Source organism: Lemur catta, chromosome 5, assembly GCF_020740605.2.
Source record: "Lemur catta isolate mLemCat1 chromosome 5, mLemCat1.pri, whole genome shotgun sequence".
Classification (NCBI taxonomy): domain Eukaryota; kingdom Metazoa; phylum Chordata; class Mammalia; order Primates; family Lemuridae; genus Lemur; species Lemur catta.
In genome coordinates, this window is record NC_059132.1 from 77549131 (window position 1) to 77621219 (window position 72089).

The 72089-nt window shown below is 36.9% G+C and overlaps 1 protein-coding gene across 3 annotated transcripts; it reads left to right on the forward strand.

Annotated features, from left to right (window-relative positions):
* Positions 1 to 5469: 5469 nt before the first annotated feature.
* GUCY1A1 (guanylate cyclase 1 soluble subunit alpha 1) lies at positions 5470 to 59542 on the forward strand. Of its 3 annotated transcripts, none has more exons than XM_045552156.1 (10): positions 5470 to 5895; positions 6039 to 6112; positions 29549 to 29920; positions 37079 to 37140; positions 40755 to 40813; positions 42039 to 42748; positions 44516 to 45001; positions 48363 to 48506; positions 54913 to 55067; positions 58624 to 59542. In XM_045552156.1, exons 3-10 carry the CDS (start codon positions 29666 to 29668, stop codon positions 58823 to 58825), a joined length of 2073 nt encoding a protein of 690 aa, XP_045408112.1. In that variant the 5' UTR covers positions 5470 to 5895; positions 6039 to 6112; positions 29549 to 29665; the 3' UTR covers positions 58826 to 59542. The 3 variants fall into 3 exon arrangements, with proteins under 3 accessions (XP_045408112.1, XP_045408114.1, XP_045408115.1); XM_045552158.1 differs by having other exon boundaries at positions 5470 to 5654; XM_045552159.1 differs by lacking the exons at positions 5470 to 5895; positions 6039 to 6112 and adding an exon at positions 6320 to 6526.
* Positions 59543 to 72089: the final 12547 nt, after the last annotated feature.

The window sequence follows — 72089 nt, forward strand, 5'->3', positions numbered from 1 at the left end:
CTGAGTGTCATCCTCAATATTCAGAATGATCTACAGATGCTCGTTAAAGTGCAGGTTCCTGGAGCCTACCACTACCCAAAGAATATGATTTAATAAGTCTGCACTGGTGATCTTTTATTTTGATAACTCACAAGCTCTTTTCAGAATGACAAGCATAATTAATACCCTGGAGTTATGAGCCAGACTGCCTGAGTTTGAGTCCTGATTTTGCCACTTGGGGAAAGATGCTTAAACTCCCTACACCTCAATTTTCTCATTTGTAAAGCTGATATAATAATAGTACTTACCTCTAAGGGATTTTAGAGGAAACAAATTATGCAATGCATATAAAGTGCTTATAACAGTGCCAGGCACATAATAAACATCCAATAATGTTAACTATTTAATATTATGTTTCTCTCTTGACACTTAAATTGTTAGAACCACAGCAAATAACTCATTGGTCTTTCTTTTGATAAGTTTTTTGTTGGCAGGTGGCATTAGTTTTCTATTTAAAAATAGTGATGTCAAAGACTCATAAAACATAGAATCTATTTTTAAATGGCCAATTATTTTGGAAATCCCAGAAATCTTATAAAAAGTGGGGCTAGAAGACAGAAACTAAGTGAAAGAAGAAAAAAACAATATGGAAAACTAAGTGTTTGTGAACCAACTTAGAATGAGAGCTTAACTGTAACTATCTTTCTATGGACTTTTTTCTTTTTTTAGAAATGGGATCTCCCGATATGTTGCTTAGGCTGGAGTGTAGTGGCTATTCATAGCCACAATCACAGTGCACTGTGGCCTCAAACTCCTGGCCTCAAGCAATCCTCTTGTCTCAGCCTCCCCAGTAGCTGGGACTACAGGCATGTGCCACTTTGTTCTATTTATTTTACAGAAATTATCTTTGTTTGGCTGACCCATTCTTTTAAAACTGGTCAGATCTTACTTGCATGAGATATCTTGTGCTGAAATATTTTGAGTTACACTCAAAAAATATCTTTGACATGTTTCACAGACATTTATTTTGCAGTGGCCACTAACCCATTCATCTTATTCTTTATATGCCACTGTATCCATCCTATATTTTTTTCAATTTCCCAAAGTCAATGAAATTGTAAGTTATCCCTTTGGGGTAGTATTTTTAAACAGCTTTAAATATGTTCGGACCTTCAGGATACCATTTTTATTTCCTTTTAAAGTACATATTAATACTATTTGTGGAATAGCAGTGCCTAGACTAAATATTGGCAACTAAAAAAATCAATATAATTATTATTTTAACTTAGATTAAAATATAGAGAGCTCTTGTATCAAAACATTTAGCAGATTCTTCAAATATGAGAATTGATAAAAAACTTTGAGTCCTGCCAAAGTACAAAGACATTACGCTCACCAGGACAAAGGAGGATGTAGCATCCTTTGCAATCTGGATAGGCTGAGGATTTTCCAAATAATCAAGTCTTGCTTCTTTTTTGCTTAATAGTTCTTCCTTCAATCAATCTGTTTCTCTCACATTTTATAATAAATAGCAAGAAAAAAAAACTAGACCACACCTTTACCACTTTGCTTAAAAATCTTCTCAGCTAAATATACAAGATCATTATTTCCACCTATCTATGAGACATAATTCAGCTAAGCTCTCTGCCACTATGCACTATGAATATCGTTTCTTCCACTTTCCAATAACACTTTCCTCATTTCCATCTAAGTCCTGGCCAACAGTACTTTTAAAGTCCATATTTGTACCAGCAGTCTGTTCATGATGATTTATATATTCCCAAAGATGCTATAGGCTTTCTCTACCATGCTCCTTACTTCCTTCTGAGGTCTCACTAGCAGAGTTAACAACTACATTTTTATTAACAGCGTGATCAAGGAAATCTAGGCTTTTTAAATGCTGGCTCCACAAAATACTTCCAGCCTCTATCATTGCCCAAGCCCAAAGGCTCTTTCACGTTTTCAGGCATTTGCACAGCAGTGCTCACTTCTCAGTATCAAAATCTCTATAGTTTCTTATTGCTGCTGTAACAACTTAACCCAACCTTAATGCTTAAAACAACACAAATTTATCATCTTACATTTGTGGAAGTCAGAAGTTTAAAATGAATCTCTCTGGAGCTCTTCCAAAAGTAAAGTGACGGCAGGGCTGCCTTCTTTTCTGGAGAGCCTAAGGGAGAATAATTTTCTAGCCTTATCTAGTTTCTAGAGACTGCACACATTCCTTGGCTAAAGCCCTTTCCATCTTCAAAGCCAGCAATTGCTGGTCAAGTCTTTCTCACATTGCATCACTCTGACTCTGACCCTGACACTGACTCCTTGCCTCTTTCTTTCTTTTATAAGAACACTTATGACCACATTGAGGTCACACAGATAATCTGAAATAATCTCTCCATCTCAAGATTAACTGATTAGCAACCCTAATTCCATCTGCGTCCTTAATCCCCCCTTACCGTGTAATAAAGAATATTCACGGGTTCTGAGGATTAACATGTGGCTATCCTTGGGAGGGCCAATACTCTGCCTACCCCTCTATTTCATCTCTGTCACCATCAGATTCTTTTCAAATTCAGACTACTTCATGAATGCCTATACCAGGACTAGAAATTTATGGACTCCAACCTCATACCATCTGTTGTTCTTAAAAAAAACTACACATTCCTAAAGAGACAACTTGGAGTACTACCATGGTTATAATTATCATAAGTTACCAGTGTAAAATTTATCTAACCAGGTGTGTTAAAACAAATAGAAAATAAATAATACTAAGAAGAAGAGGAGGAAATCAAGCAATGAAGAGGTAGAAGTTTATCTTGTTTTTCTTATGTTTGACAGGCTATTTGGTCAATAGTACAATTAGTGGTTTGATTGTTTGCTAAAATAAAGAGAAGTTCTTCCTCTGACATTGCACACACACACACACACACACACACACAAATGCTTCTCTCATTTTTACATTCTTGTTGTTTCTCTCTCTCTCTCTCTCTCTCTCTCTCTCTCTCTCTATTCCTTTTGGTTTATGAATTTTTTAAGGTCCATGAAGTCAGAAGAGGTGAACCTATTAGTCCTGTTACTTTATTTGAACTGACATGGCAATAGTAACCCAGAAAAATAAAGCTTCTAGTTCTAAAAATTCCTGGATTTAGAAAGATTCAGAAAACCTGTTTGGGGGCTCAGCATACTTAATGAATTGATTTTAGAATGGTGCTTTATAAACTTTAATAAACTTGGGAATCATGTGAAGATTTGCTAAATGAATATTCTGATTCAGTTGGTTTGGGGTGGGGCATGAGATTCTTTATGTCTAACAAGATTGGAAGTTATACAGATACTGCTAATACACAGACCACACCCTGAGTAGTAAGGATTTAGATCATATATCTCTGGTTGCCATTGTCACTTCATTTTCAAGTATGAAAATAATATACAGTGGAATGCTTCTGTACTGCTCTCAATTGTGAGTACAAGAAAAGCAAAGGATCTTGAGGAGAAACACAAATACTCTGAGCTTTTCTGCCAGAGCGAGCCAACAACACTAGGGAGGATTGCTTTCCACTAAATAAGAGTCTTTGTTAACATTTTTATTAAATTGTCATGATAACTATCCTATTCTTAATAAAATGGAGGCAAGTAAGTTTTAACCTACAAGTCAACTATAAGATAGAAGAATGAACCTGGAAGACGATAAAGTGTTCAGGTATTCATTTATCTATTCAGTCATTTTACTGAATCCCTGTTATGAACCATGTTCATTGCTAGGCAATTAGGCTGCAACAATTAGACTTTCCTAACATCAAGGAACACTTAGTACTTTTGTAGGGCACATCAAACATCCAGCTTAGAGAATGTCTTTTGCAATCATCTTTTGGTAGTTCCAGCCACCCTTATACTTAGAGTGGTTGCTTCCTCCACCTACCCCATTGCCTGATACAAAGGATGGGAGAAGGGGGAAGGAGGTAAGACACTCTCCAGTTGAGAGCTTACCTTGGTAAAACTAAGTAGCTCCTGGCAGAAATTACTAGTGTTAAACGTAGTATATATCAAGGAATTTGGTGTGCTATGAACTTTGAGGATGGTAAAGGCAGAAATGAATGTGTTAAACAAGTCATGTTCCAGAAGGAAAGGAATATTGAGAATGGTAGTGTCAGTAGGGGAAGGCAACAACAGCAAAAAAGTCTTTATAAAAGGCTAGAACTCGTGACAAGTAGAGGACAGGCAAACTAGGGCATCTGGCCCCAATCTGTGTTTCCATCATATCTTTCTATATTTTTCTTTATGTACTTTTCTTTTGTAGCAGATGGTACCACTCCTTGTTTCTCGAATACTGGTGCCATGCTTTCTCACCCCTATGTGTTTGCTCACAAGTTTTCCTCTGTCAGAAACAAAACAAAGCAAAACAAACTTTCCTCTATTTCATCTTTTTTCCAAATAGGACCAATCGTTTAATACCTAGCTAAAATGCTGTTCCTTTATGAAGTATTTTCCCTGTCAAAAGGTATCTCTTTTTTCTCTGAAGAGTCATATCATTTACTTTAAAACAAAGTATGATTCCCTCCCCCCTTTTACTTAGGAGTTACTGTGTATTTTTTTAAATTTTTCTTTCTAGATCTTAAGCTCTAAGTCCTCTAAATATAAATGCCCTACAGATATAAGACGGTATCATGGATTAGAAGAAGAGAAGCTTCTGAGATGGCAGAAAAAACAAAAAACTGCAACCTGGCAGCTCTGATCTTGTGCCTGATGCTAAAACAAAAGTTTCTGTGGCTACTGTATTTATATTACTGACTCTCCTGACTATTTCAATGCATTTTTTTTTCTGATTCTGATTAATGTTTGCTATGAGGCAAGCACAGTAGTAGGCAAGGCTGGGGGAAAGTTTGCAAATGCTATGAGACTAAATGGGACCAGATGAGATGATGGGTTTGGTAAGCATTTTTAGGGGGATATAACCATGAACAATTTGTCTCAACGTTCCTGGGTTTGAAGAGGGATCACATAAAGATCATGACTAATTGTGAATGAACAATGGAAAACATGACAGGATTTTTTTTAAAAGTCAGAAAGGCAACTAAAAACGTTAACACCAGAACACACACATACACAATAGAACTAAATGTACTGAACCAAGCAGAAGCCGGACCTTACTTAAAAGAAAATCTCTTCAGCCACAGAAGTGCATCTGCAGAGATTAGCTTCAAACATGAAAATCAGGACAAAAAAACCATCCGTGCAGATGTCAACTTCCCAGCGGAAATGTTGGAGTTTTTGACTGCGGAAAAATACAATTTTTCCAGACTAGTGCATAGTGGAGAAGATGAGTTTTTGTTTTTATTTTTAAGTGGATCAAATTTTGCCACAGTCCCCTCCCTCTTTTTCCTTTCTTCTTCGTTGTCCCCTTCCCCTCGGTCTCTGTCTGCACATAGTAATTTCCAGGATGGCGATTGGGTGGCTGCGGAAAGCAGGGCTCTGTTCCCCTGCCCTAGTCTGAGCTTAGTGGGTGGGACTCGGCATAGAGGCAGTTTTCCACCAGCAGGTTTCAATGCAGAGTTCCCCTACACTTTCCCCGCGCTAGAGCAGCCCTCGGCAGGGAGAGCGGCCCGGGGACAAGGACACCTGTGGGGAGGGAGCGCCGCGAGCAGCAGGGGGGGCTCGGGCCCTGCCCTGACCTCACCATGGTGCGTTTTGGCCGCTACTTTCTTTTTTAGTCTTTGAGTGCAGAGAAGGGGAAGAGGCGGGGAGAGGTCTGGAAAGCCGAATGCTGTGGGCACAAGAACTGCAAGGCATCCTTTGGGGGTGACCGAAGAGAGAGATACCGAGAGACCCCGGGAGAGACAAAGGCGAGGACTGATTGTCCGCGAGCAGCGCTGGCAATCGCGTTTGCGAGGCACGTCGCGTCCCGCCCAGCCTGTTGAGCAGGTAGAGCGAAGCCAGCCCAGTGTCAGCGCCGCGGCCGCGTGTGCCGTGGGTGCACTCGCGCGGGGACCGACAGGTGCCCCTGCAGGGTCGCCTCTCCCCACCGCCTCCCGCCCCTGACGCCCTCTCCCTTTCTCCGTTCGCAGTGCGGATCTGCGAGGCGCGCCCTGGAGCTGCAGGAGACCCAGAAACGTTGCCCCGAGGTGTGGGAAGCCACCAAGTAAGTGGGCGCCGCGGGGGCTCTCCAGAGAGGCGGCCCCCCTCCCGGGACCCCCGCCCGGACTCGTCCTCCTTCCCCTCCCGGGGGAGCCTTCCGTGCGCTCCCAGCTGCCCAGCCCTGGGAAGCCGGCGCCGGGTTCCCACGCTGGGGAGGAGCGAGCGAGCAAAGGAGACGACGCCCGGGGGCCCGGCTCGGGGCCCGGGGGAGGAGCGCTGACGCGGGTGGGCGCCGGGGCGCTGCTCTCCCACGACCGGGGCGCGGGGCCTCGGAGCCCGCCAGCCCCGCGCAGCGCCGCGGCCTCCCCGCACCGGCGGCCGAGCCGGAGCACCCAGGGGATGCCCGGGCCCTAGAGGCAGCCGGGCTGGGGGCCGCGCCCCCGCTTCGCGGCAACTTCATCGGGCGGCTGCTGCGCGGGTAAGCGACACGTCTTCCTGCAGAGCAAACGCTGCGGTGGCCGGATTGCCCGGAGAAAGCAAACTTCCAGCGGGCTGCTCAGGGGCTCCGCGTGGTGTGTGCGTGGTGTGTGTGCGAGTGTGTACTGCTGCCCAGCAGTCTCATTTCTGTTTTCATTACGACTGAGGCTCTTTGAAAAACAGTGACCAGGGGGTCACCACGGTCTCTGCGCCTCTGCGTGGGCAGCTGCTAGCCTGCGGGCTGAGCTGCCCTAGAGTGACATTTGTGTGAGGGGCTGCGTTGCAATGTGGTCATGTGATCCAGATTGTGGATTTCGTGAGTCTTTCTTTTACTGACCGGTTTTCACGTGGTTATTCCTTCATTTTGTACTTTATAAACAGTTTACATCTTCTGAAATAAACCAGAAGATTGTATGTCTCACTTAGGTGACTGGGTGAAGACACCTTGATTTCCAATATATTGAAACCCCGCTGGGTTTTAAGTAGGACGATTTTTTTTTTCATTTCAACTTCACTTATAACACATCAGAAATTAAGTCCTCCAATGGTGATTTCATTAAATATCTACCTACTTACCAGCACTGATCTTGGTAGGAACATGCTAACTTTCCTGTTGCATATAGGTAAACATTGAAGTACTTGATGATAGATATAGATTTTTATGTCTTGGTTCATAGTGTAGAAGTAATTGCTTTTCCTAAAATAGCTATATGTTTTTCTTCAGCAGTGATCATTTCAGGTACTGTATTTGGAATGGTAAAAATCAACACTTGTTATGATACCAACAATATAACAACAATAAAAATGTCTAGAATTGCAAAGCAAAACTTAATTAAAAGTCATCTAAGCTTTATTATGCCTTCAGTGGAGGTTGTATGTATAGTCTATGCTTTGTTCAGTCATGAAACAACTGGATTTGTGAATCTGCTTCAAGGGATCATGAGGGCTGTAAAATTGCACTCAAGCATTTGAGTTGCTGCATTTTTATCGAGATAGTAGCACCCTCAGATATCCAAAGGGATCTGTGACTAATAGAAAAATAAGAACCAAGGAGTTGAAACATGTAAGCCGCACTTTTTCTTGTCGAAACCACAGACTCACTAAATAAAGCCTGCAGATACAGAGTAGTAGGGAAAAACTCTAGAATAATTAAATAGTGTTGCAATAAACATTTCATATAAAATAGACCATTTGTATGTTTTTAAACGCGTCAGTCAGGAAACAGGACTGTGAAGTTTATTTAGTAAAAATTTATAATGAACAGATGAGTACCTGCCATTTCTTCATGTTCTGTAAGATCTCTTTCTAGTACACGACAGAAAATAAATTTTTTTTGTCTTTGAAATCTAACCGAAATGTAAAGTACTTATGCTTCGTATGGTGTTTCATAGTGTACAAAATATTAATAGCCCCTCACAGGCCCTGTTTATAGGCGTTCAAATATAAAATAGCATGTTTAAGATAGTCTTCTGTCATTCAGAGAATGAAGAAGAATATAAAAAGTTATTTTATTTATATATGGCAAAATCAAAGGTAAAAGAAATGTGGAAAACTTCACAACACTTAGTATTTATAAGCATTTTGATAAGCTGTTTTAGTTAATATTATATTTCACTAAACGTAAATGATAGCATTAAAATTAAATTATATTTATTATGAATCATCAATAAAATATTGTGACTAAATTTTAAGAATTTTGTCATAGACATTTTTCAAACAAAATTAAAAAAATTTAAATTTTTAGCTAACATCACTTTTATTGACACATTAAGATATTGTATAACTTTAGATTTTTTCAGACATCATACAAGGGAAATTAAATCCTATATTTACATTTGCTAACAATTAATGAGTCTGGGGTGAAGAGAATATTTATTTTTTTACACATTAGTTTAAAAGGGCATGATATGTACCCCCCCCAAAACTTAATCCTTTTTCAGAAATAATTATCAAATTAGCTGTAATAATGAATATCCATAAGTAAGGGAAAATGGAAAGTAAGACAGTATTTTGATAAAACAAGTCAAAAAGTATGTTAATGATGAGAAAAAAATTTGGAGAAAGTGATTATTTAGAACAACTTTGTATATGTCAGATTCTCTAAGAAGTCACTTAGCTTTTCTTTCATTGCTGGTATATTCAATGTTATGGTACTGATGTTTATGCAAGTTAATGAGAAATACCCAGGTAAGTTTTCTTAAACATTTCTATTTATTACTTTTCTGCACATTTGTAAACAGAAATATTTTTCTTTCTAAAGTATTAATAATTATAATGATTTTCATCTCTAGACCATCTGGATTTATTCTGTAATGGTTTCTTCGGCTGTGTCCATTTCATTGTGATAAAAGAAGAGCTTTTGGCAATTTTTAGTTCTTTTGTTGAACCAATTCAGTTGGCCATAAACTAGTTGTAATAAATTACTAGTAATAATAAATAGCTAGTAATTTATTGGCTCTCCCGAATCATATCTGCTTCTTTTATTTTCTTTTAGAACATTTTGAAAGGTCTTACCTATTTTATACTTTTTCTTCTCCCTTGGGTTGAGACCAACAGGCTTTGTCTTCCTATATTTTGGGGGGGTTATAGAGTATCAACAGAATTATTTGGGAAGCGTGAAGGGCTTTAGGGCTAGCTTTGCCTTCAGAGAGAATGACTACATTATAATACTTGAGAGACTTTGAGGTATGGTCTCTCTTGTCACAAAAATGTGCCTCACTGCTTGTGCTTATTAACTTCTCTTACCTGGCATGCTTTCTGGCCATTAATAATCTTTTATTAAAATAGAACTTCCCTTTTATAAAACTGAAGCCAACTCAAATTAGTTAAGTCACGTATCAACTCTTCCATCTCCCCATAGTAAGAATTAAGGAAGTCAACACTGGACAATGGCTTTGGGAGTGAACGCCCTGGAAAAAGGAAATGGGGCAGACCCACTGCTTAATCCTGAAATTTTTTTCTAGGTACAACCTATTGCCATATCTGCTTTTGCTATGCCACATTACATCGTGAAAGTACCTGTTCAAATGTCTGCCTTTCCTACCAAACCCAAATCTCCCTCAGGATTTCCATTGTTGAATTCACAGTACTTGACACATAGTAGGTGTCTAGTGAGCTTAATGTTCGTTTTTGTTATTTTTGAATTAAGGCTTTTTTTTGTACCTTGATGCAATAGGTTATTTGATTTATGATGACCTCACACGGAGCTATAGTGTTGGTTATATAGAGACCCTTCTGTGCTCTTTTCTTATATAGTTTCAGAAACGCTTGTAAACTGTTATTTCTTTCACCAGCAATTTCAACTCTGCTCTAATCCTCAAATCTCTTGCCACTAGACCTATCATAACCTGCCTGTCCAATTTTGTCTTCACTTTTAATGGCTATTTCACCTTCCTTGCTGTGGATTTAGCTGGACAAAGTGATAGAACTGTATCTTGTGGTCAACTACAGATTGGTTCACTCCAACTTCAGCTTAGGGTATGCCTAATGGTACTATGACATTATTTTATTCTTTCGTGGTTAATTCCGTACCAAATTCTCCATAATACATATTCTGAATTTTTCCCAGTTTTCTAATCCACTCAGATTATCCCCACTGTTCATTCTTAGTGGATGATTGTGTTTCCTAACTCACAGAGAATATTAAGGTCAATTTTGGCAAATTATTTGTCAATACTCACCTTGCATATAGTAGGCATTTCTTTATTTGACCATTTCTGAGCGTAAGGACTCTTTTCTTATATCGAACTATACTATTTGTCTCAATAATATTCATATCCTTATTTTAACCTCTTAAAGTACTTATACAAAATGCTTTTACCTATAACGACTCTTGCAGTTTCAAGGATAATACTCAGTTCCTTCAACCCACGCATATTTGGCATGTGGTGAGAGTCTCATTATCAATAGGGATTTTCTTCTTGCGTACCTGTTTTTCTTAAAGTGTGTTTCCCAGAGCCCAACACAGAGCACTGCCCTAATATCATCAGTTCTATTGGGTTATCTCCTCTGGAAACCATACGGTAAATCAACCTAAGATCTAATCTACCTCTTTTTGTTTGCACTTATACCACATTGTTTAATTATGTATTTCTTTTGGATATTCTTCTGCAAATATGCTTCTTCTCCCCAATTTTATGTTTGGCCACTTGACTTGGGACTTTTAAAACTACTTATTGCAATTAAGTTTAATCTTTACCTTTAGTTAGCCTATTGCTCCAGAAGGTCAAGGTCTTTTTAGATTTTGATTCCATAATACAGATTAGCCATTTTCCCCAATTTAGGGGAATTGATTAGGATATAATTAATACCTTCATCCAAGTGACCATCTAAATTGCTGCACTGGAACTACATTTGGCATGATCTTAGACACATTCCTTTAAGTTAGACTCCTGCTTTACATTAGTCCGTAAGTCAGTCATTTTTATAAGGCTGTTCAAAGTCAAATAACTTTCTTTCTTTGGAGTTTACATTCCTTGTGTGGCCTAAGAGTATACTGTGACAGACTTCATCAAATTCCTTGCTGACCTGTATTTCCACTTTCTGCAGAGTAGATATTAGTAACCCTATTAAAAACAAAAGGAAATAACACACAAGTTAGTTTATAATGATGTGTTCCTGTGACCTCTCATTGGCTTGTAGATAACACTTCACATTTTGAGTGCTCACATACCAAATTTTTAAGCATCTCTTTGGAAGAGTGCCTGGAATTAATGTCAAGCTCTCTAGGCTAGAGTTGGTGGAATTCACCTTCTTTATTTTGAAAATTGAAGCAGTGGCTGGATTCCTTATTCTCGGTCAACCCTTCTCTTCAGCATCATATTTTTAAATATGATTTTAACAATTCCCTTATTTTGTTCTCAAATACTTTAAGTATTATATAGCATAATTCCTCCAACTTAATGGATTTAAACTCATTTTGAGTATTTAATTTCATCCTCTGTCTTTGGCCTTAAATGTATTATTTTCATTTTTGCCCTACTTTTATCAGTATGCATATTATTTTCTTGAGGAACAGAGATGAAGCAAAACAAGAATAGAGTAGTTTGCCTGTCTGATCATGTACTATCATTTGAATTTCTTCATTTGCCGGCAGCCAGTATATTCTCTTCCTATATCTAATAAAAATGCCATCATGACCGCTTTGTCTGGCAATCATAGCAAGAATAAAAAGGGCATTTTTTTGATTTTGTAATTTTGAAAGCTTCAGCTTATTTTATGTTTTATATTTTATGCCAGTCTTAGAGGTTCAGCTACTATTTTGTACTTCTCTCAATAAAGTTTATTATGGATTATACTTGTCACCAAGGGAGATACAAGCAAAGTTTATGACACTGTCCCTGACATGAGACATTTGAAGTCTGAGCGTGGAGAGAACAAAACCAAGAAATAGTGTCAGAATTATACATGGCAGCACTTAACAATGAGCTTAATATTTGTGGAACAGTTTTAAGCTTGGGAGAAGGGAGAGAGTTCTGCAGGATGGAAATATTGAGTAAGACTTTCCAGAGAAGATCTAGGACTTAGCTGAGATTTTAAAACAAGATCAGGATGTTGGACTTTACAGGACCTGTAGGATTTAAATATAGAGAATAGCAGGGAGAGTATTCTAGGCAGAGGAAAGGAAAGTTGCTGCAGGGAGCAGGGTGTGTGTGTGTGTGTGTGTGTGTGTGTGTGTACCCGGGGTATGGCAGAAAGGGCAACACTCTGCCTTCCCAAGCCTCCAGTTTGAAATACTCAAAAGTTGGTGCAGAACACCACTCCTCCTCCCTCCATTTCCAGCTTTCCCTTTCCTCTTGCTCAATCTTTGCAAGGTGCACACCTATTCATCCTTTAGATCTCAAACTAAGTCCTACTTCTCAGAAACTTTCCCTGATCTTCCAAGCCTGAGCTGAGTGTGTGGTTATATTTTCCTGCAACACCCTGTGCTTCCGCTACCCTATTATGCTATATTGTAATTGCTTGCTGAATCATCTGTTTTCCCCATTAGACTGATACTCTGTAAAAGGAGGTACCATTTCTGTTTAGTTCTCCATTCTATGCACAAACACCTAACAGAAGTGCTTAATGGCTCATAAGCACTCAGTAAAAATGTGTTCTATGATATGAGCCTGTTGGAGCAATGAGAATATATTGGGGAATTTTTTTTTAATGTTTTAAGATAAAGAGGGGTTAGATTACAATAAATCCAGGATGTCAGACTGAGTCTTTGTTTTATTAGGTAATGTGGAGCCATGTTATGTTATTTTGAGTTTTGAGGAAGGGGTGTATGGCATATGCATTGCTTTTAGTTACACTTTCATAATCAATTCAAACTATTCAAAGTTTGATATGCCTTTCTACACTTAACGAGGATATTATTTGGCATACTTATCTTGTGTTCATTCAGGCTGTTATAAAAAAAATTACTGTACACTTTGTGGCTTATAAACAACAGAAATTTATTCCTCATGGTTCTGGAGACTGGGAAGTCCGAGGTCAAAGTGCTGGCAGATTCTGTGTCTGGCGAAGGCCTGCTTCCTTGTAGATGAACATAAGGCCAGCTTCTCTCTGTGTCCTCATGTGGTGAAAGGGCAAAGGGATTTCTCTGGGGTTTCTTTCATAAATGCACTAATGTCATCCATGAGGGCTCTACCTTCATGACCTAATCACCTCCCAAAGGTCATGACATCACACTGAACTGAATTTGTGTGGTTTTTAGTCTGTTCACCCTTAACCTTTGCTTAAAACACTCCTTAAAAGTCTCAAGTTGACTTGTTTTTATTTGTTTATTTTTGTTTCTAATCCTAGAAACCCCATCCTTTAGAATGCAGTAATACATACTTAATAAATACTTTTGCAATATAAGAATGAATGACTGAATGAATGGTCAGATAGGTTGATGAAAGATACTAAGGGAAGAGCAGGAAGAATCATTATAAAGAAAGGTTCTTGAAGAATGCTTAGGAATCAATCCTTTATGCATATATAATTTTGTTCATCAGATCATGTAACATCATGGTCATTTGGAAAATATTGGTGCATTCAGATTTACAGATTTTCCAAATGGTGGTAGACTTTCTTATACGGTATAAAAAGGTAACCTTCCTGAATATCACCACTCATCTTGTCAGGAAGTATTGGTAAGCCACAAGGACGCACCATGGAAGGTTTAGGTAGTGCACCTGTGCGTTGAGAAAGTCTCCTAGTGTCCTTTCTTTAAGCTGAGAATCTATCCTTAAATATAAGAAAAATATAAGCAGATTTTCCTTTAAATTAGAATAAACATTAAATTCTAAATTAACAGTTTAAGTGAAATTTTTAAAATTTAGAAAAGTTAAAACAATTTGATAGTACTGCAAAACAAAACAGCAAAGTGTAGTTACTTTTTGTCTTTACATGTAAGCTCAGGAAAAACTTTAGGATTTCAAAATAATGAATTATTATAAAGAAATGAGATTATAGGAATTATAGCAAGTAAAATGATAGCTAGGAAAAACAAAATGGAAGTTCTGAGAACAAACTGCATTAATCTCTGAAAATGTGAATTTATAGCCTAAGCCTACTAATTTAGAAAATTTTGTACAAACATAAATTCCATTAGAATGATAACGTCATCACATGTCATGTAGCCTCTGGAAAACTGCACTGTGACCTGTGAGGGAATGAAAGTGAAAAAAGCACACAATATCAGAGTATTTGCAAGTTTTGCATGTGGACAATAGCATTCATTCATACCATGTTTTAATCAGACTCTATAGCATATAACTTTCAGAGTTAGGTTTCAAGGATCTGTGAACTTCCAAATAAATCAAATGCAATAGAAAAAAATTAATATATTGGAGAAAATTTTAATAGAAATTTAGTCAAATTAAAATAAAAAAGTAATTCTTTAATTTTGCCTTGTCTAATGCTAACACAATTGAAATGTTTAAGAAATTTGTTTGTATTTCATATTCACTCTTGAAGTATCTTTTGTTGGATGTAGAATTTAAGGTAGACAGGTTTTGTTTTGTTTTCCTTCACACATTAAATTGCTTTGATTAGAATTAATCTTATCATTTTTCCTATCTTCATTATGGTCCTTCTTTTTTCCTCTGGCTGTTTTTAAAGTTTGAAAAATTTAAAGTGTGAAAAAATTTTTTTATCTTTGAATTTCAGAAATTGGATTACAATTTGTCTAGGTGTGGTTTTCTTTGCATTTATCATGTGTGGGCTTTACTAACCTTCTTGGATTTGTGACTTGATGCTGTCATCAAATACAGAAAATTCCTAGTCATTACCTATTCAAATATTTCTTCTGCTGCAATTGACTCTCTGATAACAGCAATATCTGGGCAATTTCTTGGTCTGTTTCTATTAACTGTTTCTTCTCTTGACCCTGGGTATATATATATATATATATATATATATATATATATTATATATATATATATATTTTTTTTTCCTTCTTTGTGTGTTATATATCAGGCTGTATGTGTATATACACATCAGGCAGCAAGTCAGAAGGGCTGAGTCTAGTAGTTAATCTGGATCTGAGCTTTGTTGCAGCCCTACTTTGAACCAGTTCACCACTGGCTTCAAATGTTTTGTGGGCAGAATTAGGGCTTTCTTTTTAACAGAGTTTGAGATCTGATACATCTGACATATTTGTATTTCTCACTACCACAGAGTCCCAGCAGCCAGCTTTTGGGGTCTCTGGGGATTTCCCTTTGCTCTCCTAGCATTCTGTGCATTGAAAGACCTTTCTTTGTCCTACTTTCTTGCCACAGCTTCTAGCAGCACAGCCTTCTACTTGTTGGAGGCTTTGAATACCTCAGGGCTCTTTTTCTCAGCTCTTTCGCTTGGTTCATAGCCTTTAGCAAGCCACTGTCTTGCACTTGAGGAAAGCCCACACACCACAAAGAGGAACTCTCACCTCTCATACCTTGCCTCCAGCACCTGGCAGTGTGCTGTGCTTGATGAAGGCCAGTAGAAAGGAAATGGCATGTAGGTGGAGCTCCTCAGTGTTCTAATCTGTCATGCTAGCCACATGCTGTGGTTCAACATTTGATAAACATTTAACTAATTTCTCCCCTGTGGGAGATTCTGTCAAATTCCACCACTTCATCAAGGATGAACATACCCATGTTCATCCTTGGAGCATACCCAGTTTTAAATCAGGTACATAAGTCCTTCAGTGTTTTGTTTCTTTTTCAATGTTTATTTGGTTATTCTGTATCTCTCTATATAGTTGACCCTTGAACAACATGGGGTTAGGAACACTGACCCCTCATGAAGTCAAAAATTCACATAAAATACCCCCATGAAATACTTACTTTGACTTTGTTTGAGCTAACTTTGTTACAGAAAGCTACTAATATAGGTAAATAAGGAAAAAGAGATTTCCTATCCTCAAAGTTCTTCTTTCAAACTTGCTATTTCTCAATCCATTGGTCTTAATGTAATCTATACTCAATTACAGTGTAGTATTTCCACACCATAGCTACTTATCTCTTTCCACTTCTGTGAAGCTATTTTTATTGAATTTCTCTATTAAAAATCGTAAGTATCTTTGTATTTTAAAAATCAAATGATATTTTATCAGCCCTCCTTACCTTCTTCAGACATGCAACATTCACTGTTTTGGAACATTTATCCTCTTTTTTATTCATTCTCATCATACTTTTCTAGTTTCTGCTTCTCTGTCTTAGTCGTAACATCCTTCTCCAATCCTTAAACATGAGCAGTCTCCACAGTGCTAATTGGCCATCTTCTTTCCCTACATGTAGCCCTTTGATCTTGAACATTTTGAATTAAGCTCCTGACTTGAATGGCTTTTTCTATGTGGAGGAACACAAATTCATCTCTAATTTGTAATGCATTCCTGCAGTAAAGACTCCAATTTACAAATGTACCTCTAACTAGATGCCCTGCTAGCAGTTCAAGATCCATGATACAAAACAAAATTCAATATCCTTTTTCTCAGGCCTAGTGCTCTACTTTTGTTAGTTCTTTCTATTAATGGCACCATATCATTCCAGACAAAACCTGAAACCTCAGTGTCAGCCTGTTCCTCAGGTCTAGTGAGTTGCCACATCATGCCAACTTTAATTTTATCATATCTCTAGTACCCATCCTTTCCTGCCACTTTCCCACAATTTCCTGCATTCTTCACATTCACTTATGCTGTTCTCTCTCTATGACTGCCCCTTGCCAATGTCTTAGCTTTCAAACTCTAGTCATTTGAAAAAATAAGCTCAAATTTGCCACATTCCAAGAAGGCTCCTCTGATCATCTTTTTGCTGCCACTGCTTAAAAGTGCTATTTCTTATTGACATTGTTAACCCTCTATCTCTACATTCTCCATTTTTTATCATAGCCATTTAAGAAAATTTAGTGTGTGTGTGTATATATGTTTGTATGTATATATGGAATATATTTATGTGTATATATATGTATGTATAGGTATCCCACCAATAGCACACTTTGAAGAAAATTACAGAAAGGAACAGTTTTATTCTTTTCTGAAGCTCTGAAAATTTTGATCAAATAATAATTACAAATAAATTTATTAACAGTTCATTTTAAAACGTGTTCCTAAATAGCAAGACATTCTAGAGGCTCTGATTTAGCTTCCTTTTAAATTCTGTTTTTATGAGGTTATTTTTGCCTTTGTCTTGCACTATACATTGCTTATAGTTAATAGCTCAATATCAATATATTTTATTAACATTAGATTAATATTAATTGAATGCCCAATGATGCATGATACTGTGCTAAGTGCTTCTGATAAGGCAATGAACTATAGGAGTGTGGATGGTTTTTCATTTAGCTGATTTCACGGTGAGGTTAAAAGGAGAATGGAGAATCACAGGACATTGTTGATTTCTTTGACAAGCTCAGACCTTAGAAATTCATAAACTTCTATATCTAGTGAGATTTGGCCCTTCCAAAAAATGTAGATCACTATACAGCTAATAATAGAAAAGAAGAATATATAGAAAAATTTTTGAAAAAGTTTTTCTCATCATATTGTGTATTATTTACACATGTATGTTTATGTCTTCACATACTAAGGATCCAAGGAAAAGACAATAAATTTGATAATAACAGTTTAGGCTCCCTTTCTATACCCCTTCCTCTTCTGTGTTCATACCAGGAGACTTGGAGCCAGTACTTCTTTTAATTTCAGAGGTCTAAAGTTGGATAAATTGTGATCTGCGATGGCTGGTTTGATTAAGCTGGAAAATACCTAACTTTCCATTAAGTGACAAAGACAGGATGAAGAAGGTTATTTAGAAAATGTGTTTAGAGAATTGAAAAGGGACTAAAGATAGCTTCTTAAGAAAGTGCAAAAGGTGATGAGAAAATTATGAAAAAGAGTCTGGGGAAATAATTTAGAAACTGCAGATAGCCGAAGCAATTCTATAGTGTGTATTAATATTAGTGTGATGTGTAGGTGAAATGTTACCTTCTAATGGGACTAAGATGAAGTATTTATGTAACACTCAAAAGATGGCTGAGTATTTAACTTTAATTAAAAGAACTAAGTGGTAAATATTTCTTAGAGTGATCCTTGCAGTGGTTGAGGGTGCACAAAAAGAGGGGGGATTCTCTGCATTTCAGTTGAAGAGTTGATCAGGATCCACTGGGCTGAGCTTTGGGGTTGTGGCCAAACTGCCTGAGTTCCTGTCTCACCTATACACTTCACAAGATTGGGGTTTGGGCCAAGTCACTAAAATCTGGACTCCTCTTCTGTCACCTGCAATTGAAAGAGATTGCAGTAAGTAATCTCTAACATGTTGTCAGTTCCAAATTTATGTTCTGAAAATGACTGTGTCTTTATGTTGACATTTATGTAAGATGCTGAAATGAAGAGTAAAACTTGTTTGGGATTTACTGCGAACAGGAAGGTTTCTTTTAACTTTGCCTATTTTGAATCAGTTAGAGGAAAGAAAGCATTAAAAGAATATGGTTGTGGTTTTGGATTTAATGAGAAAGGACTCAGCCTTTCTCAACCTGGAATTTGTGGGTATCCAAATATATACCTGCAAAGTACATGTCCAGAAGCCAAAATCCATTTCTGTTAATGATTTCTTCTAAAGTAACCATTACATAAAAATTCAGAATGAATTGAATTTGTGTTGGAATTTGTTGTGTGTCTTTTGCTAGCCTAGTTCCAGCCTAAGTGTCCCAGTATTGGTGACAAAAGGTCATTTTATGTCTGAAGAATCAGAAAGAGCTTTGCTGGTGATCTGAAAACTCGAAAAGACTTGGACATCCCGTTGGTTCCTAATTACTCAGTGTCCATGCCCCCAGGTCACCTCCAGAGAAACATCTTCCCCTGGTCTTCAGGACTCTAATCTAGCCCTTTTATTAAATATTAGCCTTCTTCCTCCATCCCCCATCTCCACCAATCATAAAAGAAAAATTCTCCAGTAAACATACTTGTCCAGAATTTCTTCTACTTTGCCATAATGATCCTTTAAATGTGGCAGAGACACCTACAGTCTTTCTAGTTGCCTTCTGATTCTTACCTGAATCATAATACAAAAGAGGCTCAAAGTGAAGGTTTGCAAAAGGAGTCCCCTTAGAATTCACTGGGAGCCTGAGAGGATCTCTCGCACCTGCATTTTGGGAATGTCTCAGCTTCATTCTCTTAACTGACATGTCCAACAATCTGACCTTCCATTTTCTACTGTACTCTAATTTAGCAGATAAAATTTAGTCTTTGTTTTCCCAGATTCTATTGATTGATAGGGGCACTTGAGTCACAATCACAATGATGTGTAAAAAGCCCCTTGTTTCTCAAGGCCACTCCAGAGCGTGAGCTGGGTTCATTTCCTGTTTCTGCTACTCAGTAGCTATGACCAAGGGCAAGTTACATAATCTATGTTTTAGATTATTCTTGGGTAAAAAAACACTAAAATACACACACGCACCCCCCATATATCCTACCTTGTAAGAATGTTGTAAAGATTAAATGAGATAATGCATCTGATGTCCTGAGCATCCTTTTAAAGCAGAGATCAATCAACTGATTTTACAAAGGACAAGATAGTAGATGTTTAAGGCTCTGCTGGCCATGTGGTTTCTGTCGCAGTTACTCAACTGCTCTGTTGTAGCAGGAATGCAGCAGTCACAGACAATACATAAATGAATGAGTGTGGCTGTGTTCCCGTAAAACTGTGTTTATGGGGACAAAAATTTAAATCTTACATAATGTTCATGTATCATGAAATATTTTTGTTTTGATTTTTAGTTACCATTTAATGATGTAAAGACCGTTCTTAGATCATGGGCTGGATAAAAACAGGCAACGGGATAGAGTTTGGCCCACAGACCGTAGTTTGCCCACCCTGCTTTCAAGGCTCCTGAGTGTCTGTGTCCTCCGCAGTGGCAGTTTAGCTCTGTCTCAGCCTCCCAGCCTGCTCCAGCGTCGGCCCCTCCTCCGCTGCCTGAGCCTCCGTTGTTAGTACATTTGTTCTGGTTCTCCTTTCTCTTTCTTTTCTTCGCTGTTCTGTGGCCAGGCCTACACTTCTTGATTAATTTGTTCTTGATGAAGTTGGGTAAGGTTCTATCTCCAGCAGGGTGTAAAAGTCTTAAGTTTTCTGGCTGCATTAGTTTATGGTCCTTTCTCTCAAGGAGCTTGGGAAAGGTGCCAAGGGCTGGATTAGAAGAACTGGGAGAATCACTAGCATCTCTTATTCCAGAATCTTTTTTCCAAGTATATGACAAGTTAGAGCCAAACAATTTGACTTTCCTCTACCACTGGATGAGTAATGAGCTCATAAAGTCACTTCTTCCTTTCTATCAGGAATAAGATGGCCTTGATATCTCCCCATTGTTCAAGACATTAATTCAAGTGCTCCACAGATGTGACTGTCAATCCCAGTAGCTGCTTTTCTTTTGTCAGGGGCCCTATATTTCTATTTTAATTGGAATCTGGGTGGTGACTTACCTAGATTCTGCAAATATCCTAAAAAAAAATGTCAATTAGTGTCTCACCTCTCCCTGCCCACTGCCCAAACATTTCTACAAAATAAATAAACACTGAGAAAGTAAGTAGACAAAAGAGATCAATGTTGAGAACAGTTAGTTTATAAAAGCAGTGTTTGGAGAGAACATTCTTTATATAACATACACTAATCATTTCTCAATCTAGCGTTCTAGGAAAAGGAAATCAGATACCACAGAATTTTTATTTAAGCATGGTTGTTATAAGATGGTTTGTTTTTAAAATTTCCACATTGGGAATAATGTAGATTTATAGAAAAGAGTATATACTACAGTGGCGTAAGGCTTGCTTGATTTATATAACAGTTTTGATTTAATGAGTAGAAAAGAGGTTTGAAATTCAGCATAGTTTCTCTATTTTTATATTCTAAATATTTTATTAAAGGAATTTGACATACAATTATTATTTAATAGAATTAGATAAGATAAAATGCAAAATAGAATCTTTCTGCTCTGTGATGTGTTGTAAACTCTATTAATTGGTAATTCAATATAAGGAACTCTAACTATTGACTTAGATACAACTTTTTTTAAAGCATTACTTTTTTTATTTCAAAATATATCAGGGGTACAAATGTTTTTGGTTATATGGGTTACTTTTATAGTGCTTGAGTCAGAGTTATAAGTGTGCCCATCACCCAGAGAGCGCTCATTGTAACTGTTAGGTAGGTTTTTGCCTATCCCCTCCATCCGTCTTCCCCCTGGTTGATTTCTGTTAACTTTTACGTCCCTTTATGTACATGTGTGCTCATCACTTAGTTGCTGTTTAATAGTGAGTGAGCACATATGGTGTCTGATTTTCCATTCTTTAGATACCTCACTTAGGATAATGGTCTCCAGTTCTATCCAAATTGTTGCAAAAGGCATTAAGTCATCTTTCTTCATGGCTGAGTAGTATTCCACAGTATACATATACCACATTTTGTTAATCCACTCATGAATTGATGGGCTTTTGGGTCAATTCCACATCTTAGCAATTGTGAATTGTGCTGCAATAAACATTCAAATGCAGGTGTCTTTTTAATATAATGATTTCTTTTCCTCTGGCTAAATACCCAGTACAGGGATTGCTGGAACAAATGGTAGGTCAACTTTTAGTTCTTTGAGGAATTGCCATACTGACTTCCAGAGAAGTTGTACTAATTTTCAGTCTTACCAACAGTGTATAAGCATTCCTTTCTCTCTGTATCCACGCCAACAACTTAGATAAAACTTTTTTGGTATTTATTAATATTCTTCAAGTGGAGATTATTTTCTATATTTGTAGGGTACTGGACATTTGCTATCCCCAGAGTTCCCTTAAATGACTTTGATAAGTGAAGAATAAAAGGTTTCATAGGTGTGAAACATTACTGGATCTTTCTGAAAAGATAGAATAAATTTAACAATCATTTATTTAGTAACTGCTGCTGGCATGATTCTCTTGTAGTATGTGATGAGCATTTACATTTCGTTGTATGTACTCAAATCTCTTATAAGGGCTGCTCTAAAGTCATCAAGCAGACACTGATAATTTCTTCCCAATTTTAAGAACTTGCCTAGAGATCTAGTAGAACAGGCATCATATCTTTGGTAACGCAAATGACTTAAGACTTGAATGCAAGACTGGGTTCTTTTTCTTTTTCTTCTTTTTTTTTTATATTATGGATCTATGACAGCCAGACAAGGTCAGGGATTTTACATATATTATCTCCATCCTTAATTCAACCGGTTTCATTATGACTTTACCATTTTGTGGGTGAGATAACAGAAGCTCATGAAGTTAAAAAGCTGGTGTAATGTCACTCTACTACTAAGTATAAATTGTGATAGTCAACATATATTCATCAAATACTGGGTGCCAGTGCTTTTCTAAGTGCTTTATATTTATTGCTTTGTTTAATTTCACAACACATTAATGAAATAGTTGCTATTAGTACTCTTATTTTCCAGATGAAGAAAGTTGAGGTGAAGTTCAGTTAAGAATTTGGCTAATGTCATAGAGCTAGGAAATGGAAGAGAACACAGACCACGTGGTTCTATAGCCTAAGCTCTTAACTGCTATACTAACTCCACTGCCTCAGGGCACGACTGGGCATGGCACCTACATTTATGTGAACCCATGCTTCCAAATGATGAAGTCCCTCTATGCTAATCATTGGCATGAAACACACAGACACACACACACACACACTTATATTTCTCAGACACTTAAAAACTCACCATTACATAAGGGGGAAAATAAGTGTATGTATACAAGTATATGTGTGTGTGTATGTCTATATGTATATATATGACATCAAGAATGTAGAGGGTTTACTTCCAGGCCCTCCTGCCTTACCGAAATTTAAAAGAAGAGAAAATGGAGGAGTTATGATGTCATGTAATCATTAGTTTTATTATGTCACTTAAAAGAAATCTATCAATCAGTCCAACTGTTTAATAAATCAAGGATTTGTTTTTATTTAAAAAGTTTCACCAGGTTATTTTACCTAAATTGTAAGCAAATCTGTGCAGTCTTAGAGAATGTGATCTTATTGAATGTGTCTTCCAGGTAGTTAAGTCAGCTTTTCACCTTACTTGCAAATTTAAATCAACTACTGATGAGAGCAGAGACATTTCTGATGTAACACTATCAATGTGTTCCTGGAAAACCACATATGTTTCAAAACTGTGCACTAAAATTAAAAGGACTTATGGGAAGAAAATGTGTTGGGGTGAAACCACTCGACATTTATGAGCACTAACAAAAGCAATAATAATCCTAAAAAATGCATGGCTTAGTTAAAAAGTAGGTTGAATTCTAATGAGTACTGCACTACAGTAATTGACTTAAGGGGAAAAAAGCAAAAGTAGCTGATAGGAAAGGACTATAAGAAAGTTCTGAGCCTGCTGAGTTGTGGAGATGAGGGAAAAATAAAGGAAAATTGTGCAATGAGTACTTCCAAGACTGAGTATACAGTCAGATTAAGCTAAGAGGAAGAATGGAGGGGTGGAGGAGCTCCAGCATGACTGCCACTTTATCCTGACATCGTTCCCCTTTTGACAGGTGCGTCTGAGCCTATTCACATTACAGAAATACACAGTACTTAATTTGAAAATAGATAAAAACAAAATGGATTTCTACAGAGTAAAGGGGACTTACATTTCCTCCTTAACTCATTTTATACTAATTAGTATACTTTCAGCAAGTATATTTTTAAATGAGTACACCTTTTAAAGGAACTGTTTAGCAATGTAACTGTGATGAGAATCATAGAAACAGCTGCAAGAAATTATTTTATATAATTCAGGAAAAAATTATGGAAAAGTTTATCTGATTTCCTCGTGGCCTGCATGATGCACCCTAAGTGGTAATGATCTTTAATTTGGAGAGGTTTAATTACACGTATTCAAATTTCGCTACTACAGAGTATACTGAATTTTGCTATTATTTCAAAGATGTCACAGAATTGCCTTATAAATGCAATTTTAAAAGACTGTGAATTACACTCATCTTATTTTTAATAAATAATTTAATATAGCTTATTAAACATAATTTGTGTCCAGTTCTATAGCTTTATCAAGCAAGGGTGGGACTCCTCGTATATTTGGTTATTGGATGTGAGGTTGCCATTGCCTTTAGAGTTGATCTCTTTGTTTTGTGAGAATTGCCAGTATGGGCTCTTTAGTGACAAAAATTTAAGAAAAACACCCTCCATTCTTCTTTAAAATATCCTGAGCCGGCTAACACTTGCATGTAGATGTAGTCGGTTGGGAAGGTGGGTGCTCTTCTCAGTAATATAAATTGGAGTCAGCTTTCCTGTGTCTGGGGTTTTGAACAAGGAAGAGAAATTGCTTTTCAAGGAGAGTTGAAGTACCCCGACTCCCACAAGGTATTATATAACATTGAGAACCCAGAGTCTGGGCTTAGTTATAATTAAATAACCAAAGTCATAGGAAATGTATTAGGGACAATTTTGATTGCTCTTCATGGTCCCTAGAGTTTTTTCCTGACTGTGGTTATTGAGAAGTAAAGTCAGAGGAATGTGTCCTCCTTCTCCTTGAGCCACTATGTGCAATACAGTAGCTAAGGCCTGTGGATTCTCTCTCTGAAATACTTCTGCATTTGGTCCACTTGTTTTATTCCCAGGTCACCATTTTTGCCCAACCCAGATCTGCCATCTGTCCCACTCTGATCCATTTTTCATTCTACATCCCAAATAATCTTTTAAAAACGCAGTCTAATTTATTTATTCTTTTGCTTCTTAGCCATGTAGTTGATTGCCCTTAGAATAGAATATTATCTTGTTTGACATGATTTACAGAACTCTGCAAAATCCTTTTCTGCCTGTTTTATCCCTCACCAGCATCACCTTGTTCTCCCTGACCACGTCCCCTGGCTCCACTGGAATTATTTCAGTTCCTAGAACATGCCTAGGTCTGTCTTGGCTTCCAAGCATATTGTTCTTTCTGGAACTCTCTTAACCTGACTCAGCACAAATGCTTCTCATGGAACTAGATTCAGACCCCTGATATGCACTCCTAAAGTACTATGTGCCTCCTCACCTCTTTGTACCACATGCCACACTCAAAACTATGTCAGAAGTAGTTTTCTTTCTGGACTGTAAGCTCCATGAGAGCAGGAGCTCTGCCCCTGTGTCTATAAGAATGCCCTGCACGTAGCAGAATATCTCTTGTATACATATTTGCCGAATAGAATGAAAAATGAGCAAGTGAATGCATGAAGAAGCAGAAGGCAATCTGGCGATAGCAAAGAATCTATGAGAGTCAAGATTATGAACAAGAAAATGCAAATGAATGGAGAATTCAAGCAAAAACCAAAAGATTCTTGAGCTTTGACTTTTAGGCGTCATTGAATTTAATAAGGAGGTTTCAGTAACATACTAGAAACAAAAGCCAGATAGTTGTAGAAATATGAATAAATATGATGTAGGGAAATGAACACTGCCCATAAGACCTGTTCTTCCAAGTACAACAATAAAGAGACAAGGCAGTACTAGGGAGGAGTAATGGGATGAAGGGGTTTGAAATTTGTTTGCCTTTTTTTGTTTAACTTTGTACTGGAGAGACTTGGGTATGCTCACCAGTTTTCCTACTACTTTGTCGTGTTTTCCTGTTATAGCCCAGAGAAGGTTCTATAAACATTTATTACTGCAAAGTAAAAAGAAACACATTTTAAAAGACTGATTTATGGGATTTTATTTAATATATTTTCAATGTCTGAGGAAGAAAAAACTGTCTACATTTTCTACCTACCTGAAAACTAAGCTGTTTTCTTTAGTTTCTGAAAATAGTTGTTATAATTTGTACTGAAGTATGGCAACTTTATCCTTACTAAGGCAATTTTCTTTTAAGTTCTTTCCTTCTTTTGGCTACTCTTAAAAATATGGCCTTTTGAATTTGATCTTAAAAACTTGTGTCTCTTTAACCACAGATATTGGCATGTCATCTTTCCTAGGTGTGATATTAGATGTCAGATATAGCTCTTTGTTTTTACTATCGAGACAATGCTTAGGCTTGCCCCTTCTTGCCATTGGTAACTTTGGAATCTACTCTTTAAGAACTGCTGTTGTAAAAGAGGCTTTCTGTGTCAAAGAGTCCTGAAAGGGTGTTTTCCTGAGGTCTACATGACCTTGTTACATGTAGTAAACAAGGTGTTCATGCTTAATTAAATCCTAGAGTCTAAATGCTGGAGAGCCACCTTCCCTGAACAATAATACATCCTGATTATTAATACTGGGCCAGTAGCTGGGTCATTATTCTCACTGCAGCAAAGTTAATCGCTCACTAGTAAAAGGGAGTGAGCATTCAGTGTAGCTGGAAGCTGTTTAATCATCAACTTTGGGGATGGCAAGTACCTCTTCAAGTTTCTGAGAACGTATTATCCCACTGCTTGCCAAGGCCTGTCACCAAATTTATTATTTTAATTTATTTGTTTTCCCCTTACCATGTTCCTACCATTTCTACCACCAGCTATGTACTGAATTCATCAACTGACCAAACCATTTCTGAAGTTACTGCTAACGTTACCCATAAAATTCAGCACTAGTTTAGCTGAAGAACATATTCTGTATTCCTGGCAGGCAAAGGCAAGACAAACATAGGTTTCCAAGGTATCAGCACTGGGTGCATCTGTTTCATAGTGTAATTTCATCAGTTGAACAGATGAAGAATGCTAATTAGTTTGTTTATACATATGTGATTTAATGAGACTAAACACTCTACTGATCTTGAAGTAAGCACAACTTGTTTCCTGTTGCTGTTTTTACTTTAATAAAAAAAACAGTGTTCAACACATTTTCTGGAAATTATAGTACTGTGCAATACAGGAAAAGAAAGGATTTCAAGGAAGGTTAGTTGGTCATTTGTATCCTGCTGCAGCCAGATTGAGTTGGAAGATGAGAATTAAAATATTGTGTTTGGGTACCAAGGTTGAACTCCAGTGTGAATAAGAGAGATTAAATTTAATGGAAGGATTTATCATAAGCTATGTTATGTCAAACTTCTAAATCCAATACTAAAATTCTCATGTGTGCTAGGATAACTTACTTTAGGAAGCAGTTCTATGCCTTTGTCAGATCCAACCTATAATTTTCTATTTCTTATTGTCTTCCATTTTTTGGTTTTTCTTTTTTTTCAGTAGTCTCTTCTGCTAGTTATTGTAGTTATATTTTGACATAACTGAAATAGTGGCATTTGGTTAATACAACTCTACTTCCTGAAAATTAATATAAAATAATGGTATTATTATTTTCATAACTGGTTAGTTAATATTATCTGCTAAATTCTCTTTAATTACATTCAAGTTGTACAAAACTAGGTCCACATAGGCTGCTATTTTTGGAGAGGTGAAGGTAGAGAGGATGAGGAAATAACTCTGCCTCTATAGTCAAAATTACATTTGAATCAAAATGCTCCAGTACATCTACTCAGCCTTTTCAACCAGGGGTCAGCAAGCTACTGGGCTACATTCACAGCCTGTGCAAGTAAGGTTGTATTGGCACACAAGCATGCCCCTTCGTTGGCACGTCATCTATGGCTGCCTTCATGCTGCGGTGGTAGAGTTGAGTAGTTGCAACAGAGACCATATAGGCTGCAGAGCTGCAAACCATTACAAAAATGTTTATTGATCACTGATTTAAACCATAAATCACAACAGGAATTAGTAAACAATGGTTAGAGTTATGCTGAGATGTAGTAAGAACTGAGAAACAGATATTAAATTAAATCCTATCAGAAACATGGATTCTTAAAATCCTTAGATTTTTAGGTCTTTTGGAATCCAAGTAACCATTTCCTCTATTGGCATATTGCCTTTGGGTCACTTCAGTAGATTGTTGAGACAGACAGCTCCCGTTCTCTTCTGGCAGAATATGCTTTCTGCTCCTGAATATATAGGATCTTCCTTTGTGCTCTCTTGAAGATTCATTAATTACATATGATCACAGGTATAACTTTAGGTAACAGAGAGTACTGGCAGCTTCTTCTGGCCTGTCAGCATCCATAATCTTCTCCTGTACCTAATGTCCCTTGACACCTCCAGGGGTGACAGATGTTGAATTTAGCTTCAGAAAATGAATCATCCATTGTTCTAAACTCAGATGACTTACCTGTGACAACTTACAGGATGTTGCTGATACATATTAGCAACATATTAAGGGCATCGTGAAGCACAGAAAAGAAAAAAATAATTGAACTCCAGTTCTGAAGATTAAAATATAAGGCTGTATCTTGGATAATTCAAATACCATCAACCAATGAGCAGAATTATGTTCTTGGTTGGATTTCAGTATAAAGTTATAAATCATGTTTGCAAAATAAATTAATCTTAATTTATAAACTAAGCATGATTATGTAGAAACTGGTCTAACTTGGTAATATGAGGTCAAGGTCATAGAAAACACATTGGCTCTGTCGTCATATGGGTGTACATTTGAACTCCTTCTCTGTCATTTTCTAGCATTTTGAATGAGAGAAAATGACCTAAACTGTTGGGCCTCTGGCCCATTAGGGATAGTAATACCTGTGTCATATGGTTGCTGTGAAGATTAATTATAAATATAGAGTTCCCAGCACTGTGTCAGACACCGTAGGGGATTAGTAAATGTGGATTCATTTCTGCTGTTTTTGTGTGTTTTTCTTTTATTTTCCAAGCATAGGAAACAGTTGGTGGAGTGAGTTAATCAAGATCATTAATATTGTTGATAAGCTGAATTCGCAACTAGACAGTTCCAGTGACAAACAACTAATGATAAATGGGTTGTGAATTGTGTGAGGATTTACAATCCCATCAACAAAAACAAAAGCACAAGGGAACATATGCTGGAATATGATTTCAGTGGGAAGAGAGGCATTCTTGATTTATCCCAGTGTTGTCTAGATTCAGATCCAGCCATCCCTGCAAATCCCATGGTATGTTTTTAGGGATAAAGAGTTCTTTGGGGAAAAAAATTATTTTGATAATAATATTTTTAAATTACTGTTCTATTTAATATTTATAGCAATAAATATTTTCCTTTGCAACAATCATTTTCATTGAAATTTTTTTCATCTAAAAATCAGTGCTTCAAATCTGAAAACCTATACATGAGAACCGTTATATATATATTATTTTCCTTTAGGTATTTTTGGAAACATTGGTTTGTACAATTCTGATTTTTCAGAAAGGACAGCATAATGAGAATGTAGTAGTACTGTCATTAATAAAACATAGATTTAGACTTGACTTCTGTCATAAAACCATGGTGTTCTACTCTTGTGAAATTAAACTGGACCAAATGGGTTACATAAGATGGAAATCAGTAGTTCATGCTAAGGACATTGTGAAAAAAATACATTTTATTTGGAAACCATTAAAATATTAAAAGCAAATATTTTACTAGTATACTGTATATTTACTAGTATACTGAAATGCACATAAAATAAATCATAAATATATGCATAAATGCATACTAATATACTGAAATGCACATATATTAAATTATAAATATGTGCATAAATGCAACATTACATCAGTGTTTATAAAGTCACTCCTCTTTCTGTTCTGACTTTTTGATGCCCATAGACATCCCAGTTACCAGGGCCCTTGAATTGATAGTGGCTTCTTCAAAGAATTTCGATTCCACATAAGAACAACAGCTCATCAGGAGGAGATCAGAGCAGCGTGAGCATCAGCGACACCATGTTCTGCACGAAGCTCAAGGATCTCAAGATCACAGGGGAGTGTCCTTTCTCCTTACTGGCACCAGGTCAGGTTCCTAAAGAGTCAGCAGAGGAGGTAGCAGAAAGCTCAGAGAGCTGCAAAGCAAGTCTGCCCATCTGTCAAGACATTCCTGAGAAGAATGTGCAAGAAAGTCTTCCTCAAAGAAAGACCAGTCGGAGTCGAGTCTATCTTCACACGTTGGCAGAGAGTATTTGCAAACTGATTTTCCCAGAGGTGAGTGCTTGCCCTTGAGAGATTTTAATATTTTGAAATTGTAAAAAGGTTTCACTGAGGAAAATTTAAACACTTGCTTTCTCACTTTCAAGGCTATAATAAATGTTGAGAAACATTCTCTTACTTCAGTCATGTTCTTAAGTTGTGTTTAATCTTAAAATGTTTAAGATCTTGAATTCTTTTCAAAAGGATCCTGCACTCTGACAAACTTTATGACTTTGAGCAACTGGCTTAATCCTTCTTAGCCTCAGCTTCCTTTTTTTTTTTTGGAGACAGAGTCTTGCTCTGTTGCCCAGGCTAGAGTGCCGTGGCATCAGCCTAGCTCACAGCAACCTCAAACTACTGGGTGTAAGTAATCCTCCTGCCTCAGCCTCCCGAGTAGCTGGGACTACAGGCATGCACCACCATGCCCAATTAATTTTTTCTATATATTTTTAGTTGTCTGGCTAATTTTTTTTTTTTTTTTAGTAGAGACGAGATCTCGGTCTTGCTCAGGCTGTTCTCGAACTCCTGACCTTGAGCAATCCTCCCACCTCGGCTTCCCAGAGTGCTAGGATTACAGGCGTGAGCCATGGTGCCTGGCCAGCCTCAGCTTCCTTATCTATAAAAGAGAAATAGTAATAGTGCCTACCCCCTAGATTTTTAATGAGTATTAAGTGAAGTCATCCACAGCTCATGCCATACCCTAAGTGATCAGTAGTTGTTAACTACTATTTTAAAATTAAATTCTTCAAAGAATAATTTATTTTCCTCTTGGTTTTCCTCTCTTAATACCATCATATGTTCCCTGCAAATTTTCAGAGGTGTGAAAATCTTGGCTGCTGGCTCTGAGTCAGAAGTCTCTGCTCAAGCCAGGCTTTACCTGCTCCCTTGGGTCAGAGTCATGAGGCTGAGATTTCCTACATCTATGTTATTTTCTCTGACACTTCTTCATATAGCCCTGCAATATGCACAGCATAGTGTCATGCTATGCTCCAGACAGAAGATCTGGAACATTTTCTGTCAATCCACCGTTAAGGGAACTCTGGGAACATAACATATACCTAAACAGATCAAATATATTATGAGTAGAGGGGGTATGTAGAGAGCTCCTCTCCCTCTGCAGGATTAAAGAGCAGTTGAAAGTCCTCATAATGTCTTCCTCCCTCTGTCAGTGTTCACAGTTTTATGTAAATTTACCTGATCTATGAGGTAGAACACTCATTTAATCAGATGCCAGTTATCATATAATACATTGGTCATTTTTAATTGACTCAACACCAACCCTCTACTTTTCCCAAAGCACTGAAGAACCACAGACTCATTGACTTTTAGAACTGAATGCAATTAACAAGGTAATCTTATTTCAGTCTCAGAAAGGGCTTGGGAAGTTAAGTGACTTAACTAAAGTCACACAGCTTTCTAAGGGTAGAGGAATTAATTACTACTGTAAACAATACAGGCTGGAGTGACTGAGAAAGAAGAGACTTGGACTGAAGCTTGAAGGATAGATAAATTACAATTAGCAGAAAGTTGAGGGAGTTTATTTTAGATATAATACTATCGCAATAGTAATTCATTAATGAACTTTGAAATTGAAATATTTAATTATTCTCACCCCACTCCAGTCAATAGACAGCCAGCTTTGGAAGGGAGAAGGGATGCAGCCTTTCTCAGGAAGTTGGTTTGCATCACAGTCTGGGAAACAACTGGAGCTCTCATTTCTAAGGAAAGAGTGCGAGGCACAGAAATGAACAGATGGTGATGATGAGGAAACTGGATAGCTTCCATGCTTTCCCTGACTCTCGTCATTACCACATTGGCTTCATTCTTTTGTTTGGTAAATTTTGAATTCCTACAATGGAAGTCTTACACATATTGGACTCTTTTCTTATAACATCTGGTTCACTTAATAGCATCCCAAAAGTCCCACAAGCTTTCTCCACTCTTTTTCATTCTTTTTGCTTTTTGCTTCTTTGACCAGAACATTTCAAATGACCTGTCTTTGAGTTTGCTGATTCTTCTGCTCAATCAAGTCTGCTATTGAAGTTCTCTATTTGAATTTTTCAGTTCAATTATTCTTCCATTCCAGAATTTATGTTTGGTTCTGTTTTGTGGTTGTTATCTCTTTGTTGATATTTGTTTATGTATAGTTTTCCTGATTTCATTTAGTTTTCTATTTGTGTTCTCTTGCAGCTCACTGAGTTTCTTTATTTTGAATTATTTGTCAGGCACTTCATAGTTCTTCATTTCTTTAGGGTCAGTTACCACAGATTCACTTTGTCCCTTTGGCCATGTCATATTTCCCTGATTCTACCTGTTCCTTGTAGCTTTGTGCTGGTGTCTGTACATTTGAATAAGCAACCACTTCTTTATGGACTAGCTTTGACAGTGAAAGACCTTCACCAGTAGGCCCAGCTAAAGATTCTGATAGCCTCTGAAACCTTTTCTATGGATGTGCATTTTCCATTCCTCTCCCTCCCTGCCAGGGGAGAAGTTTCAGGGTTGTGTGCCTTCTCCTAATCTTGAAGAGCCATGCAGGCTGCTGGAAAATGCCCTTCCATTTTCTTTGGGAGAGTGTACTGAGGGGCTGGATGCAATACCAAACATAAATTATACACACACACACACACACACACACACACACACACACACACACACACACATATATATATAAATATATTTCAAATTTGGAATAATCTGCTGTTTTTCATTAGCTTTTAAGAATAATCATCAAGATTTGACTATAGTGTCATACAGCAGAGAGGGCAAGGCTATAGGAGGTAGAAGGAGTACATTTGGCATTGGTGACTAGAACTCTTCTCCATCTGAGGCCATTGCTTTGTGACAGTAAATGGTCCTATGTTGACTACATTTGAACTGTGTAGTAATCAATCTAGATGACTTCATCAAATGTCCAAATATCTACTTATCTTTGATAAATACCTGTCATTTTTTACTGATTGTTTTTTAAGTTGACAGGTTTAATGTTTAAATTACTACTTAGTTTCAGTTCTATCAAAAATCCAAAGGAAGAGGCTCAAAATATTATTTGACATCATAGTTTTTGTTTTAGATAATTAGATTTAGCTTCCTGATTATATTTTTATTAGGGAGGGGGCAAGAATTAGAATTTATTTTCCTTAGCAAATTTAAAATGTGAGATGTCATTTCAGACTAGTGGAATATTACAGCTTACAAAGGTCTTCTGAATATCTAATGCAAAGTTTTCATTTCTATTTGATGACATCAAGGCACATAAAGTTAGATCACTTGCTTAAAGTAAAAATGATAACTGGAGAAATGAGAAACTCTCTGCATTTTATTCATAATCCATGACTCATTCTACTATAATATCGTTTGCACTTTTTTTATGGCTATTGCTCCCCAATAATCCTGTAAGCTCCTCGTGCATAGTGTCTATAAGCAGCTTGTGATAGAGTATTAGCCACAGTTGTAGCAAATCAGAACTCTCTTACTGAATTGAATCAATTGAATTGGATATGCTTATGTAAATGATATTACCCCAAATCAAAGAGTTAGTGAGAATAAGAGGATCTGAAGAGAATCATGAGGTCTCTAGATGTGTTCCAGAGTATTGGATTGCAAGAAGAAAAAACAGAAAGAGTATTGCAATTTATCCTTATGAATTAAAATATCCTTTGTCTAGAAAAACATTAAAAACTATAGAAAAGTTAAAAACCTTAGCCAAGCATGGTGTCTACTCCGGAGGCTGAGGCAAGAGGATCAGTTGAGCCCAGGGATTAAGGTTACAATGAGCTATGATCATGATACCTCACTCCAATCTAAGCAACAGAGTGAGACCCTGCCTAAAAAACAAAAACAAGAAAACAACAATGGAAGTAGTAACCTATCCATAACCCATAACAATGAAATTTCATCCATCAGAATTCATAGTGTTCACAGCAATGTTATATCAAGTAGCAGTTATTCCTGAAGTATTCATATATGGTATATTCATGGCAAAAAGTACTTATTTTAACAATTTAATACATACTTATTTTTTATAAAGCCAAAAGATAATTGTTTGGCCAAGAGAAACAAACTTGAGAGCAATAAAAAATGTTCACTTTTGGGGACAGGTACTCCCTCTGTGAATCAGAAATTCTGTGATCCACAACACTTTCGGATCCAAGAATTGTAGATATAAGAGGACCTGTTCTTCCAAAATTCACAATGGAGGCTTTCCCAAATTTATATACGGAACTTTTAGTGCTGGACAACTAAAAGACCTACAGAACACTGCAACAACAACAACAAAAAATATATATATATATATATATATATTTAGTTGTAAGGAACAAATTTGGAAGGAAATATTGAAATTAGTTCTAAAATACCACACTAAGTGAAAAATGCATATATAGAATTGTTGGGATGTGGAACAGTCCAGCAGTGTTTGATTTTATGTCATGAGGCCCTGAGGTTGGCTATGTGTGACCGGTGTCACTTAAAGCTGAGTCCTGCCTATGGCTTTATTGTGGACTCTTGTCATCTCAGAGTCTGGGCTCAGGGTATATCACAGGAAGTACAGCACCAGGGTAGGAAACTATGCACCAACAGCCATTACCAATAAATGTTTTGCCTGGATAGCTTGTGGATTTGGTCCTTTGTGGGTTTTGTTTTGAACTTACAACAGTTTTCCAGAAGAGCAAAGATATAAAATGAGATTCCCACAAATGTCTATTAACCTATAATAATACTAAAGTATGCCACTAATGCTATGCTAAAATTTCAGCACTTTTTTTCTTTAGGCAAATAATCTCTAGTTCAAAATAGAAAGTCAGGACTACGTTTGCTCCACCAATCCCAGCAATGGGAAGGGGACTATTTCTCCTCCCCTCTTACAATGACAGCATATATGTTAGGAAGAAAGGACCAGTAAAAGATGTTCCTGGTGGCAGTGGGAAGGAAATAAAAGACTAAGAAGGATCTTGACTAAAAGGATAAAAGACTGTACCTGATGGTTTAATCAGAAAGGTCAAGAGGATGAGAATAATATCTTCAGTAGCAATGGAGTGGAAGAAGGAAACAATCTTCAGTGGCAGAACTGGCTGAATTTTCTTTCCTTATGGTGCATCAAAAGTTATTGGTCAGAGCAGCAATTCATATACAAGCAAATGTAATTCAAATTATTTTACGTTGGAAACAACCTAAATTTGTTTGTAAGCAAGCTAAGAGACCAATGCCTCTGTACTTGGCTCTGTCACTTCATTGATAAGTTTTTATAGATTCAGCCTTCAAGACTTTGAATAGCTGACGGGGAAATTTCACTCATTCATTAATTCAATAAATATGTATTGAACATCTCCTATAGGCAGGTTATGTAATGGGTTCTGGACATACAGAGGTAAATGAAACAGACACTCCTTGCCCTTTGGGGACTCCTAGTCTAATGGAAGAAACAGATAATGAAAAATTTTCAAAGTTGGGTAGCAAATGCTGTGAAGGAAAACTGAGAGCTCACGTGCAAAGGCAGCAACTCTCAATTTATCCATGATCCCTTTTCCCACGTGAATATTTTTGCAGGAATTAATAAGTCACAGCCACCCAACATTTCATGGATTTGTACCCACACAAATGCTCTGGTGCTGGTAATGCCCAAGTAACTTTCTACTGTACCAAGTACACAGGTCTTGAGAAATGTAAACTTTTCAAGCACCCTGGTTGATCTACTTCATTTACAGTCTGGCCAATTTAATATTACCTTCCTCTTTCCTTGATGTGAAAGACTACTAAGAAACATGCCCATATTGTCCTTCCTGAACATGTTCCACAACAGCCAGGCTTCCTGCCCTTTGCCCTTACCTATAGCCTACCAGGACCTGCTGAGAATTTGCCCTCTGGGTATGTTTCCTGCCAGCCTTCCTTTCATCCTGTGGCAGATGTATTCTTCCTCTCTATACCTGAAGGGTTAAAAAAAATTATTCTACGTTGTTAATTTAAACATTTCTTTTCAGCAATTGCATTTTCTTTTATTTCTTTTCAGCAATTGCATTTTCTTTCAATTAATTTTAAATTTCCTTTCCAAGCTTTATAGATGCTTTTAAAGCGAAAGCCTTTTTCATAATTCATTTCATTAAACCAGAATCTTGCTCTATTTTGTTTAACTCCACTGCCTCACTTGACTGGTGGAAACTTTACAAGAGATATAAATAGTTCTTAAGGAAAAAGGAATTTCTCAACCTGGAATGTAGCCAAAAAATTCTTCACTTTTCCTCTGGGTAAGCTACAGAAAGAACCAACAGTTACATATACATACATAGGCATGTAGGATTTTTATATGGAATGCTAGAAAATGTATAGCACTGCTTATCAGTGCTCTGGTTTCCACTTATCAATTAATTAGAAACAAACAGTTGTAGAGAGACTGGTAGTCAAAAAGTATTATTTAAGTATGGAGACTTACATACAAATATCTTGTAAAATAGGAAAACTAATGAAATACTCAGAAATCAATAAAAGAGAGTAAGGTATGACTATATTATGAGTTCAAAAGAAAGGAAATCGGTACAAGTTAAGCCAAACCCAAGACTCATTTCAAGTAAACAATCAACTGACTTTGGTGAGATATTAGATTTAAGTAATTTAAAAAAAAAGGTTGAGATGGAGATGAATGCCAGAATTTTCCAGACTGAAAGATATGAAACATAAATATGAATGTGTAGTTAAGGACAGAGGGTCACTGGGATGACTGGGTGTGGAGTTTGTGAAAGGAACAGGAATTTGCTTGGCTGGAGTCATACTCAGATTGCAATATTGGCAGCTCATCCAAAGAGATTTCCTGACCCAGAGGAAGTAATGCCCACAGATTTCTGCATTACAGAAGACCTGACATTACCAAATTGGAGTCTTCCGTTTGGATTCAGATGTAGCTTGACTGTTTTGTGAGTGTCAGTGAGACCACCAGCAAAGGCAAAGCCTGTGGCCAAAACACACATCCAAACCTAAATTAGTCTAAGCTTGTTGTTTCTTCTCAAGTTTGAAAAGCCCATAGAAAATCAGTCCTCGTTTGCAAAGTGTAAATTAACAGAACTCATCATTCAAGTAATAATGTTTCTGTTTCTTCAAAAGAAATAGGATGAATTTATCAAATGCATATTTTTAAATAAATCATTATTTAAGAGAATGCTTAAAACATTTCTTTTCAATTTTCAGTTTGAACGGCTGAACCTCGCACTTCAGAGAACATTGGCAAAGCATAAAATAAAAGAAAGCAGGTAAGTGAAACCTCTTCAGTCGTCTGAACCTTCCGTTACAATTACTGCCACTGCTACTAACAGCCAACACTTAGAATATATCAACCTTCACTGGGTCATTATGGTACGCCTTTTAACTGCTACTAATTTGAAAGTAAGTACATTTATTTTTCACATTTTACAGATGACGAGGGTTTAGGATTTTATAGCTGTTTAGGAAAAGATAGAGCTGGGGTTGAAGCCTGGGTTTTTCAGAGGCCATGATTTAAACCATATTACTGTATGCTGCCATTTTTAACAAGCTCTCATAAGGCCTGTTCTTTCATCCTAAAGGATAATTTCTAAAATATTTAACAAAAGGTATGTCATGGATACCAAAGAATCAGAGCAGACTCCTTGCCTGAAGGATGCAGCCAAAGGTCTGAGCAGGGTCCCAGTGGACACCCCATCCCTAGTACATACACTTCAGCAACATGTTAAAACTTTAGCAGCTACATCAGCAGGAGGTAGAAGGATCAAGGGGGAAAGAGAAAGGGATTCAAGGGCTTTGGGGCAGCAGCTATTTATATTAATCTTTAGGGAAATGTTTCAGTATTTTCCTAACCAGTTTGGTTGCCCTGGTGAATATCAGTTCTGTTTATGCCCTTTTTCTTGTATTCTTAGAAATTTTCTTTAAAAAGGTTTCTGAAGAGGTTTAATATAAAGTTCTTTTTTAGCATCTGATTTGTATAGTTAAGTTTTCAAATATAACTTAGCACATTTACTGCCGGTAGACAATTTAATAGGCCCTGTTTTTGATTCCCTGAAATCTCAAGGATTATTTAACATGTAAATAATAGAATAAATACTTGAGTTCACATTTGCAGAATTGAGCATTGAGGTTTTGCAAACCGCTACCATTGTCAGGAAGGTTTTGTAAATTCATTCTTCTGTCTCGTACTTGAGAGTCGATAGTCTGCTCTGTGGATTATCTGTGCTTCGTTTTCCTTGGTGACTAACTGCTCCCAGACTGCAGGCAGCAGGACCAAGCCAGGAAGGGGTCATGGGCGGGTGCAAAAGGAGAGAGTGTGAATCTATGTGTCTGACAGAAGCTTTGTGTACGGGAGCAATATGAAAGCATTCCAGAAGGCCTCTGACCTTAATTCTCAGTCAAGCTGATAAGGTAGCCCCAAGTCATTCTAGCTGTGCTACTGTGTCTGTCTGCTGAAGTCCTTGGCAGACAGTTTACTCAAAATTTATTCTCAGGGCTTTGTGTTCTGAAATGTTCCTACAGCTTCATGCAGCTACTCAGTTAGAATGTGTTCGCAACAGTGTTTCTCTTTTTAAAAAATCTCACAAGTTAGGCAAACAATAATAATTTCATTTGAAAATTTTGAAAAATCTTTTACCACTTCCCTAATTTCTTAAAAAAAAAAGCTGATTATGCTAGTGATAACTATTCAGTTGTTGAAATAAGATTTTTCATCATGAGACTACCCGCTGATATGCTAAATGGCTCCACTCTGCTTTGCTTTTCTTAGTTCCTGAGCATCCTCTTTGATTCTGTGTTTTTCCTTCACTTTCTTGTTCCCCAGTCAGCTGCTGTCTCTAGGGCTCTCAACTTGCCAACTGCTGAACACATTTTAACCCTTTTTGTGCTACTTATTATCTGCTGTGACTTGAAAAACTAAAACCCAATATACCAAACAATAAATTGTCCTTGATTGAATGACTAGAACCTCCCCCCATCTTCTTTTTTTTTTGTTTTAGTGAATGAGTTTTAGTACAGTCATTATATCTCTCTGAATTGGTTGCTCAGAAAACTTTTGCTTAGTTTCTTTTTTGATCACATCACCATGTGTGTGAACTCATAGCTTTTGTGATGTGTTTGTGTGTGTGTGTGTGTGTGTCTATGCGTGTGGTGCACACATGCATTTGCTAGTGTATGTGTCGTGCTTATACCCGCTGGTATGTTTTGAAGGTGAGGGTGAAGAACGTAGTTTGAATTGAACCATGCGGTATTTAGACTAGCTAATCTTTGCTCACATCTCATAAAATGGGTGCTGGGAAATGGCAGCTTGGGCCTGAGTTCTCTGAGTAGATTTGCTGCCATTCTTTAGAAAAAAAAAATTGAAGTTGCTTAAATAAGCTAAAGAAGCAAATCTAAAGATTGGTTAATAGAGAGAAATATATAAAAAGATATTTGGGGACCTCTAGATCCCAAATGGATATAATATCATGTAGGGATCCTCAACCAACTTAAATAAGAAAATATTTCTACCTAGCATTTCAAATACTTTGAAGTGTATGTACCTTTATATAGGCATGGTTAAGTAGTTTTGAGCAATATACCTTTATGTGATAAAGTGGTAAACTGAACAATTGAAAATATTTCCTTCTGAAATTTTTCAACATGTACCATGTTTTACTGAAATCTGCTTAAAATCATAGTTGTGTGCCTGTTTTTAAACTTGTCTGGGCTAATGGCAAATTAAACCACAAATAGAACCTTGGGTGACTTTTCATATGTTCAAGTAATTTGGCAAATTTGGTCATTATCAAAACAATCATCAAAAAACAATCAGGCAAATATGAATCAAATAGTTGTCCAGCTGAAATTACAGAAAACTTCTATCAATCGAAATATATGCCACCATCAACTTCTGAGCTACAGAAACAAATGCAGTAATTGAATAGATTTCTTTTATTAATTTTTCATACAATAGCAACTTTTTATATAAAGGTTTAATATAATGATGTCTGAGAGATAAACATCAAGAACCTTAAATGCAAAAACAAGAAATAATATGTGTTTGTTTGATAAAATAATAGCATTACTTAAAAGCGAAATCCATCTCCATGTATATTTTTCTTCTTGGTTAAGTTATCAGAAAACCCCTGGGCCAATTAATTACCATCCTTTCCTTGGCCACTGCACACTCCTGACTGCTAGGCAGTGCAGGTTCTCTTTAGCACAGGTGCCCTTCAACCTACATGGGTTATGTCCTGATAAAGCCTTCATGAATTGAAAATTTTGTAAGTCGAGAATACACTGAATGCACTTAATCTACTGAATATCGTAGCTTAGCCTAGCCTAACTTAAATGTGCTCAAGATCACTTAAACATTAACCTACAGCTGGGCAAAACCATCTTGCAATACAATGGGTTGTAGAATATTGGTTGCTTACTCTCGTGATCTTGTGGCTGCCTGGGAGCTGTGGTTCCACGCTGCTGCCTAGAATCACAAGAGAGTATCATACCACATACTGCTAGTAAGGAGGAAGATCAAAAGTCAAAACTGAAAGTACAGTTTCTACTGAATACATATCACCTTCATTCACATCAATTTAAAGTTGAAAAATCGTTAAGTTGGGATCATCTATGTTAGCCTACGGAAAGTTTATTTAAAAGGCAAATATGCTTCATAAAGAATGATGAAACACTCTATATCCTCTATGTCATGTATATTTTGGGGTTTTCCAACATTGTTTTGGATTGTGCATATCATTGCTCCCTTCCTGTAAACTTCATAGCCAAGATCTGCCTCTACAGAAAAGGTAATTAATTCTTTTCTGTCATTATTTCTGTATATTATAATATGAAGTTTTAGCATTCATTTATCAGTTTGTAATTTAAGATATTGAAATATTTCTAGGAAATCTTTGGAAAGAGAAGACTTTGAAAAAATAATTGCAGACCAAGCAATTGCAGCAGGTAATAGAATTAAGTATATGTAATTAAGAAATATATCCTAAACCTATATAACTAATATTTTCTCCAAAAATATTCATATGTATTTGTTGGTGACTCCCAGTATGAAATGTTCAATATTATATACTGTGTTAATGTAAAGAATAACTCTTTTTCATACTATGTTTTTGTTAGACCTAAAACGTTTTCTCTCTTTATGTTTGCTTGCTGAGAAGTCGCTAAGGCTGTATGAGAAGCTGACTCACAGATATTCACAGGCTTTGGTCTTGAACCTAACTCTTCCTCATTTATGCATAAAAAATTATACTCAACAAACTAAAATAAAAATAGTGTTTTTAAAGGTTGGAAGCAATTATAGGAAAAAGGGTTAACAATGTTCTCACATTAATAAGTTTGGGGGAAAAATTAAATGAGTCATTTAGTTTTCCTGTCCTTTCCAAAGTTTGAGTACATGAACCAAGAGGTTCCATCTTTCTAAAGGTACAAAATGTTAAAAATTATAATGATAAAAATAACTAACTTCCATTGAGCCCTTCCTAGGAGCCAGGTGCTATCCTAAACATAATCCTCACACACATCACAACAGTGCTGTGAAGGGGGCACTATTGTTTCTCCTACATTACACGTGAGAAGAATGTGGTGCACAGAATATATAAAAACTAAAGGAGGTTATGAAAGAAGAAGCTATAGAAAGTAAATAATATATTCTAAGCAAATATTCAGGTCATGCTAAACAACAAAACTGCTGTTTTATGCAGGAAAACAATACTTTAAAATCATCTCTAGACAAAATTAAACTTCACAATCAGTGATTTTAAAGTAATTCCCATGTCTGGATGCTCTCTGAGGGGGAGAGCCCCTTCATGGTGATGTATGGTGTTTGTTGTTAATAGAAAGATGGGAGGATTTTTTTCTGAACTGGACTTAATCCTGGAGTTCTGATTGTTCTGTTAAGTTTAAGGGAGATAAAAAGTTATATATTTTACTCAATTGGTCAATCTTATTTAATTAACCAATTGGGTATATTTATTCAGAGTTTTCAGAATTTTAGAAGCTAGTCTACGTAGATCATTTGAATATAGGTGTTGGATTTTAGTTAAGGCTCTTATTACCAGATACAAAGGGAGCTGAGTCAGCCAATAACACAGCCTCGAAAATAGGAGTAACAGCACAGTTCTACCAAGGTGGCATATTTGATATGGCAGAAAACGTATTTGTATGTTTTCAGGAATTCCAGTGGAGATCATCAAAGAATCCCTCGGCGAAGAGCTTTTTAAAATATGTTATGAGGAAGATGAGCACCTCCTTGGCGTGGTAGGAGGCACCCTTAAAGATTTTTTAAACAGCTTCAGCACCCTTCTGAAACAGAGCAGCCATTGCCAAGAAGCAGGAAAGAGGGGCAGGCTGGAGGACGCCTCCATTCTGTGCCTGGATAAAGATCAGGATTTCCTAAATGTTTATTATTTCTTCCCTAAGAGAACCACCTCCCTGATTCTTCCTGGCATCATTAAGGCAGCTGCTCGTGTATTGTACAAAACAGAAGTAAAAGTGTCGTTAATGCCTCCCTGCTTCCACAATGATTGCGGCGAGTTTGTTAATCAGCCCTACTTGTTATACTCCGTTCACGTGAAAAGCACCAAACCGTCCCTGTCCCCCAGCAAGCCCCAGTCCTCGCTGGTGATCCCTGCGTCTCTCTTCTGTAAGACGTTTCCATTCCATTTCATGTTCGACAAAGACATGACGATTCTGCAGTTTGGCAATGGCATTAGAAGACTGATGAGCAGAAGAGACTTTCAAGGAAAGCCTAGTTTTGAAGAATACTTTGAAATTCTGACTCCAAAAATCAACCAGACGTTTAGCGGGATCATGACCATGTTGAATATGCAGTTTGTTGTGCGCGTGAGGAGATGGGACAACTCTGTGAAGAAATCTTCAAGGGTAAGGAAGACATGCTATTCTCTTGAATATGAAATCAATTATTTCACATTTAAGGACTAGAGATGAACAGGTAAAAACATATGGATCACTTGAAATGCTTTGATAAAGTATTTATGTCTAAAACAACTTTAAAATAATTTAAAGCTGGAATTAAAACAAAATTCTTTCTGCTTCCTTGATTCATTACTTCACAGATATTTATTGAATGCAGTGTGCCTTTTAAAATCCTTATTGAGTATTTTATAACTAAATCAGATCATAGTTTATATAAAATATGTTTTCAATGATTATCAAATAGCTTAGTCCAAATAATAAGAGGTACTGTTTTACAATTAACAAAAAACTACTTGTTTTTTGTACTAGGCAACTAAATGGATTTTTAATCAATATTTAATAGACAGAAAAATTAATTTAATTGTTACAGAATGTGGGGGTGCAAACCTATTCTGTCATCTCATGGGAGAGAACTTTGATAATTATTTAGTCTCAGGAAAGAAAGTTTGCTAACTCATAGTTGGTAGTACAAGCAAAGCTAAGAGAGAGAGAGGCTTTAGTCACTATAACCCCAAGCAGAAGCACTGTTTGTTCCCCCAAGTGCAAAACAGTTTTATTATTATTTTTCTATCATAAAAATCATATACCTGAATGTTTAAAAAGTGAGTAATACTTAAAGATGTCCATTGCAGCAAAAAATGGAAAACAGTAGTTATATACATTCTTATTTAAAACAAATAATACTGTTCTACTCTTTTATCACTGAACAATGCATCCTTCTACATCACTGGATATAAGTTGATTTCACTATTTCTGAGGCTGAGTGATATGCCAATGTATAGTTATGCTCTGCTTCATTTAACCAGTCCCTTATTGAAGGCTTTTGGGTTGCTTTTGACTTTTTGCTGCAGTGAACACACATGTACGTATTTGTCCACCCATGTGCAAGTAAATGTTGTGATCCTGGGTGATCACTTGAAGCCCCACCTCTCTCAAGGAGCCCTGGGTACAATCCTTTCTGTTGGCTGGTTTGTTCTTTTGTTTGTGTCCTGCTGGACACTGTTGGTTAGGTTCTTAAGGCAAAGTGGAAATAGGGAGGTAGCCTTTCTTGTAAGATTCAGATACCTCATGCAGAAGTCTGCAAAAATAATGACTTCCAAAAAATAGCTCACGGGATTACTCATGGTAGAAAAACAAAATATTCAAACAAAAATCTTACCTTTGGAGTCTTTTTAACTTCTGTACCTGCCATGTGGAACAGGTAGCTCATGGGAGAAGAGGGGAAGAAAAAGGAAGCATGCTAAAACAGGAGAGATTTTTAAAAAAAGAAGAACAACAACAAGAAAGAAAAACGAAGAAGAAAATAAAAGGAAGGGAAGGAGGGAGAGAGGAAGGAAAGAAAAAAGGAAGGATACAATTTCATGATTACCACATTATTCAAAAAATATAGCTCCAGATTAACCAAATGAGAATATGAAAAGAATGTAGTAGCAAAAGTATCAGCATACTACTTAGTGAGAAAGCCTTGAAGCAAGAATTTTTTGTAAATCATGATTTCTGTGTAGAGTATACTGCAGTTCTTCAAATGTCTACATGCATTTTAGAATTCATTGCAAATTGGAACTATAAGGAAACATGTTCTTTTTTAGCAGGTCGAAAAAAAATAGAGTATAAACACAAAGCAATTATCATTGTATCTACTTCCTCTCCTTTTGTGTCAGAACGATGCTGAAAACTTGAATACACCACAACTGGTTCTCCTTTGCTTCATAGGTCATGGAGCTCAAAGGCCAAATGATCTACATTGTGGAGTCCAGCGCGATCTTGTTCTTGGGCTCCCCCTGTGTAGACAGATTAGAAGATTTTACAGGACGAGGGCTCTACCTATCAGACATCCCAATTCACAACGCACTGAGGGATGTGGTCTTGATAGGGGAACAAGCCCGAGCTCAAGATGGTCTGAAGAAGAGGCTGGGGAAGCTGAAGGCCACCCTGGAGCAAGCCCACCAAGCCCTGGAGGAGGAGAAGAAAAAGACAGTAGATCTCCTATGCTCTATATTTCCCTGCGAGGTCGCTCAGCAGCTGTGGCAAGGACAAGTTGTGCAAGCCAAGAAGTTCAGTAATGTCACCATGCTCTTCTCGGACATTGTGGGGTTCACTGCTATCTGCTCCCAGTGCTCACCGCTGCAGGTCATCACCATGCTCAATGCGCTCTACACTCGCTTTGACCAGCAGTGCGGAGAGCTGGATGTCTACAAGGTAGGGGTTGAGCAGGGCAATGACCGTTTGACTTGCCAAAGTCACTGGGGCGGGAGTGGGTGGTGTGGAGGCAGGGAAATACTGTGCCTTGGTCCTGAATTATACTGCAAGTGAAAGGCCTTCTCTGCAGGGTCGTGCAAGCCACATTGTAGGAGCAGGCATTGTAAATTAATTAGGTGGGTGTTCTCCAGCCAAAAATAGCTCTGAATCTGCTAGAAAACAGAGATAATTGTTCCATGAAAGGACTGCCACATTGTCTTCTCAAAAACTGAGCAGAGAACGGAGAGAGGATAGGACCTGCCACTTCACTGTGGAAACTGAGTTGAATTATTAAGCTTGAGATAATTCAAGCTATGACTTATACAGGGAAACTTACACACGGACATCTTAAAATCTTGTTTTCTATCTTACTTGCCTTATAAACTAAGCAATTTAACCTTTCTCATCATTTCTAAAACAGAGAAAACAATATCCACCCACAGAGTTTATATGCACATTATATCCTGAAATCTTCATGAAAAGGATTGTTATAAAGATTATGGCAGATAATATATGTTATTCATTAAGCATCCAGCATGGATCGGGAGCCTAGAATCAGTGAGGCATCCTTCTAAGCTCTAGGGATACAGCAGTGACCTATACCTAATAAGTTATTATTTTTTAAATGTAAAAATTAGAGAGCTAGTAAAGAGATTTCAAGTTCTACCCGCTTCTTTAGAATTAAAACAGTTTTTACTGATTTAAATTATTTTCCCTTGTTTTAGATATTGGCGCTAAGAATAAAGCATGTTTCTCATTTATATGGCTTGAATCATCTTCTTAATTTGCCACATAATAATCTAACATTCCAGAGCTTAACCCAACATGAAATAAATTATTGAAGAGGAAACAAATATTATTAATGGGAATACATAAGCCCTTGCCTGTTTTGTTCTGGATGCTAGAAGTAAAATCTTCCTTTATGAAATTTCTAACAGGAAATTCCAGACAGAGCTATGATTCTCTTGGGGAAAAAAGAGGTCTATGTATAATTACAGATAAAATAATTGGCTTCAGTTAGGTTAAATTTGATGGCCTGTTGTGGAATCCACTCCATTTATTTGTAGACATTTCTAACTTGAGAGCGTCTCCTCTTAGGATTGTGACAAGGAAGTCTTTTTCTCCTTTGCAAACTGCTGTTATTGCTAACAGAAACTTTTGGTTATTTCTATCAAGGATATGGAGTATAGTTTCCAAATATCCTATCAAGTATTTTGAAGCTATGCTCCTTACTATTAGGACAGCAGTTGATTAATCCAACTATAGTTGGAGTTAGATAACAAATCACCTTATCTCCCAGTCCTCATTCTCACCTCATTTCTTCACTTCTCATTTTGCATGAAAACATGTGAAGATAGTTGACTACAAATAAAGAAGGGTCTTAAGCATGGAATAAACTTCAGATATGCAAAATGCATAATCATAGGCAGACCTATGAGTGTGATGGCTTCCAAGGAAGAGTCAACCTTATTTATCGCAGGACACGATTGTACCAGGGCTTTATTTAATTTTATTTTCTTTCTGTCTTTCAATCTTTTAACCATTTCTCTATTTATTTTCTGTGTTCATTTATCCATGGCTTTAGCAAATATTTACTGGGTATCCAGCATTTGCCAGCCTGGGTGGGCACTGGAGACAGAGGTAGAGGGTACAGTTAGTTGCTGTGAGGAGAGTTCGCACCTGGCGGGAGAGAGAAAGGAGTGTGGAAAGGACAAATGCCATATTTCCATATGACATAATGGATGAAGTCCTGCTTCTGCCCAAGTGTATATTATACAAGATGCTCCAAGAGCAGAAAGAAGAGGCCCCTAACACCAAGTAGGGGTGGAGGCAGATCTTCTCCTAGTTAGTGTATTTATTGAGAACCTATGATAGCCATCATGATGAACACTTCTTATGTACTCATTGCTGAGGAAAAGCTTATGGGAGGGGGGACGTTTCTGTCTGGTTCATTCATTAATGGGCACTGGCGATATAAGAGTTAATAAAATAGATGAACTCAGGGAGCTTACATCCTATTGGGGAAAAGAAAGACAATAAACAAATGAGTAAACTTATAGTATTGCAGTTGGTGTAACATTCTAGAGGAAAAATAAAGCAGGTTCAGGGGAAGAGGTGCAGAAGACAAGGGATGATAGGCCTTCCTAATAAGGTGAGGTTTTCGCAGGGGCTGAAGGTAATGAGGGACAAGCCACATGGTTATTTGGAGAGATGTTGTTCCAGACAAAAGAATAGCAAACGAGAGCATGTTCGGGATGTTTGAGAGATAATAGCCGGCCAGTGCTATTGGAACAAATTGAGTGAGATGGAAGATGAGAAGATAACTTCAGAGATTAGCAGAAAGACAGGTCAAGCACTCTGGAGCCATTATAAGGGTGTCAGCATTTACTCTGAGTGTCTGATGAGGAATTTCTGGAGGTTTGCTCGTCTTTTCTTTTTTTCCTTTCTCGCCCTTATCCTTTCGTAATGGAGACTTTGGGTAAGAAGAGTAATCTGATCTTATAAGTTACCATAAATATTTAGAGAAGAAAAATGCACCTATTAGGGGGATTATTTGTAGATTTAAATTAACTCTTTACTTTCCGTAGCCAGTATCTCAGATAAAAATTTCCTGTAACAACAAAAATAATGATGATGATAATAGTATTAATATTTGAGGTTTAGATAATAGCTTGATTTCCAATACCCTTACAGATACCATTGTTTTTATCTCCTGGCTCAACATCTTGGCTTTTATACTTTGTAATTAATATCTGTGTAGGCCCTTGATAATTGCTATAAGAACCCCAAGAGTCCTTTAGAAAAGCCACATCTCTTTTGCTCTTATGACTATTAATATCTTGGTTTTACACTGCACATTTTTATGACATTCATATGACATTTATTGAATAGTGACTTCATGCAAAACACTGTTTTATGAGGAGGATATAAAATGAGTAAATGATCCCAATATCTTTAGGCAATTTCTTTTAATTCCAAAATATATCATTTGTCTCTACAAAAAACTATTTTACATGGTAGGGGAAAAAAAAAGAGGTTAAATGATATGATGAGCCAGTGGCACATGTGGGAGTAAAGACACCTTATAGTATGTTCACAGGACTGTGCTGCCTCTCAGGGCAGTGCCCCGGTGTAAGGCGTCTAAGTCCTGTGACTTTCCTGAAAGGGAAAGCCTTTTCTGAGGGTATCTGATTGGCCCTGATTCTCCATAGGGCCTGAGAACTGAGATTTCTGCTATATGATTCTTAATTTCTGCTATATGCTGTAGGCTGTGATTCTTCCTGAGCTTTTTGTTATAATGCGGAAACTATATCATGTCTAGGTGGAGACCATTGGCGATGCATATTGTGTAGCTGGGGGATTACACAAAGAGAGTGACACCCATGCTGTTCAGATAGCACTGATGGCCCTGAAAATGATGGAGCTCTCTGATGAAGTCATGTCTCCCCATGGAGAACCTATCAAGGTAAGGCAGAAGACGTATTGTCCAGATGTCATCGGAACAAATGCATGTTAGCTGATTATCAAAGGAATGGTGTATCAGCTGGGCTTTAGTTGCAGACAGCAAAATCTCTAACTTGTTTAAGCAGGAATAAATTTACTATGGAATATTAAACCGCTTCCAGATTCATTGAGAGGACAGAAGAAGCCGTCTTTCAAAAAATGCCTCCAAAAACCACACTTCAGATCCAGTGCTTTTTCCTGATCTGGAAGCAGATTCCAGAACTATACCACCACAGTCACAATCAGGAAACTACCATGTTTAGAAAGCTGCTACTTCTACTACTGGCTACAGAAAAAAATTGCACCTACTATGATTTGTATCAGCAAGATGGCAATTCTGCGTCATGACCATCCCAGGATGAGTGACTGGAAATGGACTCTCTGCTAAGTGTGCCATAGAAAACACAAAGGCTTCCACAATTTTTCTTGCACCTGGAAGCAAAAGTTGTGCAGTCATAGCAGAAATCATACCTTCCAAATCTTATGCAAGTGCATCTGATTCACCAAACCTGAATGCATTTAGAAGCTGCAAGTTAATTTGGAAAGTGTAGTTTTTAGTTTTCCAACCCCTGCAGGAGAGGACATTACACTCAAATGGGTGTTGACTGTTACTCCACCATATTTTCCACTACACATAACATTCCAAAATTTCCAGATGAATAGATCCCAGAATAATGTCTTCTTGCAAATGAGAAAATAAAGTTAACATGCTAGACATTGGTTTAATGGATAGAACACGAGCAGATTACCTTTATTCGTCCCACTTGTAGTGAATCTGCCACCTAATTTTTATAGAACACTCCTCAGTTGATGACCTTTTGAAATAATGTATAATCTTACCTGGTATGCTACAAAATATATACATAAGAAAGAAAAAAACATTTTGTAAACAAACAATGATATTTAGAGGTTTCGCCTTGGCTCTCTTTAACCATAATAGAAACCAAATGTCTAAGCATTCATAACTATTTTTTAACTCTGTTGTCCAACCATTTATATGTTGTTGTGTAGCATATGTCCCTAAATTTAGTGGTGTAAAACCACAAACCTTATATTATGCATGGGTTCTCTGTATCAAAAATTTACATAAGGCATAGAAGGGATGCCCTGTCATTGCTCCACAATATCTGGGATGTCAGCTGGAAATACTCAGTGGTTGTGGATGTGTGAATGTGTGGATGTGTTGGGAATTGCAGCACTTGGAGTTGGAGGATTCATGGCAAGATGGCTGCCTCACTTACATGCGTGGTTCTTTGGTGGGGATGGCTGAAAGGTTGGGCTCAGCTGGTATTGTCAGTCCAAGTGGTGCTCCAATATGGCAGTCTCAGAGTAGTCACATTTCTTACATGGTGGCTTGTGTCCCACAAAGCAAGATTGGTGGAAGCTGCATGGCCTTTTATAACCTAATGTTGGAAGACAAATGGTGACACTTCCACTATATTCTATTGGTCAGAGCAATCATAAGGCTGTCCAGAGGAGAGGGAGCATAGATTCTATGTCTCTCTCTCTCTCTTTTTTTTTTTTTGGAGACAGAGTCTTGCTCTGTTGCCTGGGCTAGAGTCAGCCTAGCTCACAGCAACCTGAAACTCCTGGGCTTAAGAAATCCTTCTGCCTCAGCCTCCTGAGTAGCTGGCACTAAAGGCATGCACCATCATTGCCTAGCTAATTTTTTCTATATATTTTTAGTTGTCCAGCTAATTTCTTTCTATTTTTAGTAGAAATGGGGTCTCGCTCTTGCTCAGGCTGGTCTCGAAATCCTGACCTCAAGCTATCCTCCCACCTCGGCCTCCCAGAGTGCTAGGATTACAGGCATGAGCCACCACACCCGGCCAGCTCTATGTCTCAATAGGAGGAATGTGAAACAATTTGCAGCTGATTTTTAAAAGTATCAAAATGTCTGACTTTTTAAGACTTAATTTCAATAATTACGTTTTTAGAAGGGAATTATGTATTTCTTTTATTTTCTAATTTTTGTGAGAGAATTCATAGCATCAAAGTAAATATTAAAACTATCCAGACTATTAGTATAATTTAATGATTAACATAGGACCAGTGATTTCTACATAAATTGATTTTGTAATTAAGAAGTATATGCTTGGGTGAGGGAATTAATGGCATGATTTTTGTTATTTATAGAAATGTATTTTTAGATTTTTGCAATTGGAAGAATTATTCATAGTTACCTGAGTAATAATAGGTTAGCTTTAATAACCTGTAAAGCGTGACATTAATCATACCTTTTTATGTGTACTAACCCACAGTCCTGGGAAATATCTGATGGCCTTAAGAGCTACCTGCAAAACATTGCAGTGGCAAAATGGAGAGTATTTTTAGTAAACGGGGAAGCATTAACATATATCAGAAGGGAACATATTATGACTTAAACATTGTCTCATTTACTCTTTATAACAACATTATGAAGAGAAATTCACAGCTCCTGGAGGGACAAGAGCAGTCAAGTCTCATGTGTCAGGATGTGAAGTCATGTCCACCTGGCTTCAATGCCCAGGCTTTTTCTCCTTGCCCTGCTACCTCACAGGATGGAATCTAAATGAAAAAATAGAAAATATTCCCTTTTTTTCTTTTCAAACTCTATCCTTTTCTCCATCATGTCACATATGCAAATCGAAGGAATCGTCTACTCACTTATTCCCATTGATTTCCTCACTGACATCCATTCAGTCGGGCTTGAAAAACCACAGGTAGATTGATGACAGAGACCAGGGGGGCTGAATGCGACAGTAAGTGGTGAGCGAACATGGAAACAAATTTCTGGTGTCTGTCACCTCCTTTTCTATTCCTGGAAGCCTATGATAAGAAATGGGCTATGCCAAAAGTAGTCCCCAAATAGAAGATGCCTGCAGCAGGCTCCTGTTCAAACTTTTACTGAGAGCCAGAATTCTGTCTCTGCCTTTCATTGTTGCACATGGAAGTCTGTTACCAGTGAAAAGAGATGTGTTCGGGGCATGATGTGTACCTTAAACTTTGGATCATTTTCTTGCTCGTGAATCTGAAAAGCTCTCTGATAAGAAAACTTTGGGCCTGAGAGTGAGATTCAGAGCTGGAGAAGGCGACGTAGGGAGAGCTGCACAGAAGGAATCAGGGGGTCGTCTGCTTTATCTGTGTTGTTTGGATTTTTAGGAGGAGAAGGTATTTACATATTAATTATGAAATAAAAAAGATAAAAATGCTTGGTAAATTCCTCATATAAAAAGCTGGAATATAACTAGGTACATAGAGAGAAACTGTTTAACCAGAACACCCCCCAAGAGGGCAAAAACTTTTCAATCTAAATGTGGTAAAGTTGTAACTAATATTTATCGGCAGAAGATAGTCTTTACTCACCTTTCTAAAAATTTTTTAAAATTTTTTTATTTCAAAATATTAAGAGGGTACAAATGTTTTTGTTACATGGATGCCTTGTATGAGGCTTAAGTCGGGGCTTTCAGTGTGCCCATCACCAGAATAGTGTTCATTGTACCCAATAGGTAAGTTTTTACCCCTCACCCCTCCCACCCTCCCCCTTTCTTGGTATCCAATGTCCTTTGCATCTCTTTGTGCCCATGTGTGCCCATTGTTTAGCTTCCAATCATTAAAGAGTACATGTGCTGATTGTTTTTCCATTCCTAAGATACTCCATTTAAGATAATGGTCTCCAGTTCTATCCAAGTCTTTGCTGCAAAAGACATTATTTCATTCCTTTTTATGAATGAGTAGTACTCCATGGTGTATGTGTGTGTATGTATGTATGTGTATATATCATATTTTCTTTATCCACTCATGGATTGATGGGCACTTGGGTTGATGCCACATCTTTGCTATAGTGAATTGTGCTGCGATAAACATTCCAGTGCAGGTGTCTTTTTGATAAAATGACTTCTTTTCCTTTGGGTAGATACCCAGCAGTGGGATTGCTGGATTGAATGATAAGTCTACATATATTTTTTTGAGGAATCTCCATACTATTTTCCATATTTTACACTCCAACCAACAGTGTATAAGCATTCCTATCTCTCTGCATCCACACCAGCATTTTTTAATTCTGTTGTCATCCCATTGTTTTTTGACTTTCTATTAATGGCCATTCTGACAGGTGAAAGGTGGCATTTCATTGTGGTTTTAATTTGCATTTCCCTGATGATTAGTGAAAATGTCCATATTGCCTAAAGCAATTTACAGATTCAACAAAATTGCCATCAAAATACCAATATCCTATCTCACAGATCTAGAAAAAGTAATTCTATGCCTCATTTGGATCCAAAAAAGAGCTCAAATAGCCAAAGCAATCTTAAGCAAAAAGAACAAATCTAGAGGCATCACATTACTTGACTTCAGATTATACTACAAGGCTATAGTAACCAAAACAGCATGGTACCAGTATAAAATTAGAGATATAGACCAATGGAACAGAATAGAGATCCCAGAAATAAAATCATCTACCCACAACCAACTGATCTTCAACAAAGCAGACAACAGCATACACTGGGGAAAGGAAGTCCTATGCAATAAATGGTGCTGGGAAAACTGGATAGCCACATGCAGAAGAATAAAATATGACCCCTGTCTCTCACTGTATACAAAAATTAATTCAAGATGGATAAAAGACCTAAATGTAAGAAATTAAACCATTAAAATTCTAGAAGAAAATATAGGGAAATTTTTTCTACACATTGGCTTAGGCAAAGAATTTATGACTAAGACCCCAGAGGCAAATACAGCAACAATAAAAATAAATAAATGAGATTTAATAAAATTAAAAAGCTTCTGCACAGCAAAGGAAGTAATCAACAGAGTTAATAGACAACCTATAGAATGCAGACAATATTAGCAAACTGTACATCTGATAAAGGTCTAATATCTAGAATCTACAAAGAACTCAAACAAATCAGCAAGAAAAAAAACAAATGACCCCATTGAAAAGTAGGTAGAGGACATGAACAGAAGTTTTTCAAAAGAAGGTAGACAAATGGCCAACAAATATTTGAAAAAATGTTTAACTTCTTTTTTTAAATATATATAGTGTAATTGTTATATGTGTAAAATCTTATTATCCTAAAGGAGAAAAAGCAAGATACAACATACATCTAAGTTTTACTTCGTAGGATAAAACTCCGATGAAGAAAGGACTTTAAAAATAATCCAACTCTGCATTTTATAGCTGAAAAAATAATCAGAGGGAAGAAAAAAGACTTATAGAAAGTCAGACTGCTAGTTACTAGCCAAGTTTGGTTTAGAATGCAAATTTCCTGATTCATAATCTAGTGATTTTGTTCAAAAATTTTGTAGGATTCATGTTATAACATCTTAAAAGCAAGCAATTCTGGGAAGTTTCTAGCAGGTATCTGAAATTAGCTATAAAACTAGGTAGAACTGGAGTCTTCTGATTTCTAAATTATATCTAAGTTTCTAAGCATTTGGCCTTTGTTCAAAATGTATATATCTAATAAAACTTTTTTAAATGGTCAACTAAGTATAGAACTTGAAAATAATGAGTATGATATCTGGTTGTCAGTTAAAATATTCCCGCTTGAACTTGCTTTGTGGTAGCAGTAATTTAATAATTTGTGCACCCTTTAATCAAGTAATCAAATCTTCTAGAAGATCGTATTTTGAAATATACTATCGCAATGGGTCTCCAAATCATTGATAACTTTCAGGATTCCTAAACTTTTGCCCTAACACATCCCAGACTGCCTCTTATAGGTAGGTGTGGTACAACTCTGGTTTTCCATGGGTCCAGATTTTTAGCTTAGTGTATGTAGTCACTGAAATCTAGACCTAAGCAACTCAGCTTTCTCCTTTCTCTGTTATTTTCTGCTTAAATATTATAATTTCCTTTACCCAGTTGTTAGTCATTTGAACAGTGGGATAATGTTTGGCAAAAAGTTATTTTAAGGCAAAATGTCTAAAAAACATATTTTGTATCTTTGTAGCTAACTTCATTTGCTCTTCTCTGTCAGTGTTCTGGGAAATGACTCCTGAAGTCCAGAAATTATGTCAATCTCATTTGATAGACAGAGCAGGTTCATATAAACAGCTCATGGACTCTTTGTTGTGTTGCTGTGGTGACTGTGATAGGTGTGCATGGAAATTTGTTTCAGATCCTAAAGACAGGCACAATAAAAATAGTTCATGTACTAAACCTAACCATATAAATTGAGGAGAGTTCTGAGGTATGACTGCTGATTCTGCACTAGTAGTTTTTAATTGCACATATGGAGTAGGGGAAAGCTGGCTGGAGGTTTTGAGGAAAGGGGTGGTATGGTGAGGGTGAATGGTAAAATAATTTAGACAGCATTCAAACAACACTGACAAGTGGGAAGTGGTTCACCAGTGACTGGGAACATTGTGTTATTTTTTGCTTTCAGATGCGAATTGGACTGCATTCTGGGTCAGTTTTTGCTGGAGTTGTTGGAGTTAAAATGCCACGTTACTGTCTTTTTGGAAACAATGTCACTCTGGCTAACAAGTTTGAGTCCTGCAGTGTACCACGGAAAATCAATGTCAGTCCAACAACTTACAGGTATTGATTGCATTAAGCACCTGCAATCTATTGTTTTTATTCATACACAATTAGCATTTTCCCATTCATTTGATTCATTCTCCATCATTTTTGTTCTTACTTAGATAATCTTAAAGGAAAAAGCAAAGCAATAACTTTTTATCATCCCCACTTTAAGTCTTTCTGCAAACTTTGTATTAGCCTCATGAGAACAACGCTCCTGAGGTATTTGTAGCCCAGCTGTAATCTTTGGCAGACATCATGTATTCCTCCATCATTCTTCTTTTATATGTGTATATTAATGCTCTTAGTATGTTGATAGGTGTTCTGACATCAGCTGGTGTACTGCAGTACAATTCTGGCACTAACCACCTAGAATTAGCACAGTCATAACCACAGGCTACAGGGCATGGTACCCAACAAGACTGCCCTTAATTTAGATGCCAACCACACTTCATGGTTCTCTACACCATCAGCATATCTGACCAACTGACTACAAATTTGGGGGTTCCCAAGACCCCTTCTAGTTAGATAATTAGCTAAAATGACTCACAGAACTCAGGAAAGCACTAGAATTACTATTAAGGTTTAATTATAAAGGGTACAAATCAGGACCAACCAAATAAAAAGAAAGATAGGGTGTGCATCTCCACCTTAAAACAAAACCTCTACATATGAAAAACATATTTTTCTGTTTCTTTTCTATTTTGATTGTTTTTAAGCAGTATAAAACTGAACTCTTTCAAAAATCTTCTGTTCCATATCTTAAAGTCTGGTGGTCTTGAGTCATGTTTGGAGACATTGATACTAACTATTCATTCTACTCCCCAAATATAGTTGAGAAACTCGGGTATTTCAACAGAAGATCACGACGTGTTAAAATACATTTCCAGCAGCAGGCCAAGGCTTATTTATGACTTAAATCTTAGATTCACTGTATTGACAATGTTACTAGAAATGTACATGTAGGTTTTTATACTGTAGACAGTGCGTTTTTTAAATAAAATATTTTTTGATTACAATAGTAATATGTCCATTTTAGAAAATTTACAAAATCAGAAATTTATAAAATAAATCAAAATTACTCATAATCTCACTATCCAGAGATAATAACTATTAACATTTTTGTGTTTTTCATTTTTTCTTAGTTACATGTTTCTATGCACATATGTGAATGATATTGAAAATTTAATTCAGTTTATGTTGAACTTCAGCACATTTGCAAAAGACATTTCTACTTTTTATAGGCATATATGATATAGCTTTTTCCCTTTTCTATTGATTTCAATAATAATTTTTTTATTTTCATGTATGAGATATTTATGTCTTGACTAAAGGGCAAGCAGTGGTTAATATATTTTATTTAGGCAGGAAATAAATACTTAATGTGAAATACTTTTAAGAACAGTTTAAAATCCTTTTAGAGAGAGCTACTTCATTTTTTTCTATATGATAGGAAAACGTAAAATGGTATAGGTAATTTAAATTTCAATCAAACATCCATGCTTTGTAAAATTTAACTAATAATAGGGACATAATTTTAGTTTTGCTCTAATTTCAGGACAAGCATTAGATGCCAATAGAAGATGTACAAATATAAAAGGCAATTGTTTCTTTGGAGAGCTTTATTGGCAATACATTGAATTCTAGAATGACATTTGTCTAGTAATAAAATAATGTTTAACATCAAATGTAGCTTCTTCAATGTATTTATGAAACCTATGTAAATTTAGGACAGAGAATACATACCCACACCAAAAAAAAAAAATCCTTATCTTCAAATTTCTACTTTCAAATTCTAATCAGTGATTCAGAATGTAGGATTGTAATGAAATTATGCATTCTTTTCTTTTAAATGTTGTAAGGTGTTTTATTTTAGGGGACAGTATTCTGTATTTTTGTTTGCTTTTTTTTGAAGTAAAGAAAACAAGTAAACACTACATTACATATTGTTAAAGTTTCAGGGCAGTGGATCAATCATAGAGGCTTATGTAGTGATTCAGCGATCAATAAAAACAAACATGGCAGGTGGAAGTATGCATGAATGCTGCCCAGTGTAGGGTGGGTGAATAGACCTAGGAACTCTTATTTGTAGGTGTCTGAGAACATAGTGCTAGAGAACCAGGACTTGACTTTTATAAGAAGAAAGAACAAAGTGAATAAAGGAATATAGGAGACATAACAGAAAACAGAGGAGTTGATGCAATAATTTGGGGCAAATGGTGTCTGATCAAGAGGGAGTAGAGAAAATGTCCACCATGTGAGGACATCTAGAATGTTGCTGACTTTCTTGATGTTATGGTCATCAAGCTTTGATCTAAATGGTTTTGTTTTTCTAAGCTGTCTTTCCTGTAAATTCTGATTTTTTAAAAGATGATTTTATGAACATTTCTAATTCCATGACATTCTAATTGTGTTTAAGTTTCTTTAAAAAGCTTAAGATTTTCATTAGTTTTAAGATTTTGTACATTACACATTCATTGATGTACCAATAAAAATTAGTTAATAGAATACCACATTGTATTCTACTCAAGGTATGAAATTCTTGAGACACAGATTTCTATTCAATTGGTTTCTTCAGCCCATAAAAGTTGTCACAGTACCAAAATCTAATTAAGCAACATAATTCTATTTCATTTAGACATGACATCGTAGACTGGCAAGTAGAAGGCCCTGGTCTGACTGGCCATATATGATAAATGATTTTCTGTAGAAGTGGGTGAAGAGCCACAACTATTCAACATTTTTCATCCATGGCCTGAGTAGTAGAGAGAATCTAGTAGATTAGAGGGAATGCTTATTAAGTTTGCATTTGGGAGAAAGCTAGGGAAGCAAACGGGAAGAGGTGCCAGTACCTTAATCAGTAAAATTAAAATTTAAAATACATTTAGCATATGGACAAGTAGTAAATAACAAATGATATAATTTGGTAGAACAGGTAAATTTAGGAAAAAAAAATGATGCTTATAACAATCAGTAAGTAGAGTGCTGTTGTTTATAATTAAATATCATTTGAGTCCTACTAATCTAGAATTCATAAAAATTCTTTTGGAAGATTCAAATATTGTTCTCACATCACTTTTATCATTTTACTTTTCTTTCACAATTTCTTGCCCATGATTACTTCTCAATGATATTTGTACAATTGATGAATTGATAAATGGACAATGTCTTATCTCTTTCAACTTAGGAAGCCTTATTTAATACCATTATAACTATGTGTGGGTTTTTTTGCTATTATTTGACCTTTGGATTATTTTGGTTTTTTTTTTCATTATTGTGAATTACACTGTTATATAGATTATGTCTTTGCAAAGATATTTTATAATTATTTATTTTTTCCAACAGGCGTGAAATACATTAGTTAATAGAATTTTCTTGTTATTGTGAATTTATTCCTCATTGTACTTCTGTGAAGATGTCTGTCAATGTCATTAGACTTTTTCTGTCAATCACACCTAAAATGGCTGGTTTATTAATATTCTCAGTAATATTCATGTACTTATTTTGTCTTCTTTTCTTGAGTGGACATTTATGCCAGTGTTAAATTTTAATATTTTTATTTTAATCTTTTCAGATTACTCAAAGACTGTCCTGGCTTTGTGTTTACCCCTCGATCAAGGGAAGAACTTCCACCAAACTTCCCCAGTGAAATTCCTGGAATCTGTCATTTTCTAGATGCTTATCAACAAGGAACAAATTCAAAACCATGGTTCCAAAAAAGAGATGTTGAAGATGGCAATGCCAATTTTTTAGGCAAAGCATCAGGAATAGATTAGCGAACTGTATACCTGTTCATTAGTCTTTGGGGTTTGACTCCTTTGAGGATGTGTAGAACCTCTGAAAGCACTTTAGGACTGCAGATGGCTAAGGAGCAGTATTAAAATTTCAGGAGCTAAGTCACAATCTACTCATTCTCCCATTTAACATGACAAAAATGTATTCAATTCAATACTCTTCTGTTCAAATACTCTTTAATACACTTCCATTTTTTTTTTTAAAGAAACCTCAAAAGGTAACATTTTGGGGGATATTTCTGTTATATAACAATCACTTACAACCCATACTCAAAGTTCAGCACATTGTACATATATCAGATAATTGTAGTCAACTGTACAAAGTGATGGAGTCACCTGCAATCTTGTGCCCTGGTGGAATGCCATGGTTATTAAAGTGTGTTTGTGATAGTGTGGCCTTAAAAAAGCTTTTTGAATAGAAATTACATTCTTTGATATCATAAATTCTTTTAACCTTTCAACTCTGCATTTTATTACATGTTCTCATTTAACTGTTTAGCTTATATAGGAAAACAGGCTGAGACTTTTTTTCTCTGTTGCACTTTCTTCCATTTTAGAAAATAAGCAATTAGGGGTTAGATGCAATATGAATATAAAATAGTTCTTCTGTAAATACCAAAGATTATTTTTAGTTCTTGAAGTTAAAAATATTCTCCGTAACACCATGTGTCGTAACAATAAATATTTCTTTTTGTTTGACATTGTTTTTTATTCTATATATGGTAAAGGCTATTTTAATTCATATTAGCATTTTAGTATCATAATAGCAAAATATTCAGAATAAAAGAGATTTATAACCTGTATTAAAATGCAATAATGTTATTCTAATTTAATTTGGCCATAAGCCTCATGGGAGTAAAGTAAACTCCCAGAGGACCCATAAAGTACAGTAGTAAGACATTTTTGCACACACGCACATATACACATACACTTGGAGTAATTTGGACCTACTTCAGCAGACAGTTTTCATTGCCATGCTGAGCCATATAAAGTTGCAAGAAGAAAATCTAAGTTCAGAAGTAAAAAAATAAGACTTGTTCTTTTTATTGATAGCTCATTTTTTAAAGTATTTGTATCGAACATTTTGGTGTATGTATATGTACTAAGTAAGAATCAAGTTTTTGACTCATTAAGTATATGTACATGAAGATTTTAATTCTAGTTGAAATATCTCAATGTCACTTTTTAAAGAGATTGTTAGTATTGATGAAGAAAATGATGCAGTGACTTCATTATGGGAATTTCTAAACATCTTTCTGGAGCTTGAGTTTTTTTTTTAAGGAAATGATGTCAGTCTAAGTTCTCTGTTAAACTAAAAAGTCTACAGAGTTTTGTTTGGGACAAGGATTTGATTTAAAAAAGAGCTCAACTTCAAAGCAAGAAAAAGATGAACATCGTAGTTTTAAAATCAGTATTAGCAGAGCCATAGATACGATGAACTCTTATTTGGGGTTCTGAGAAGTAACTCAGTTTAAAAGTTCTTTAACTGTCTCCATTAGTCCTCAGGCTAGCCCATGGTGATGTCAGGAATAAAAAGTCATTGCCGATTGACCTCCAGTATCCCAAGGGTACCACTATAGATGCTACAATGATTACTATTTACTGAATGTTACCTTAGTGAAGAATAGGACTGAATGTGTCTCATTCAACACCCACCCTATTACTGGAGAGTACCGTAAGCCTTGGGAAAATATAGTTACAGTCTCATAATTTTATGAAGTTAAATAAGTATTTACAAGGAAAATAAAGATGTAAATACATTTTTCTTTGTGGAACTGAACCCCTATTATAGGGAAATAATAGAAATTAAAGAAAATTACAAAGCATAAAATAGAATGTGGTCTTCAACAATATCTAAGCAGACCTTAATTAGGAAATAATTTGTTATCTAAAAGTTTATAACTTAATTAGAATTCAAAAAGTGTTTTCCATATGTGTGTGATGTATTAGTGTACACAAACCTGCACACACACAGAACAATGGGGGAAATGGACATAATCAGGGTAAAAAGCTATACAGGAGTTCCTTGTACTTTCCTGCAACTTTTCTGTAGATTTGGAATTTTATCTAATGAAAAGGTTACCAAAAATGTGTTTTCCCAGAGAAATTAAATCATCTGAGATAGGTTCCCTAGATCAGCCTACAAAGGCAGATTAATGATGGGATAATCTGTGCACTTTAAACAAAAAGAATGTACATTCCCATGAGACAATGCATCCAAAAGTCACAATTTGGATTTGGATGCTAAAAAATTTTAAGAGTCTCTTTTTTCTCCATTTTATCTGGTTTAGGGAAGAGATAGATCATGAAGACGTTTTTCAGACCCAGACCACTGATAGTAGCCAGGGCACAGACCATGAAGGGTAAATTCTCAAAAGAAGTAAGAGACCAAAATCAGAGCTCCAAGGTTAGGAGTGAAACTGAGGATAGAGAAAAGAATGCACAGACGGGGCCTATAACTGAGTAGGAGACTAAGGGTACTGAACCATGTTGCCAGTTGCCTATTCTAAAAAATAAGGTTGAGTCCCAAGACTGCTTCCCTATCAGCCTGTTTCTCCTGAGAACTCCAGGAGCTATTCCTTCTGCTTGGGTTATATAGTTTCCATTTGTGACTTCTTGTCTTGTTATTTTGTGTCAAGTACACAAAATGTTAAATAAATTAGCTCCTCATACATATTTCTCAAGCAAGCATAGAGTTGTATTGAAGTTTTCTGCAGATGCTTTGCATCAAGAAGCAAAGAGAAATAGAGAGTTACAATGTTTCTTCCCATTTTGTTTTATCTTTCTACATCCATCTAGACTTTGTAAGAAAATGCCAAGTTTAATAATTAAGAAAACATAAATACTAATAGATTCATTTACTCATTTTCATGTATTCATGCATCAAGCATTTATTGAGTGCCTACTGTGTGCCAGGGTAATGCTGTATTTTTGAAATTTAAAAATATTATATGGACCATTCTATAAAGAAAGGAAAATGAAAGAAAAATATATGACAAACAATTACAAAATTCTGTGGGATTACAAAGTAGGGGCCTCAGTTCTTGGGGACTTACAGTTCACCTAGCAGAGATGGGGAAGGACATGGTCCAGGCAAGTGATCTAGCACACACAAGAAATGGGATTTGGGAGCAGCATGGTATATTCTGGACAGCTAGTTGCCTGGGATGAGTTGGAAGGGAAGAGAGTAAGGACAGAAAGAACATCTGGACAAAAATCGTGAAGGGTATGCAATTAATAATAATTAGAGGTAGTATGTTTAATTTGTTCAAAATGAATCTTACAAAAGAAAAAAAGAAAAGAGAAAGCAAAACAGAAAAAAAAAGCAGACTCATTGGTTTCTGTCTCCCAGGCCAATAGATTTAAAGCTACTAGAAAATGGAGACATCAAATCTTAAAGGAAGAGAATGATATGATCAGATGTGTGTTTTTGAAAGGCAATGTCGGAAACAGCATGGATAAGGATGGATAGGATGGATATTTACTTACAGAGATGACTAAATGACTATCTGCCTATATCTCAAGGGGAAAAATTGATGCTATATCCTGGATATTTTGCTGAAAATATGAATATAAAGCTCAGATGTTTGGCACTGGAATTTCATATCACTCTCAAGGACATTAGTCCTTCAGATGCTTTGGTAGGGAGGAAAGAAGAGTTGCTTCAGCATTTTAACTAATCTTCCTTCAAATTGTTTCTCCCTGATATTGCCAGTCACACTAAGGCAGACTCTGCCCAGGCCTGTCCCATGTTAAGTTAGAAGAAGGTGTAGGATAGAACAGGGTGTTCTGTGATGGGCCTAGAAAATTAAAGAAATGAATGAACACGATGTCTATTCCAAATAGTGCCTGAGGAATAGACGTGAATACCCTGAGATTACCGAGCTGGGAAACTGCCCAAATGGAGCTTTACGTGTCAAAGCCCCAGTGAAGTCTAGTGCTATATAATGCCTTAAGGCCATATTCAAGGCCCTGTTACAGCAAATGTTCACAGTCCCAGATAGAATGGGTTAATGAATTACTGCAGTAGTTTTAAGCACATGGGTTTGACCTGCATAAATCATTATTAATAAGTGAAAAAGAATCTCTTTGATACATATTAATGTAGATCAATAGATCACTACCCTTCACTTAACAGTAAAACAGAGTTTTTCACCTAATTGTGCTCTTTGGTGCTATTTCACACTTTAGATAGGGGTACTGGGACAGTTAAAGGAAGGAGCGGGGATGGGGGATGTGACATGTGTGAGAGGTGGGAGGGCAGTCATTAGAAGGGGCTGTGCCAGAGGCCCCACAGTTCCTGCAAGGAGGGACTAATCTCCTCAGAAACACAAACTCAATGCTGCAGAGAGGACAGGGAAGTGCAATTCTCTTGTTTAAACACAGGCTAAAAGCAGGGACAGCTTGACTTGTTAAGCAGAGAACACAAAAATGTCATTTTCAAACAAAATTTATGGTGTTATAGTGTACAGTCTTTGGTGGGATACTTTTCAAGACTCGGGAAATCTTTTTGTCCTTTAGTGAGAAGGGGAACAATCGCTCTAGTTGGGAAAGCCATGAGTTTACAGTAATGGATGCCATTAGTTCTTTGTAGTCTTTGTTGAGTTCAGTTTTCTTCTGCTTTCAGCATGTAGGCTTCTGGGTTTTTTATGAAGTATTGCTCACTTAAAAATACGTCTCTTATTATATTGATGGCATGTATTCATTTGGTATTCTTATTTTAAGCCACTTCAAACATTGTACATTTTATTGCCACTTAGATTTCTCTTGAAGCAGCTTTGTTCTTAACTTAGCCACACCTGCATCTGTTTTGACTAAACCACATAATCCACACATTTTTTTCATGCAAAATTGTCTCCTTACTTTCTTATTTATGCCCATTTCTTCCCGTATTCAGGGTCTGCCCCCCAAATAGCAAAGCTTCATCAATGCATATATTGTGATAAAAAAAAAAAGCAAAACAAAAAAAATTGTGATATTCTAAAAGTCACACATCTTTTACCATCAGTGCAGATTTGTTTCCATCATAATAAATCATTAGTTTCATGAAAATGTTAACATCTTAGATTTAAACATTTGAGTAGAAATCAGGACAAAATTTAAATGGTATAGCCAGGAGTTAATCTCGGATATTCTGGTGAAAGATTTGAGATAAGATTGTGGCTGCCTATTAAGTTTTTAAATGTTTTCAAGTATGTAATGTGGGAAAATTAAATCACAAATGAGCCTTCCAGAGTGTGAAGAAAATTGCTTGGCAGAAAATGACTTTGCATAATGCCCAAATCTTAAAGTATCTGCTCAGATATTTTAGTCTGAAATGTTGCCAAACCCATCTGTATTGAGGAAAGAACTATAAGGTAGTTTCAGAGAAAGCTAAAACAAAACAAAGCAAAAGCAGAATACTGTTATAGAAGTTGGACAGTCCATTGTGTTAAGTATCGTACATCTGGAATAAGAGCAGCAAAACTGAAGCTCTTTGGAAAGTTATGGTGACAGTGGTCATGGAATTTGTGCTTTAGAAATAGGCAGGCCCAGTGATGCAGGGGTTTGCAACATCCAGGCACTGTTTAATCACAATGAATGGCCTTCTTCCCTGAATAAACTGTACCTTGTAAAATTGAAATGAATGAAAATATATTGGTATTTGAGAATTTACTATTCCTTCACCTTCTCCCTCATGTAAATTAAAGATACCCTGAAAAATCTGAGAACTTGACATTGACTGATCTAGAGCAGTGGTCTCCAACCTTTTTGGATTACTGCACACTATTAGTAAAATATTTTAGCACACCAACCCTACATGCTGATATATGCTGCTCTCAATCCATATACTACATATTAGTACAGAGTATTTTCTTTTATAAATAAGCATGAATATAACTAGAAACTCTAGTATTTTTTTCACTTACCCAAGTGAATCATCTTCATATTTTACTTTGGAAACTGCTATAATCAGCCAATGGGTATTCACTTTTATTGAGTCACATATCACTTTGAGAACTGAATAAAATATATAGACCATCATTCCTCCAAAAATGTGCATATGCCTTTATGCCACAAGATGTATATAATTCCAGAGGTTTGCAAACTCCCTGAAATCCACTCCTAGATCACTCCAGTGAGACACCATAGACCCTTATTGTCTAGAGGGGACAAAATAATAAATGTTGACTAAGAACTATTGTCTAAAGGGGAAAATAGTAAATAATGTTTGAAATGATTAAAAAATGAATAAACTGTCATAAGTCTGTGACCATTTTTAGATGAGACCACTATTGACTTTTTAGGAACAAAGCAAATTAGTCTTTTGGTCCTACTATGTGAATTTATTCATGGGGTTTCACATACAGACAACTAAAGTTTTCTTTTTGGCAAGTATTTAACATCTCTCTCAACATATTTTTCTCCAGCTTTTAATAAATGTGTGTTGCTATAAGTATCTCAATTTTTTTTCTAAGTAATTCATTTCATTTTTCATCTATAGAAAGATAGCCATTGGACCCTTCATTGAAAACGTTCTTAGTGCTAACAACACTCCTTTCATGATTGCTTTAAATAACACATTTATTTTCAGTTCTGCTGCTGGCAGAGTTGCAAAGTCTATCAAAATGTTACCTCATGTCTCAGAAACTTGTTAGATATTGCTGCCACATGAATATTGTTAAAAAAAGTGTTTAAATAAAAATCTTAACATTTAAAATGAGTTCTGTTTAAAAAGAGAAATGAACCATTGAATAAAGTAAAAACAATATTGTTGCAAGTTATACAAAAACATTTGTTCAGATGTAGGTCTTACTGCTATGGAGAGAGGAAACCTCCAACACAACAAGATTAGAACAACCATTATGTCAGGCATTTGCTGTGTATCCAAATTCTTCTTTCAAAAAGTTATTGTGAAATAAGATAATAATATAACCAAAATACATTTACTTGAGTATGTAAAGCTCCTATTTCCAACAAAACTCATACCATACATAAAATAAAAATTAAATTTAGAAATAAAATTTTTAATTTTTTATTAACAAAAAACTAAACTTGAAAATTTGTTTTTTAATCACATACAAAATTAAAATAAAAAAAACTTACATTTAGAAATAAATTGTACTTGGCTTATCCAAGTATACGGGCTAGTAGTACAAGCTTGGGGGTAAATTTGTCTTCATTGTTTTCTGTCAGGAGACAATTTTCCATCAATCCTTCATGACTTGTAGAGAAACAGACACAGAGAAATTCAAACACAGACCCACAGAGAGGATTCCACGTGAAGATGAAGGCAGTGATTGGGGAAATGTTTGTACGTGCCCAGCAACAGCAAGGATTTCCAGCAAATCCCCAGACACTAGGTGAGAGGCATGGAACACACAGCCCCCAGAAGCAACCAGTGCTGATGACACCTTGATCTTGGACTTCTAGTGTCTAAAACTGGGAGACAATAAATGTTTGTTGTTTAAGCCACCCAGTTTGTGGTGCTTTATCACAGCAGCCCTAGCAAACTAATATGGCCATTGACTAATCTTTGGGCTTTTAATGCCCTGAATTGGGTTTATAATGCTGATGGAAGTGACTCACTAGAGAAATTAGAGACTAAAATTGTAGATAAATTCTGGAGGTCAAATCCATAGCCTTGGAAAACTCCCCCAGCCCTTACACTTAAATGGGACAAGAAATTAAGCTTATTTTCTTGGTAAAGGAGCAGCAGATGCTTCAGAGTCCTTTCATAAAAATTGGCCCGGTGCCAGTCAATCCCATATCAGCTACAGTTGGAATACAAGGCTGCTGTGGGTGCTCAGTCAAGGGACCCCCCAAAGCTGAAATAGATGAAGTCAGTAATGAGGGCTCTGCCACCCGCTACAGGTGTTGAGCAGGTCAAATACATCGCAAGTTCATTTGGTTGAGCCAGAGCTGCCTCCATGTGCTCCAAACTGAAAGTAAATGTTCTTCTCTTGCTAGTATGGAGCCACTCTCTCCCTCTCGCCCCTTGATCCATCCTTCTCTCTCTAGTCTGATCTCAGCTGCTTTAAGGAGAAAGATGATTAGGGATGAGGCCAATGTCTCCCTGCCCCCAAGGGGAAACAGAACCACAAACAACTGCCCAAGTATGACAGGGGGTGGAGGCTTTGGGGAGGGGAGGGAATCAAAATGTTATGCTTTTGTTGTGTACTGACACCCAGGTCACATCCTACCTGGTCCCTTGTTGGGATGGGGCATACAAATTCAATTAATGGAGTTTGGGCAAGAATCATAGTGGGGAAGGGAAGCAAATGTGACCTTGTGTGTGGGTCCTTGGGGCCAATTCAATGTATCATTTTTTTTTTATACCTGTATCTGAATGCACATTAGGGGTTGATGTGCTATGTGCTCATACTTCCTTGTTCAGGAAGTGCCAGAAGGAATTCTCCTGACCAATAACAACAAGTAGGTGAGCACTAGTACCTTTGGAGCCCCACCACCTCTTCGACCTAGAAGTCTCCATGTCTCATAATTTTGGTGATAGGAGCCTCTGGTGAAGGGAGTCACCCTTTACCCAGAAGTCATCATTGAGGTTTTGACTTGCCACCTCCTTGACACAGCTATTAAATAACTTCGATTATAAAGCCTCTTTATCATGCCACCAGGCTCCCGTCAAAACTGAATGCCTACCTCACGAAAGCCTTGTGACTCTTCAGCCTGATATTTTCATTTTAGGGTGTGTTGACTCAGATTCACTGATTAGCACAGTGGGAAGGTGGGCTCTACAATTCTTACTTGGTAAATGGAAATGGTATATTCATGAATGTAGCTAGCCTAGGGCCAACAGCATCTCAGCTTTACACAAAAAAGTGTCAGCTGTCACTCACTCTGGGGGAATCTTTACTACTTACTCTGCCACTTATGGCAAAGATACTGGCTCAAGGGGACCCTCGATTCACAGAGGTTTCCTCCATGACTGTGCCTCTTTCACTGACAATTCAGCTAACCTGAAATCCAATGGTGTCCTGTTATATTTTTACTTATTCTTGGGTTGTTGCCAACATCCTAGCTGTTTGTTCTGCTACTTGTAAAACTACATATTAGCAGATTAAAGGCACCCTTTTTTGGGGCCATAAACTATGGAAATAAAGTGGAATTACTGACAGAACTCTTTGCATCACTCATATAAATGCCTATGCTAAGGGACTGTTCTCTAAGGATACTGGCTGGATCATACGACCCAGTGGCAGAACAGCTTGCACAGTATCCTGAACCTGTTTCAGTGTCTTCTCTTGTTCTGGCCCCCACTCAAAACTAGAGGCTTTCTGGGTCACTGGGTAAATGGGCTGGAGTAAAATATCCAAATCTGTTAACCTCCAAAATCCAAATAGGCCTGCTAGGCATTGTGCCTCTTTCTTGGCTATATAAAGGGCCATATGCAACAACTTATCCTTTGCTTTAGAAGAGATATCTTGGTATACCCCACTCCATTGGACCCCTAGAAAGTTTACTGAGGTAGAAAACCCCTGAATTTTAGTCCAATTTATTTACCACCCACTGATACAAAAGTGTCTTATTAGTAAGTCTAGAGTAGTTGCTACTTTTTGCTCACTAGGTCTAATCAACATAATGCCATCAATGTAATGGGCCTGGGTGATACTCATAGAAAGGAAAGGTGGTCAAGATCTCTGTGAACTAAATTATGCTATAGGGCTGGAGAATTAATATACCCCAAGATAGGACAGTGAAAATATATTGGCGCCTTGCTAGCTGAAAGCAAACTCCTCTGGTGGCCTCATGGACAGGTACAGAGAAAAAGACATTTGTCAGAACAGTAGCTACATACCGGCTACCAGGGGATGTGTTAATTTGCTCAAGCATTAAAACCACATCTGGTATAGCAGTGGAATTGGAGTCACCACCTAGTTAATCTTAAAGTAATCCACTGCCATTCTCCAAGAGCCATATGTCAATTGGCCAAATAAATAGGAAAGCTGAATGGTGATGTGGTGGCAATCACCACACATCTTTCTTCTGGATGGTAGCACTAATCTCTGTAATCTTTCCAGGAATGCAATTTTGCTTTTGGGTTACTATTTTTCTAGGTAAAAGCAGTTTTAGTGGCCTTTCTCACCAAGCCCTCATTCCATAGGTCATGGAGTCAATGTGAGGATTCTGCCAGCTGCTAAGTATGTCTATTGCAGTTACACATTCCAGAACTGGGCAAACAACCACAGGATGGGTTCTGGGACCAACTGGATCCTTTGTGAATCAGACCTGAGCTAAAACTCCATTGATCACCTGACCTCCATGAGGCCCTACTCTGACTGGAGGGCCACCGGCTCTCCCCAAATCAATATCTGTTCAGAGCCAGTATCTAGTAGTCCCCAGAAACTCTGATTATTTCTTTTGCCCCAATGCATAATTATCCTGGTAAAAGGTTGGAGGTGCCTTTGAGGAAGGGTGGGAGACACATTAACAGTACACATTTTCAGTAGTGTAGTAGGGACCTTCCACAAGGGGACCCAGACTCCCTCTCATTCAAGGAATTCTGGATTTGTAAATTGGCTCAAATCTGGGAAATGATTGAGGGGCCATGAGTCTCTGTTTTTAGGATTCAAGTTAAAATTTTGTTTACTTGACTTGGAATTTTTCTGCTTATACAAGTCAAGAATTTAGTAGGCTTCCTATCTCATTTCTATGAACACCATGCCATAGGTCTACTGGAGTCAGACTATGCTGATTGTTGCTTTGCCTCTGTTGTCCATCAAGGTAACTATGTCCACTACAAAATTTTTCCTGACTTTAGTTAAAGTCATCAAAGACACCATCTTGACCTTCAAAGGAATTCAGCTCAGACTCACTGGCCGGGGTCCTTATGAAAGACAGTATTAATAAAATTAATTTAGATTTTCTACTTACAGACCAAGGTGGTTGCAATATTTAGGTTGTTAAGTATGAAATATCTGATTCCTTAAGTACTAAGTTTGCCAGTTGATATCTCTGACACTTCACTTTGACACCTCTTGTTTTATTTTTATTTTGAAGGTACATCTTCAGTCTTTCAAACACATGGTTTGGCTTGTGATTATCTTTCAATTTTTTTTTACAACAATTTTTGTGAAACTCTGGATAAGTCAAAAATTAGTGTTATTTTTGAATATGAGTTCCATCGTGGAACCAGTGCTGTGCAGACAGCTTGAAATATCAGCAAAGTGTTTTGGAAGGATGTGGCTAATGAATGCACAGAATGTCCATGGTTTGAGAAGTTCTGTCCTGGTGATTTTCATCTTGAAAATGAGCCACATGGGTGACCTGAGACCAAGGTGGGTAATGACGAGCTGAAAGCTGTAGTGGAATTGAATCCATCTCAACCTACTCATGAATCAGCAGCAAGGTTTGACATTACTATTCCAACAATATTGGACCATTTGAAACAAATGGGCAAGGTAAAGAAACTGGATAGATGGGCAAGGCATGAATTAAATGAGCATCAGAGGCTATCATCTCAAAGCTTGCCCTTCTTTGCTGTCACGGCATAAAGGAGAACCATTTCTATACAGTATTGTTATGTGTGATGAAAATAGATTCTTTTTGACAATCACAAGTGCTTGGCACAATGGCTGGATAAAGATGAAGTGCTGAAACACAGTCCCAAATTGATATTCACCAAAAAAAGCTAATGGTGTCTGTTTTGTGGTCCAGCGCTGGTATTATTCACTACAGCTTCATGAAACCTGGCCAATGTCATTACAGCAGATGTCTACTGCAACCAATTGGACAAAGTGATGAGGATGCTTGTGATTAAACAGCCAAGATTGGTCACTAGAGATAGGCCAATCCTCTTGCAAGACCACATGTCACAAAAAACAACACTGCTCAAACTACAGAAGCTGGACATGGAAACTCTCTGTCATTCACCGTATTTGCCAGACCTTGCACCAACTGACCACCACTTCTTCCAGGCTTTGGACCACTTCTTGCAAGGAAAAGTATTCAATTCTCAACAAGCTGTGGAAAATGCCTTTTGCAATGTCATTGCTACTAGCTCTCCAGGCTTCTTCGCTTCTGGCATAAACAAGCTGCCATTAAGATGGCAAAACTGTGTCTATAGTTTAGGTGCATACTTTGATTAATTGTACTGCTTCTTGTTTCAGATATAATAAGCTACACTTTTGATTCAAAATCAGATATGTCATATTCAGTGACCTAATAATTGCTAATACACCCTGCTGTACCTGGAGTAATGCTTCTGGCCAAGGGGAAAGGTCACTAGAGAAATTTAACGAGAAAAGTGCTTGGCTTTCTAAGGTAGACTTGCTGTTTTTATGGCGTTTGTTTTACTGGTTGGGTTCAGAACCCAGGATACAGAACATGATCGAGGTCAATCCTCATCCTGCTGCTTGAAGCCCTATTGATAGTAGCTGTAATTAAATGCTATATGAGCCAAATTGAACAGATTTAGGCTCAGGTCTTTCGATGAAGTCAATCAGAGTGCTGACAGAGTGATGTATCCAAGGGGAAATTCTCCAGAAGACAAGATAGTGTAGAAACTAGGGGTCCGTGTTGTTAGGAGGCAATCTTTCATGTTTGCCTATGTCTTATAATCAGAGCCTCTGACTGCCTTTGTTCTGCACTAGCGTTTCAGGAATGTTTATAGAGCAAACTGCCTTAAAAGATAGAGATAGTATCTTCCTCAGAGCAAAGGGAAGGAGTGCTTAGTGTCCAATATAAAATTCTTATGTCCCTTAAATTCAGAGTTCCTCTTTTATAATGTAGCCTACTACATGTACAGGTGTCACCAGGCCCTCTTGGTGTCATCTTGTGGGAGTCAAGATGCAGGAAACTGGCTACTCTGGCTATTGCTATTTCTGTGAGTAATACAGTCCTTACTTACTGACCCAGAAATACTGTGTCTTCTGCCAGCATCCATGAAAATGCAGCAAGCTAATTCATTAGCTTCCAAGTAGGATAAGGTTAGGACAGCATGCTAAAATTTGAAAATGAGATGATTTCACTAAGAAATTAGATCACAGATTTCATTAAATAATTTCAGTGTGTGGGTCCTTTTCCTCCAGCTTCCTCCTATCTCTCCTAGGCACAATAGGTTAGGGCAATGTTATCTATGGGGCAAGAGTAGAAGAGAGAGATAAAGCCTGAAATACCAGTTACATTTGGGACTAAGGATAAAGGATTCTTACTAAGAATCTGTGCCAGCAAATAGTTGCTAAGCAAGAAGATGAGTATCAGAAGATGAATGGTAGAGCTGGGATCTAAAAAAGCCAATTGATTGGCT

What these genes read in the sequence shown, in the direction of transcription:
- GUCY1A1 (XM_045552156.1), top strand. Translation starts at nt 29,666, where the DNA reads ATGTTCTGCACGAAGCTCAAGGATCTCAAGATCACAGGGGAGTGTCCT. An exon ending in GCAAACTGATTTTCCCAGAG is followed by an intron (nt 29,921 to 37,078) that starts GTGAGTGCTTGC and finishes TTCAATTTTCAG; the next exon opens with TTTGAACGGCTGAACCTCGC. An exon ending in GTCAGTCCAACAACTTACAG is followed by an intron (nt 55,068 to 58,623) that starts GTATTGATTGCA and finishes TAATCTTTTCAG; the next exon opens with ATTACTCAAAGACTGTCCTG.